The following is a 72,089-nucleotide window of genomic DNA, read 5'->3' on the forward strand; positions in this document are numbered from 1 at the left end:
GATAAACATAAAGCTCCTCTTGTTGCTAAGGGTTTTTCACAAGTTGAAGGCATTGACTACACTGAAACCTTCTCCTTTGTTGCCAAAATGAACTCTATCTGCCTTGTTCTTTCCCTTGTTACCTCTTTCAAATGGGAAGTCCATCAGATGGATGTTAAATCTGCCTTCTTGCATGGGGACTTGCATGAAGAAATCTATATAGAACAACCTCCTAGCTTTATACAAACAGATTCCAGCCTTGTATGTTGGCTTAAGAAATCCCTTTATGGTCTCAAGCAAGCACCTCGGTCTTGGTATGCCAAAATGGATAGCTTTCTTTTAGATACTGGATTTTCTAAGTGTCATTCTGACAATACTGTCTACACCAAGAAAGTGGGTAAGTATCTTATCATTCTTGTTCTTTATGTTGATGATCTTTTCCTTACTGGTAGTGATCCAAACCTTATAAACCATGTGAGGTCCAGCCTTAAAAAGAAGTTTGAAATGACAAACTTAGGACACTTGCATTATTTTATTGGTCTTCAAGTCTTGCAAACCAAGGAAGGTATTTCCCTTTCCTAGTCCAAGTATACCTGTGACCTGCTACGCCATCTTCACATGGAAGAATGTAAGCCAACCCCTTCTCCCTTCAGTCTAGAGCCAAACTTTTAGGCACTTGTACTTCACCTTTCCTTTGTTGTTGGAATTATTGCTCGGTTTATGCAAAACCCACATGAAAGTCATTGGAAAGCAGATAAAAGAATACTTTGTTATGTTCGAGGTACAGTTCAGTGTGGGATTCATTACAGTGTAGAAGAATCTCCTCTATTGGTTGGTTTCACTGATTCCGATTGGGCTGGTGACCCTGATGATCAGAAGTCTACTGCAGGTTATTTCTCTACTCTTGGTTCTAGACCTATTACATGGGCTTGAAAGAAACAAAGTGCCATTTCTCTTTCCTCAACATAAGTAGAGTATCGTGGCATCGTAGAAGCTAGTAAGGAAGCCTTGTGGCTTCGTCAGATCCTATCAGAGTTTGGTTTTCAGCAGCAACATCTGACTACACTTTGGTGTGATAATCAAAGTTCCATTCAACTATGCAAAGATCTAGTCCAACATCAGTGCAGCAAACACATTGAACTACACATGCACTTCATCAGAAAGCTCATTCATGACCATGTTCTTGAAGTGCAATATTGTTCAATCGATGATCAAGTTGCAGACATCTTTACAAAGGCTCTCACAGAGGCAATGTTTACTAAACTTCGATTTATGGTTGGAGTTTAGGAAGTTGTTGTTAACATAATTCCATGAAACTCTCCTAGGTTGCAGCTTGGAGATGCCTGGTAACATATAATCTTCAATATTGTTCTCAGAACTATTGGAATGGATGATGGTTTGGATCAAGTCAAATAACCATTTCAGCTCTATTCTCACTCAAGACATACATGAACACCCTCAACAATACAAGGCTTTAGACCACTAATGCTCAATAGTTTATAAATTCAATGAATAGATGGAGAATACTGACTGTACCAGCAGATTGCATACCTAAACACATATGAATGGCCAGCTATAGGAAGTAAATGAGACTTGCAAATCTAATTTATCAATTCAGAGGTAAGATGATAGTTATCTGGCATTAGACACAACAGAAAACATGAATAACCTATTCAAGTGCAAGCATAGAATAGCAGAGAAAATGGACATTGAACATATAACATCAAAAGAAGCTTATATTGCTAGAATGAAGATGAGAAGCTTGGAGGAACAGATTAGGAACAATCTCCAGAAGTTGAACCCTTGTTACATTTAGTTTCTAGCCTTTTATAGTTCTTTTACAATGCTTCTGAGCTCTCAAAGGCTCGAAGTCTTAATCCATCCTCTTTGTCCCTTAACTGTTTGATTCCCTGAACAGGCAAGCATGGCTCGGAGGTTTTCTCCTTCTAACAGAGGAATAACCACCTTCAGGTAGTTTCGTTGCGCTAGCAGGGAGCTCTCTCATGCCAGAGATGCTCCACGATCATTTGTTGGTTTTGGATAAGCTGCGTTGTTGATGCCTCATGACTGATTCTGATTTGGGCTGCGTTGCATATAAGTGATTTATTTATGAATATCACTTTTGCAAATTACCCAGCTATGGGGATATGCAACTAGTGCAAAACAAAGATTTACAAACTTCAGCTAGACAAATAGTTCACCCATTTCTTACTCAACCAAGTAAATGAACCCTCTATTTCAACTTTTTCTTCTTTTGAAGCTGCTTTAGGGATGGTCGCATGTTGCGCCACTTTTTCTTTTGTTGCTTCCTCTTCTGGTGCTTGCATAATATTCTTGCCCTTACCAGGATGAAGTTGTGGAAACAATTTCCAACACTTCTCAACTCAATTCCCACTGATATTGCAGTGATTGCAAAAGTTCTTTTGAGCTTCTCTGGCTCACATGTCTCTAACCTTGGATGATATTTTCTATTTTCGGTCTCAATTCCATTATACATAAACATCTTCTTGATGATTGCTTTATTTTTATCTCACTTATATACACAATGGTTAGATGAAATGAAAAATGTGCATGGAAACACATTCCTCAACATGTTATTCAAATTAGCATGTTGTTTTCCATTATGAAAAGCATTTGAATTAACAAGACGATTATACCTATTTTTGTTGTCCTTTGGCTTACGCTTCTTGAGTGAGGAACTTGTATGAAAAGAAGAACTTAGCTTTGTTTCTTCTTCAACTTGTTCATCTCTCTTTGGAGATGTTTTTCACTTCAGTTCCTCCTTATTCTTGAGGAACCACGCGGGTACCAATTCTGGATGAAAATCCCAACATCTTGCCTCCTCATGTCCTCTTTTATGGCAAAAGGAACATGATACCCATGAGTTGTCGCTAGAATACCATTCTTCTTTTGCGACATAGCCTAAGCCTTCATATTTATGCCTCTCCTTTGCCTCGATTGGATTTTTAATTCCTTGATGGTTTACTCCAATTCCTCCTCCCTTGTAACCCATCTTGGTCAAGGGCTTGGATCCAATGCCTTTACTATGCTTTTCAAAGGCTGCAAATGAATTTACATCAACAGTTTCATGTGAAGAAGAAGCATGTAAATTCTTACCATTTGCCTCCTCTTTTGATTAACATACAAAGATGTTTTCAAACTCCCTTTTGATTATGGATGTGTCCTCTTGGATTTTTTGGCTCTCTTCTTTCAACTCCTCGAATTTGGGTGATGATAGAACCTACATTCAAACATGTAAACCTTCAACAAACATAGGCGTCTTACACCAATAACCCATACTCCAACCTCAAAGTGCATAAACAATACCACAATCTACTTGAAGTACATAGACAAGTCTCTTCTCTAGTACATAAACAAGTCTCTTCTCCAAAACAAATATAGAAAAAAGAGGAAATAAATCTACAACATTGATGTAATGGTTGTTTCAGAAAGCACATGGAGGCTAAAAAACCCATGCAAGGTCATCTCCATCTTCAAACTCCTCCATAAACTAAATCAACACTCTAGTTGACCATGGCACCCATGGGCTTAAATTTACAAAAAGCCTATCCATAAGTGCTCTTTTGATCCTAAGACTTGCTCCAATGAGTCCAAATGTCCAAAAATGGTTATCTAGCCTCTTTGTTCACCCAATTTGGTTGAAAACTGGAGAAGTTATGACCTCTCCTGGTTAGGCCACTATTCGCTCCACAAATTGCTCAAAAATCGGCACCGATCCTACAATTTCGCCCCAAAAAGCGCTTAATGGGTGAAAATTTCACCCACCACCAAGCGAAATTATAGGAAAGTTAATTCCGCCCATAACCCCACTGGCGGTTATTAAAAAATTTCATCCCTACCAATCACATGACGTTGTTAGGGTCTAGCGGTTAACGGTGGCGGTCTTCCCTCCAGCAGTTACGGTGAATGATAGTGGTTAGGATGGTTTCTCACATGCGGAAGGCATGTATGATAGTCGGCGCGGCGGTTACAGTTACCGTAGTTTCTATGGGTAAGCGGAAAGGTCGTCACATGGGGGGCGGTTAAGTTTTCCCACCCCCCAACCTGGCAGTTAGTAATCTTTAATACAGACCTGAAACCATAGTTTATTAAGTAACAAACTATAGGCAGAGTGGTAAAGTGTTGTCCTGTTTGTGGGAGGTCGCGGAGTTGAGCCTGACCTCCGACCTATCCTACCAACAAAATTTTAATTGCCCATTAGGAGGACACGTGGCAGCCTCTGGCTTAGCCACATGTCACCTCCTAATTAGCTTGAAGCTCGTACCCAAACACTTGGACCAATAGGTCTTTGCTAACTCAACAGAATATTCTGAGAATATTCTAAGAATATTCCAAGAATATTCCTTTAGCCACCTAGGCTGTACAGATGCCCAGTCAGCATCCCAGTCAGCCACCTGCAAAATTTTTCCTTGTTCGACAAAGTGAATAGATCACGTTTCCGGGAGCATACAGTGTCCGTTTTGCACAAAACGAGTTGCGCTAGATTTAGGAAGACAAGCACTACATGGTTGTTCAAGTTCCACACCATTATGAAACTTCAATTTTTAGGCAAATTTTGAGCTCTTAATCAATGATCTAGTAAATTTTGATGAAGTTGTGAAAGAAAAAGTTTGGATAAATGCTATGGATGAAGAAATTGATGCTATAGAAAGAAATAATACTTGGGAGCTTGTAGATTTTGCTAAAGGTAAAAATACTATAAGTGTTAAATAGATTTACAAAACTAAAGTGAATGTTGAAGGTGGAATTTAAAAGCATAAAGCTAGACTTGTAGCTCAGGGGTTCAGTCAACAACATGGTATTGATTATAATGAAACTTTTTCACCTGTAGCTAAACTTGACACAGTGAGAATGGTATTAGCTATTGTTATACAAAATAAATGAAAAATATATAAGATGGATGTTAATTTTTTTGGAAGAAAAGGTTTATGTGAAACAACCTCACGGATATGAAATTGATGGACAATAAAATAAAGTTTACAAATTAAAGAAAGCATTATATGGATTGAAACAATCACCCCAAGTATGGTATAGTAGAATTGATGAATATCCGAATAACAATGGATTCATCAGGAGTCCAAGTGACCCAACTCTGCATACAAAGGTGAACAAGGAAGGTAAACTTTTGATTGTGTGCATATATGTTGATGATTTGATTTTCACTCGATATTTTTCAATAGATGATTTTAAGACAAGAATGAAAACATAATTTGAGATCACTGATTTATGCCTAATGAAATATTTTCTTGGTATTGAAGTAACTCAATATGGAGATGATATTTTCATTTTTTAATCTAAGTATGCTAGGATATATTGAAAAGGTTCAGGATGGAAAATTGTAAGCTAGTTATAACCCCAATTGAAATTGGTACAAAAATTAGTAAGAATGATCAAGGTTCAAAAGTTAATCAAACCCTATATAAGAAATTGGTTGGAAGCCTTATGTATTTCACTGCGATGAGGTCTGATATAATGTTTGTTGTAATTTTAATTTCTAGATTCATGGAGTCTCCTAAGAGTACCCATTGGATGGTTGGAAAAAAAAATAAATTAAGATACGTTGTTGGAGAAAGAAATTATGGTATCCTGTATACATCTGATTTAGATTTTAAACTATCTGGATATACATATAGTGATTTTGCAGGAAATATTGATGACAAGAAGAGCACATCTGGGTATGTGTTTCGATTTGGATCAATTGCAGTGTCATGGACATCAAAGAAGCAATTTGTTCTGACTTTATCATCTGTTGAGGCGAAGTATGTTGCAACAACAGAAGAAGCTTGTCAAACGATGTGGATGAGAAGAATTTTGACTAAGTTGTTGCATGAATAGAAAGACCAAACTCAAATTTTATGCAACAACAAATCTGCTATTGAATTATCAGGAAATCATGTTTTCCATAAGAAGAGTAAACATATTGATACAAGGTATCACTTGATTCGAGAATTAGTAAGAAATAATGAAATGTGTATGGAATTCTATAGATCAGAAGACAAGTTTGTAGACATATTTACAAAACCCTTGGGAAAATAATTGTTTAATATAGGAGTATGTATGATGTAATGACATTTTGATGTAATAGCATAATTTTTTTTTTTTTGTGAAAAAATTAAGAAGGAGATTGTCAAGATACTTATTTCACCCTGCACTGTCTTCTTCTGTCTCCAAAATCTTCCACAACTTCATCACAGACTGACTTGGCTTGAGCATATTCGAAAGGGCAACATTGCCTTAACTTATGTGAAGGGGAAGCACTGCCTGCAAAACTCAATATTCTAATTGATGTAACTAATTGAAATTTTTGTATAAATAGAGATGCTCAGCTAAAGGTGGATATCCCACTCTCAACTTTTGTAATTGTAGGTGTAAGTTAGCACCTTAAGCTGAGGTTTGTAGTTTTAGTGTGCTTTGTTTTTTTCAACTGTGGGTATTGGGATGTTCTCAAGTATTGAGATTGAGATTGCAAGCATGAAATTTGGCAGGCATGGGTATGGTATCCGAATGATGGAATGTGCTTAGATGCATTGTAAATCTGGAGTATTAACGTGGCATTCTGAATGTTGAGATATCTGAATTTGATCACTTGAATTTGGCTTACTAATTTTGATCGATTGCTAACAAAAGTGCCATTTAATGTAGCTTAGCTTATCATTCCTATGTTGTTGTTGATGCCCTAGAGACCGTCCTCCACGAAATTGAAAAATGAAAGAGTGACGAGATACATATTTTGCTTACAATACCAAGGACTTCAATATTTTTAGACCTTCTCCTTCCAATAATCAAAGATGTTGTTGTTGGTAGTTTGTCTTTCATAATATTGAGTCGATTCAGCCGACCAGTATCATTTAATATATATATATATATATATATTTACTGTATAAGTTTTATTTTATATTATATTTCAAGAGTAACGTAATTTTAAATATATGAAATTATATAGAAATGAAATTTATTAAAACATTGGAACCCGAATTTCCGATTAAGGATTTTTTCTGATTGATTCATGATTGAATCCATGTTATATCTTGTACATAATGTCATTCTCGCAGGAAAAATTATGGCGAAATTTTTGTTTTCTATCGACATGGACAAAATTGAGAAAAAGGTAAAGCATAAACAGGTATATATATTCTATTTAGGAGGAATCAAATGCGTTGATAAAACTAAGTGGGTATACTAAAACTATCCATAGTTCAATCTTTGACGACCAACTACACCAGTGCATGATCCTTATTACCTACAAGGTAAGCTTCCCTGGCCTTTTTCATGGAGGGTGATCAGTTATAATTAGTTTTATACCTCAATGGGCACCATATTGCTCCAACCAAAAAGTAAAAATGAAAAACAAATACCTAATAAGCACAACCTCATATATAGTAATCAGAAGATGTCCCTAGTCACTTATTTTTTTGACAAGAAGATTTTATACATATGATTGCTAATGACTATGAATTGATGGTCAAACATTTTTAAAATATCCTGGAACATTACTTCTATTCCATATTTGGTACATGAAAAAGCGAAATTGTAAGGTTCGATAATGATGAAAGCAACCCATGGTTCTCCATATGAGAAAATTCCATGAGCACTAATGTTGTACATGTACTCTATAACTAAAGCATAGTTTAAGTGAATGGGAAATAGTCTACATCTATATACAAAATAAAAACGTGATTTAGAAAACTTGAAATATTCAATAATTCAAAAACTTAAAGATTTTAAGGAGAAGGTTTGTTTATTTTCCATCCTTCCAAATCTTTATATGACATCCTTCCAAACCTTTCTAAACGAAAATTGATGGGGCTGATTGTGTATATTTTACTTCACATTTCTCATGTATTCAAATTTTTAAAATTGTACTTATACTCCCTCGTTCGATCAATGTTATATTAATTTTTTAGATACAGTCATTAGTCATGACACTGACTTACACTCACTATTTGATAGATGAATTGAAATAGTGATGGTCATTTCTAGCATCTTGTAAACTTATATTAATTTTTTAGATACAGTCATTAGTCATGACACTGACTTACACTCACTATTTGATAGATGAATTGAAATAGTGATGGTCATTTCTAGCATCTTGTAAACTTCAATACACCATATCAAGAGAACTAAGAGGACTCCGTGGTAGTATCTTCTCATTTAATTTTTTTTTCTTCCCTCTATAGACTTGGATTTTTAGTGATATAGAAAGAAAGAAGTCATCAAAAGGGATAAATTAATAGATTAGCAATATCATATTAATAAATTGGCCATATTAAATTTAATATTAATATTATTAAATTTCAAAATAAAATTAACAGTATTAGTTTTAATAATATGTTTACTTTTAATAATAACATAATAATATTACTTTAAGTCTATAATAATATTCAATTAATATAGTAACTGTTAATAGTATAATAATAATAAAAGTAAAATCTTAGTAATATTATTGATATTATAATTAATATCATAATAATAATAATATTACTATTAATATAAATATCATCATTAATAATAATAAGAAATATTATAATTTTATAATAATATTATAATAATTCGTTAATGATATTATATTAATAATAACAATAATAATAATATTATTTTTTTTGTAAGCTAAGGTAGATCCTCTTTTCTATTTATAATAGCAAGTTGTTCCATATACAAAATCTGGGTGGCCTCAACTTGTCCAAATGGGAAACCAAGTTTGTTGGCCACCTGAACCTGTTATAAGCCATCCAGTAGCAAAATTTAACAAGTCTTTCTACCCAGGCTAGATACACTTCACAGCTAGATATACAGTTTGAGGTCTTAACATACATACTAAGACAAGAAAAATAAAAGCTATCCACTAAAAAGTCCAGCATAACCTGGAGCCCGACTGTCAAATACTAATCCTTGTTATCATCCTGCTTGGAGTCCACGATGGACGGTGCTTCCGCAAAGTCACCCGGCGCCGGAGACAGCCCCATGATTCTGTGCTAGATCCTATCCAGCTTGTTGTCCTGCTTGAACAACAAAATTTGCATATTCTTCAGATATTTTTTGAGGTCGGGCATGCCTCGGGTAAGTTCCGCCATCTCCCCCGCCACATGTTCCAAAGCCCTAGCTAGTAGTCGCTTCATGACCCAGTACAAGTGCAAGGTCTATTTAAATTGTGACATCTTGCCCTGAGTGTTCCCTGGGTCGGGGACAAAGTCCCTCCATTCTTCCATTTCCGGTTCTGAGTCTTCCTCCATTATGCTACCTTCCATCTCCTCAATCAACTTACGGATGCTGGCATCCATCCCTACTTTGTAGGCTTTGGCCACCTCGTTGACCGCCACATCGATGGGTCTCCTACCCTTTTTAGGATCTGAGGTCTCCGAGGTGCTAGGTTCTTTTGTTGCCGGGCTCGATCGCCCTCGACCCCCGCGGCCCCTGCCTCTACCTAGGTGAGCCATCTCGTCGTTGTCAGAACCCTGTTTGCAGTTATCAACATGAAACATTGGATCTAAACAATCTTCACACTTCCATGCATTAAGCATCTCTTTCTTTCTTAAATTTCCCACCCAATTCAGTCCCTCTCTATCCCTCTGGGACTCCTTGGCTCTCCCCCAACGTGGTCTGAGGAAAGAGGTTGGACCTTCTAACCTCCATTCCACCCGAGAATTCTCATTTCCCAGGGCCATCCCTTTATCAGAATTTTGCACTCCCTAGGCACTCCTAGATCTTGGGTCCTAATTAGCAGCATTTCTAAGCTATCCCCCTGCCCCTCATCCTTGTCCTTAGGCCTACCCCTTTGCGACCCCTTCCCAAAGTACCAGAGCTCGCCACCCTCGCTCGACATGCTATAATTCTCAATGGGAATTACAGGAATGAAATAGGAAAAAGCATACCCGGATACAGTACGCTCAACCGAAGAAATCCCATACGCCTGCGCTGCCTTGCTCTCGTCTTCCCTTCTCTGCAGTTTGTTCATTCTCCTACGCTAACCACCCTCACATACCCCTTCACACCTACCTGACATCCCATCCTTCTGTCGTTGCTGCTCTCACCACCCTCTCTCCTCATTATCGCCCACCTTATGCCATTTCTCCCATTAGGTTGTCCAACGGTCATTTAGGATGCCACCACGCTCTGTTGTACAAGCATGTGGGAAGTGGTCGGCAGTCCTGGCCGTCCTCTCCTTCTGTCAGTAATAATGCCTATGCGCATCCACTTCATCACCCCAATCGGGGGAATAGTAATAATATTATTATATTAATAATATTATACAATATAGTATGTCAGATTATTAATATCATTTTATTAATAACATTAAAAATTTAATAACATTATTTAAAATTTTATAAATTTATAATAATATACTAATAACTATATTTTAATATTACTAATCTATAAATTTACATATTAACAATATATCAATCTAAATATTAGTACATATAGTTAACCAACCATATAGTTAATTAGTCATATATTCAACCATATACTTAATCTTGGTGCATATAGTTAACCATTGTCAATATGCCTATATAGTTAATCCTAAACATCATACTTAACATAAATAGAGCTCACATGATGAAATAGTCAAATCATGGATACTCAGAATCAATATTTAAAAATGTTTAATAATATTAGTATTAATATGGTTTAAAACACATTGGTTTACTAATGTGGTTGATTGTGTTCGACTACATTTAACTATGTTTGACAGTCAACGCTCTTCAACTTCCATCAAACATAATCACCTATTATTATCATTGATTAATAGTAATAGCCAAACATATTTAACCACATCAGTCAACATAATCAAACAAAGTCAAGTTTTATAGTCATTGTTTAAATTTCTGACCATGATCAAACTTGGTAAACCCTATGCTTACCATATTTAACAATAGTCAACCTTGTTCAGTCATAGTTAGCCCCATCCAACGTAACTCAACCATATTCAATTATAGTTAACCATGGTTCACCAAAGTCAAACATTGTTATCTTTAGTCATCCTTGGTTCGTTACAACAAAGATTTAAAAATGTTTAATAATAACAATATTAATATTTTTTTTTTTCTAAATATGACTAATTCTATTAATGTAACAAAAAATAAAACATGGAGGCACCGACCTCTGTAGAACCTGTCTCAGATTTTACCATGTTTTAACAAACAATAACTGAAAATGACTGCCCTCATTGGGGAAACCAGTCCAAAAATCGAGAAGTGTGTTGCCCATGCAGGGGAACCAGCCTGTAATAGCATTGTGGAATAGTTTTTTGAACAAAAAAATTGACAACAATTACAACAAAAAACATCAGAAAAGACCCCTAAGTTGGTGACTGGGTGCTCAAAGAAACTTGAAATAAACCTTGGCCTGCTAGGTGTCATTAGGTGGTAAAGATTCCTCCACAATTAGACACCTGTAAGCCTCTAAGTCATCTTCGTTGTGCTGTTGCTCACTCGTCATTGCTTCCATATTTGTATTTCCGCTTGGAGTATTGTGTCCCGGAGCTGCGTCCGTTCGGTTTAGAGCTTCACCATGAGTTCTGCAAGTCCCAGAGCTGCTACCAGGAGTTTTCCTTCTGTTGGTGTCGGTCCTTTCCTGAATGATGCGAGCTGGGACGACAGAGCTCTGTGGCTCCTCTCTGAAAGCAACAGAAATGGTAGCAATAATGCACGGGCTCTCCAGCGTCTAATGAAACTGAAACTGGGTAGAATGGCAGGGTTGCATCATCGGGACAAAGGCATCAGGAGATTGATGGGCGTCTACAGTACGCCTAGAGCCGATCGTCTGAGCATGCCCCCTACCACTGCAGGTGGCGGGATATTGATCCATGAAGTGAGCCTCTGTCGAGGGAGAGGAGGAATCCGAAGGAAGAGTCAGGGAGGGACAACAAGGGAGGGCCAGTTGCTTTGCCTCTGCTGCTACCCCTTCTACATCGTATCCTGTGCCGCAAACGAGGCATATTTTCCTGGTTGGAGATGGTTAGATGGGTGCTAGGAGGAGCAAGAGGAGGGAAAGAATGGCCAATGGGAGCAAGAGAATGGGGAATTCGAAGTTCAGAAGCAGAATTCAGGGCCGAAGCAGTAGTTTTGAAGCAACAAAGTAGATTATGCGAGAAGTGGGTACCTTCAACCATTTCAATACAGTAGAGGATCTGGAACCTTCTCCCCATTGTCATGTGCAAGCTCGGCTCTGCAGCAACGGGGAGGCAGTTACAGTTCAAAGGAGGCATAACAGGGGGAGGGCAGTCCGAAATCACCATCTTATGGATCAAAGTGAGGTTTCCTCGGCTTTCACACAGCATTAAAACACCATTAATTATGGTGGTGGGCTTCTGGCTGGAAGCGTGGGTGGCCATGTGGCCGCACCGCTTGCCAACCTAGATTTGATGCGTTGTACCAGCGCGATTAATCACCCGCATCCAGGAATAACAATATTAATATTAATAAGGTTTACTAATAATAATAATAACAACAAAAATAATAATAATGTTTTACAATTAGCACTCATAAACTTCAATTAAACATAATCGCCTATCACTATTATTGATTAATATTAATAGTTAAACACAGTCAACCAAATTAGACAAAATAGCCAAATAATGTCAACCTTGATAGTCATTGTTTAAATAGTTGAGCATGATAAAACTTGGTCAACTCTATGTTTACCATATGTAGTAGTGGGTTTTAATATTAGGGTTTTATTATTAGGTTTTAATATTAAGGTTTTCGTATTATGTTTTACTATAGGGTTTTAGTATTGGACTTTAATATTAGGGTTTTAATAATCAAACATGTTGTGATGCCCAAATGCCACAAAAACTATCCGATGTTGCATTGTGTCAAAGATTGTCACAATGTGACAATCATTGTTGCAATGTTACATTACATTGCATTTTACTCAACGTCGCATTGCGACAATACAAAATTAGTCATCAATATTTACTAATGTTGTTGAGTATGTTCGACTATTTTTTATGGTAAACACTCCTCATCTTTGGTCAAACATAATCTCCTACCATTATTATTGATTAATATCAATAGTCAAGCATAGTAAAACATATTAGTGAAGGTATTCAAACAATGTCCACCTTGATAGTCATTTTTAAATAGTTGACCATCGTGATACTATAATATTGGGTTTAATATTAGGATTTAATATTGTGACGTTGGAATGGTACAATAATCTATTCAATGTCGCATTGTGTTAAACATTGTCACAATGTTACATTACATTACATTTTACTCAACGTTGCATTGTGACATTACAAAATTAGTCAACCACATTTACTGATGTTGTTGACTATGTTCAACTATATTTCATAGTCAACACTCCTCATCTATGGTCAAACATCATCTCTTGTCATTATTATTGATTAATTATATTAGTAGCCAAAAATAGTCAACAATATTAGTGAACATAATCAAACAAAGCCAACCTTGATAGTCATTTTTCAAATAGCTGATCATGATGATACTATAATATCGGGTTTAATATTAGGGTTGATAATATTTGGGTTTAATATTAGGGCTTAATATTGTGACGTCGAAATGGTATAGAAATCTATCCAACATCACATTATGGCAAACATTGCCATAATGTGACAATCATTATGACAATGTTATATTACATTGCAATTTATTCAACATCACATTATGACATTAAAAAATTACAATTTAATATTACAGTTTATAATATTGGGTTTAATATTATGGTTTATAACATTGGGTTTAATATCAAGGTTTATAATATTGAGTTTAATATTAAGGTTTATAATATTGCATTTATCATATTATGGTTTAGTATTAAGTTTATAATATTGGGTTTAATATTGCAATTTATAATATTAGGTTTTATAATGTTATGGTTTATAATACCTGTTTCAATATTAGGATTTAATATTGTGATGTTTGAATGGTGTAGAAATCTATCCAATGTGGTCTTGTGACAAAAATTGTCACAATGTTACATTACATTGTAATTTATTCAATGTTGCATTGTGACATTGAAAAATTAGGGTTTAATATTAGGGTTTAAAATTGGGGTTTATAATAGTGGGTTTAATATTGGGTTTTTAATATTTGGGTTTAATATTTTGATTTATGATATTAGCGTTTATAATATTGGGTTAAAATTAAGATCTAATATTGGGTTAATATTACGGTTTATAATATTATGTTTTAACATTATGGTTTATGATATTGGTTTTAATAGTAAGATTTAATATTCGGTTTAATATCAGGGTTTATAATATTAGAGTTTATAATACTATGTTTAATATTAGGGTTTTAATATTCAGTTTATAACTTGGCGTTTAATATTTGGTTTATGATATTGGATTTAATATTAGGGTTTATACTATTGAATTTAATATTAGGGTTTATAATATTGAGTTTTATAATATTAGGGTTTATAATATTTGGCATAATATTAGGGTTTAATATTTTGACGTTGGAAAGGTAGATAAATTTATTTAACGTCACATTACGAAAAACATTGTCACAATGTGACAATCATTATCACAATGTTACATTACATTGCAATTTATTCAACGTCACATTGTGACATTACAAAATTAAGGTTTAATATTAGAGTTTAACATTGAGTTTATAATGTTTGATTTAATAGTAGGCTTTAATATTGAGTTTATAATATTGGGTTTCATATTAGAGTTTAAAATATTAGACTTAATATTAGGGTTTATATATTGGGTTCAATATTAGGGTTTAATATTGGGTTTATAATATTGAGTTTATAATATTGGGTTCACAATATCAAGGTTTAATATTAGGATTTAGGATTTTTGGGTTTATAATATTAAGTTTTGTAATGTTAGGGTTTATAATATTTGGTTTAATGTTAAGGTTTAATTTTGTGACATTGGAATGGTACATAAATCTATCCATTATCGCATTGTAACAACAAATGTGACAATCATTGTCATAGTGTTACATTACATTGCAATTTATTCAATGTCACACTATGGCATTACAAAACTAGAGTTTATAATATTGGGTTTAATATTATCGTTTAATATTGAGTTTTATATTAAGGTTTACAATAATAGATTTATAATATTAGGTTCTATAATATTGGGTTTATCATATATGGTTCAATATTGAGCTTTTAATATTAGAGTTAAATATTAGAGTTTATAATATTGGGTTAATAATATTAGGGTTTATAGTATTAGGTTTATAATATTGGGTTTAATATTAAGATTTATAATATTGGGTTTAATATTAGGGTTTAATATTGGGTTTATAATATTAGTTTTAACATTAGGGTTTAGTATTGGGTGTATAATATTGGTTTTATCATATTAGGTTTAATATTAGGGTTTATAATATTGGGTTTAATATTAGGATTTATAATATTGGGTTTCTATATTATTTGAAACCTACTCACTTAGTTGAATACTTAACTTATCCTTACTTATATTAAAACTGTAATATTAAAACCATAATATTAATTATTATATTTATAATTTTAATATTTTATAATTATAATATATTTATATATGATAATTTAAAACTTGATTATCCTTTTTTTTTGTAAGTCAGAAGATTATATTATATAACAAAATATAGTACAAAAAATCCGCCGTAGCAGATCGAAAGTAGGGAATAACAGTGAGCCATGTCTAAACACCTGCTCAGAGAATTCACCAAAACGAGACTGTAAACAGCACACCTCGCAGGGTGGCTCGACCTGAGCTTGTTCCTATTATCCGACACAACCAAGACATTACATATCATGACATTTACATAGACAGACTTAGACAGAAACATATATAAAGCCGGAGAAAACAACACAGGGTGCTACTCTAGATGTATTTTCCCATTTGACTTATGGTGTCCAGACCCATCTGCCGCATATGATTGTCCATCCTGGCTTGCACTGCTGCCATGGATTCATTCTCCTGTACCTCAGTTGTGGCAGGCTGCGGGGTGCCAGGAGCTGTGTTGACCGTGTCTCTCAGAATCCTGATGAGCAGGGTTAGCTTCTTGTTGACAATTTGAACTGCTTCATGCACAGTGTTGATCCGTCCTTCCAGAGAGTTGTTATAGTTGATAACTTTTGCCATCTGAGCCTCCGTGAGGTTCACTTCAGTTGCCATGTGCTGCTTCTCATTCTCCATTGTTTCTAGGGCTTTGGCTATAAGCATTTTGGCGCGCCAGCTTTCGGCCTTTTTTCTAACAAATTGTGTGGCCCTTTTCGATGGGGTTCCCGGGTCCCTCAGCCAATCAACCTCCTCTGCAATCTCCTCCTCCGTGCGCCCTTCTTCCGCTTGCTTGACCTTAGCCTCCAGCTCAGCCACCTTACGCTTGTTCCTAGCTGCAGCACGGGTTTCATATCCATTCTTCGCCTCAAGCAGGTCCTGATTTGCTGCAGCACAGCGACAACCTCCCGCTTCCATCCTTAACTCTCTGTGCTTCTTCCAGCCAATATACCTATCGCTCACGGGAGCTTGCTCTTCACTATGAAAAGAAACTGTGGGGAAAACAGAGTGAATGCCCGCTGCTTTATAGCGTTTTCGAATATGGATCCTCCTGAAATTGGTCTTAAACCGGCTGTAGGTAGGAGTACTATTGCAATCAATTTGATTGAGGTCCACACACGCGAGGCTGATGCAGGTCGACTTAGAATGATTGTGGCTGCTCATGAGCCATTTATCATTTTGCCAAGTGTTCTGTACGTTTAAGCGGTTGCTATGGATGCGAATGGTGTCGGACAGACCCTGTTTGCTTTCCTTTCGATTCTCCATGCGCTGAGCCTTGATCCACCCTGCCTGATTTACAGTGAACATAAATGTTACTGATGTCTTTTTATACGGCTCCCTTCCAAGTGTCCTGTTATTAATTTTGCTGATGCTTTGAATACTGTGGCTCGATCTGTAATGATCGCTTGTTTGGCTGGCCTGCCGCCGCCGATAAAGCCACCTCCCTATTAGTCCTGTCATGCCGTTACTTCGGTAGCGAATGTTCCTTTTACCGGATTTCTCAGACCTCCGGTACCGATTGTCGAAGCCATTATCGGCTTAAAACTTGATTATCATAATTATATCTTAATTTTATTAATATTGAATTCCTACCAAACATCTAATGATTATTAATGTGGTTGATATATGCCTATTGGCATATATTTACAATATTTACTATTTTGGTTGTGCATGTGGTTGATATACGACTATTGACATATATCAATCACATTTATTAATGTGGTTGTGCTAGTAATAACTAAGTTGAGTTGGTAGCAGCATTTGAATAAATCAAATTAGTTGAAATTCAAATATTGTAATTGGTGGAAGGTATACATTGATTAATAAAATCTCGTTAAGCTTTTTCCATAATATACAATGAAAATTAATTGAGCTTTCTTCAAGATACCCAATCTACAAGGAAAAATATATATAATTTTATATCAAATAATTATAATTCTGGATCATAATAATTATTGATTATTATTCAATGTATTAAGTAAAATTCATAAAGAGATTGTTGAAGATTGGTTATTTGTGAGAAGGTGAATACAATCTAGACTTATTGTTGCAATACATTTTATTAGTGGATGGATAAAGGAAAGGAAAAGGAAATTTTAGGTTTGGTTATAAGGTAAAAGATATTTGTAATATTTTTTCAAAATAAAAAAAAATAAAATAAAAAAAAATAGTGATTTTTTTATGGTAAATGTAAAAGAGTTTTTAAAATATTATTTTTATCTTTGTCATTCCACCTTCATTTCTCTGTGTGACCCATATCCACTTCTTCTCCACATCCATTGTGAAGTAACATATGAGATGCTTAGTCATGGTGTTCTCAAATTCAAATGCAACAATAACAAGGGCTTGTTCCACTTTAAGAAGTGGAGGCTTAGTCATGGTGTTCTCAAATTCAAATGCAACAATAACAAGGGCTTGTTCCACTTTAGAAGTGGAACAGTGGAATGTAAATGGAAAATGGATTACTTGCATTCCCATTCATACAATTAGTGAAACAATCTATGTCATGCACCTTTGTGGTTAATTCTACGTTTTGTCTTCTAATATGAGTAACTATTGTGGATTTACCAATTTAATGGCTTATAGAAAGATTGAAAATGGTTGTAAGGCATCATTTTATGGAGATTTGTGGGTTGGAGTACCAATTGATATTAAGGACCAAATTTTGGTTAATGGTGGAAATTTCTTTCATTGATGTCAATATTCAAGAGGTTCTTGGTAACGCAATTGTAATTAAGGTGCTCACTTATGAATTCATTCCCCTTTAGGGAGGCATGCTTATCACTACATCTTTTATTTTTATTGGATTTGGTTCAATTAAGTCAAAAGATAGGTATTTGAATTAGCACCCACATCGCTACTTTTTCATTCACAAGGTTGAATTATAGCGAGTATATTCATACTTAGCCTCTCGAGTAGGTATTCACATGCCATGTGGATTTAAGTCTTCTACACTAGTGATGAATCTTCTCTAACATTATTGTGATCTACGATGGTGGGGAAATAAATGAGCTTCGTAAATTTATGATCGCTCACAACAACAAAGAATCTGCATTTATCTTTTTTGGAAGATCTAATGAGATATGGTTTAGGTCCATGGTTTTAGAGGTGAGAGGCCTGCTAAGACATCACTCTGTAACAAATTCCTTCACTACTGATGGTTTCATATAGGAATATTTCATGCAATCAGGATCCAAGTCTCCTTACTTGGCGAAGGGACTTCACTTTTCATATAAAAGCCCAAATCTGTCATTCTGATCTAGATCTAGAGAAGAAACAAGTAGAGAGGAGACCAAAATGCCTAGATAAAGATCTTGAGGAGTTGCTCTAGGTCTTTTTCAAATCCCTTAATGGGAAATCGATCTTGCTAAGAGTTTGGAGAACAGATCTAGTGAAATATTTGAAGCAGTTTATTCAAAATATCTCATATATAGAAACATCTTTACAAAACCTAATTTCTATAGGTAAGGTGTTGCGGGATGATTTTTAGCTGGAATACCATGGCAATAAAAGGAATTCTACCATTATCCTAAATTTAAGATTGCAAGGTGGAGCCCCAAGAGCAAGAATTTTGCCTGGATCATCTTCTGTTGGAAAGGGTTTGGCTTCATTTAAGGATGCTTTGAGAGGGAAACCTGTCATAACAGACAAAAAATCCCCAAATCTAACAATTCCAGGTTCGTACATAGTAGACAAACTGGAGAAAGCTCTAAACCTGTCAATAAAATTGCTAGAGGTGAACGTTCTTTTCATTGTTTTACAAGCCAAATCTATCATATGACAATTTAATGGTTTCTGGCCCAAATATGAAGAACTACATCAATGGTTTTTCCTCAATTGGACTAAAGATTGTGCTATTTACCTATGCCGAATGGTTTTTTTGTGGTCCAGTTCGATAATTGAAAATATTTGGAATATGTCATAAATGAAGGACCATGGTTTTGGGGAAGGGTAGGTATCTTTATAACTCCATGGTTTCCTGGATTCGATGCCAATACAATGGTGGTTACGAAAAATGCCAATATTGGTAAGGTTACATAATCTTCCTCTTCCTTTCTGGCACCACCAAGTCCTAGAAAGTATTAGTAATTCTTTGGGGAGATTTCTAAAGATAGGCCGAGAAAGAATTGACAAAGGTATCTTCACGTTTTCATGCATATGTGTAGAGATGGACATAAGTAAAGACCTTCTAAAACATGTCCATCTGAGACATCAAGACTCCAAGTGGAAACAATGGTTAGATTTTGAAAACAATGCTTTTAGGTGTCGTATTTTCCAACAGATAGGACATTCAGAGAATACATCTCCTCAACCAAAAAAAGACAAAGAAAAGGCCGCAAAAGCTAAAAGGATGGCAATTTCCAGACCCACACTCTTCTAAGGAAGAAGAAGAAGAAATGGAAGAGAGTTAATGGAAGAGGCATAGGACCAACAAGGGCCCCAAAAGGAGGAGGGAGAGGAGAAGCATAAGGATTTGCATAAACATGCAAAGAAGCCAAATGATTTAGTGGTGATCTAGACTCTTGGAAATCAAAACGAGGAAAAGAACAATAGGCAAGGACCACATGGAATAAAGAGATCCCACGTTTCTAAGAGTTCAAACTCAAACAAGGAAGTGCTAACTTTATCAGAAAGTGATGAGTTGGTAATTGTTATGGCTACTCCATCTTCTAGGGTTTGGCAAAAAGTTCATAAGAAAAAGGGTAAAAAAGAGAAAAAACAATTTGTTTGGGTAATTGTAAATTTAGGTGGTTTGGCTACTATGAGTACTTATAGCACAAACATATGAAAGCACTTGTGCATCTTCTTATGTAACTTTTTATTTTTATTAATAGCAAGTTGCGATTTTTCCTTGAAATAAATAAATAAATAAATAAATAAATAAATATATATATATATATATATATATATATATTATATATATATATAATATATATATAAATATATATATATATATATATATATATATATATAAAAAGTAAAATATAATCAATTATATATTTATTTATAATTTTTCTTCATTAATATAATAATTTTGAAAATAATCTAACATCTAATTTATAATATATTTAAAATTATAATAATTATATTTTGTGTAAAATAATTTTGAATATGAGTATTTTTTTTAATAATTTTTGTTAGCTTTATTTCAAAGCAAAAATATCACAATCAAATTGTTTCTTGGGTCATTTATTTTTAGTTCCCCTTTAACGATTATAATGTTCGACTACTTTCTGTCTGGACATTTCTTCATTGTTTTTGTTCCTTTTGATTTTAAACCAGTATAGATCCATCTTAAGCACAGATCTAACATGAGCCTAGAGGGATCAAATTTCTAAGCAAATTTCTTTTAGAAACCAAAATACAATGTGTAATTTTTCATTATTTAAATTGTAATTTTGAATGCCATATAGAGTATATAGAGGACCAAACTATAAAATATTGAGACCATTTCAAGCGTGTTAACCATAAAAACTTATCTTTTCATGATATATACACAATGTTTTACATAATACATACATACATAAAACAATACATAATATATACATAGTTGATAATAAAATATTTTACATAACGTGTACATCGAGACATTTTGTTAGCCCGAATTAAAATGGTTTTTTTGTTATATTAATTCATATTAAAATATTTTATTGATAACCCACATTGAATATTTTATTATATACAACATTCAAATATTTTATTTTAACAATTTTTTTCTATATATAGATCTATATGAAGTTGATATTGACATAAACTTCTTAACATAAATCTTCATATAATTTATTTAAATCCCGTGTTTGAAATATTTTTGAAAAGTATAAGGTTTAAAAATATTACCCACATTCTTTTACTTCTAATTACTTTACATGAAATTACTTTATAGGCATGCCATATTCATTTGTGTTTTTTTATTATAGAAGATATTAATTTTATATTTAGAGCATTTTTTATTTTTATTTTAACAGGACACATGTCAACTCCAAGTTGAGCACACATGGAATTACACATCCCCTACTCACATTTTATTACTTCTAATTACTTTACATATAATTACTTTATAGGCATATCATATGCATTTTTGTTTTTTTATTATAGCTGATATTAATTTTCTATTTAGAGCATATTTTATTTTTATTTTAAGATGGACATTTGTCAACTCCAAGTTAAGCACATATTGAATTACACATACCCTCATACTGGGTTGCAGAATGAGCATCTCCGCTCAATAAATTTTATTAGGTCATAAAGAGTTCTTATGTGGAAACATGAAATGTTTCTTCGATCATTTCTCATGAATTTAGCTTTTACCATGTAAAACTATTTTTTGTCTAGGTCATTTCTTTTTCTTTTCTAAATTTTATTTTTTAATGTTAATTTGCTAGCAAGTAGTTATGGGAACATGAAACTTGCATTTGGAGGAAAGCGATTGCATTCTAGATATGAATAATAAACAAACAAAATTGAGACCCAATAATTTGAAACTAGAAATGTGCTTTTGTGAGCTTTTTAGTCCCTGTCGCGGGCACGACTAGGACTATAGTAATCGAAATGGCACTATTAATATTATCTTAAGTTGTTTAAGTTGCTTATTAGTGCCTAGTGCCACTAAATGAGCATAGAATACAACTTCATAGTCTTATTTGGCATTTTCCCGAGGGAGACCATATATTATGTGCATTTTTTTGGTAGTATATGGTCACAAATGTAGACTAATGCTAACATTAATTTACATTATTAGATGTTTTGTTATTTGACATCACTTATATATATCTTCCCCAGTTCACATGGATTTTTACATGGCTTTCTGCATGGCTTGACATCCGTCACTACCTTTTCCTCTACATCACTACCATTGCATTACAATACATGTGATTCACCTAATGCAAAATGAACAGTGCCTGAGTCCTCTCTCTGATCACTAAACCAATAAGCCAGGAAGCACAAGCAATTCTATAGTAGCACGTCTGAGAAGCACGGTTGCATGGTTGGGAATATTTTAAACTCTTGGAGACATCCATTTAATAGAGTCCGTAATCAATCTATGCACAAGTGTATATGCACACTTATTTTCAATAAATTTATGAGCAGGAGTGACATGAGAGAAATTCGAATGTACCTTATTTGAGGAATATCCTTCAAATTTATGGACTGTTGCAGCCATTTTTTTCCTCGGTGAACCAAATGCTATCAAATTAGCCTTCATCTCTTGAGCCCCATCTTCACCCTATTGTGGATGCATTTTACCCAGATCATAGATTATACTTTTCTGTGTGGTATGAATATGAGCTTGTACTTTTCTGTGTGGTATGAATATTACTATGGTGAAATATGACAAGGTTATTGATAATGTGGTCTAAAAGTGGATTGTTCAATGTTGGCAGGGGTTTACGCTCAGTTATTAAAGCTATTGTTTTTATGTTTAGGTAGTCATTTCCACTTCTATTTACAACTAGAAGGGAGCCAAAAGCCATGATGTATCATTTACTGGAAGTTTAGTTGCTAGCCACTACACCGATAACCTTTCCTAGCTGGGTTACACCCAAGAAAGGGCGACCTTTCTTTCCTTATGTAAATGGCCTATGGTGTGGTGTTTGTTCAAGGTCTTTTTTGGAATCAATGACCCTATATTTACCCAAGACTCAACAAATTGGTCATAATGTTCTTAAATTCTTTTGAACGAAGCAACAGTGCAGGGAAGAAGATGAGAATCAGAGTATAAAATCCTTTGTGCTATTTTGGTTGATTACCTGTGATTTGCATCATTTACTCTTCGACAGTGCATGGAATAGCGCTTTTAGAAATCAAATCATTTTTTCAGTTTCTTTGAATGTTCTTTCAAGCTGGAGAAATGAAATCCCTTCTAGAAGTCAATCCATGTAGCTGGGAGGTTGATCAGTGCAACAGTTATGGAAGGTGGGTCACATCAATTTCCCTATCATGGTGGGAACAATACGCAGGAAGTAAGTGAATGCATTAGCTAGAAGATGCCAAGATAGAAGCGATAAAAAGATTCATTTTTGTTGAAACAGAGTGAAGGCATCAACCCCGCAGGAAGTGAAACACAGTGAGATTTTATTACTAGTTGTTGTTAGGATAGGACCTTGCCCCAAGATTTTATGGTCTTATCTTTCCACTGTGAGGCCCTCTTTCTTATCACAATGCTTGGTTCGGTCTATGAGTCCCTCCCGGATCAAGGGATTCAGGTCTTCCTTTTCACCTAACAATGTTGAATGTTGTTGGGATTATGGCTATTATTTCCAATGCAATGTTTAATGTTGTTGAATGTTGTTGTTGGAATTATGGCTATTATTTCCAATGCTCTTGAGACAGGTGACTCCTTCCTGGGCCTTAAGAGTAAATATTCCTATCAGGTTAAAATAAGTTCTTATTGATATGGCCATTTCCATTCTCAAACATAGTGAATTCCCATGCCCATCACTGTGGGATTGTACATAGAATTAGTATAGGCCTCTCCTTATTTCCTTGCCCCTTCAATCCACAACTTTACTTAGAGAACGGGTTAGACTCTTCAAGCTTTTCTGGGTAAGACTCAACTTGCCTTCCAGCAAGATAAAGACCTCACTGCTCAGCCTTTCACTCAAATTATTTGTTCCGTTGTAACTTTTTCTAGATCTGAACCTCCATTTTAACATTAAGTAGTGGAGGTCAAATCCTTTCTTTCAGGATCTAATGAACCGTCTTCTTCAGAAATAGTTGGAAGAATGAAGAATAAGGTGACAGGTAAGGTTACTATTTGTTCATCTAATTTATTTACTTCTGAGGATTTTTCTTCATCTTAAGCTTTTGTCTCTGTGTCTGTTGCTTCTAATTATTTAGTTGTTGCTTTAGTTGCATAGCTAATGGTTTAAGTTTCATTAGTTTGAGTTCTCTCTGTCATCAGGAGTTCCTATTTGGAGTTCTCTCTGTCATCAGGAGTTCCTATATTTCCCCCGCCCTTGGTTCTAGAAAGTAGTATGGGTGGTACAGTAGTGAATGTGACTCATGGAGCACCAGAGAAGTTGAGAAGTGAAAGTTGTGGTGGCTTGATGCGGTGAAAGAATAGAACTTGGAAAGATTGTGTTGGATTTTTTCAATAGTTCATATAGACACCTGACATGCATGCAATGTGAGCATAACAAGCCTAAGATTTTATTTTTATTTTACTTTATTTTTTTTATTTTTTATTTTAACTATTATTAAATTCAAGTCTTTTTTTAATTTTAATTTGATTTTTATTGATTATTTATTCTATGTTTATTAAAAATTTTAACATTTAATTTTTAACAATTATTAAATTCAAAATAAACCAACCTACCACATATGTTGCAGTTCAATGTAAATATTTGACGTCTAGTGGGATGTTTGATTTGGACCCTTGCTTTCATTGACTTGGACTCTTGGTTTCATCAAGAACTTCAAGCAGTTTAGCATATTGAGAGATTCCTCTACAAGCAGTTGTGGCGAAAGATGAACGACCAACTTGGCAGTTATAATCAAGCTATATGAATTAGTCAAATTTTTGTCAAAGTGATCCTCTATTCAATCTACACAGTTAATAATCTTACCTTTTTTTAAGTAGATTGTAACTAACCAGATAAAATTGGGGAACTATCTTGGGAACAAATTAGAGCTTAGCTGGGCGACAGAATCAAAGTAGGTTCTACCTATGTTTCATGAAAATTTCTCAAGGAACACCCTCTAATCTAGTTAGTTTAGGGGTTAGTGTTTTCTATTCCAATTGTTGATTTATTTCACTATTAAGTTTTGTTATTTTTTAGTTTCCTAGCGAGATTATATCTTATCAGTCTTATTTCAACATAAACTGTGTTAAGGATTTATTGGATTTATAAAAATTCAAGATAAACATTAACATTTATGCTGGTGTATGGTGCTAATTCACTCCAAAATTCCTTTAATAAAATTGGCTTTCTTTCGAATTTGCACATGTATGTCCATGCATTCACTTGTGGATTCACGTCAGGAGCTTTGTGAATCATTTTTATTTCTTTATGTGCCTCCTTCAATTTTAGAATAAGTTACCTAATCCACTACATCTCAGTTTTCATTAGCTCAAACGATGTTTATTTTCAAGTGTTCTATCAATTGCTAGAAGATCTAGTTATTATTATGAGGTATGTAGTGGTATGTGGAAGTTTTTGAATGGATTCATCAAATTTAAGCTGGGAGCTCAAGACAATGTTCCTGGCATGCAGGAGAATAGAGAAGGCATTTGTTTATGGATGTGACTTAAATATTTAGGTCTATCGCTAGTGATTTAACCAAAGTGAAACTAGCGCAGTTTGGCCACTCCTCTTTATCAATATTTTATTAACCAATCATGCCATGCTTAGAATGAATATTTTGTTAACAATGTTGTTATTTTTCAACCAATGTCCAACTAGGACTAGGGACTCATCAATAATGAGGAATAAGGTATCACTGTTGGTTTGCATGCTTGTCCACAGTTTGATCCATAATAAACACCTTAGGGTCTGGATGGCTTTTCATCGATCATGTGTACATAATTACATGAATCGACAACCCCAAGGGTTAGATATCATCCAAGGAGGTCACGAGGTCCAATACAACCATAAAAATATAATGTGGATGGGTAATGTGAATAATCATTAGTTGCTAGAAGGGAAATTTCACTATATTGCGAACATGCACTAGGTAGTTTTCAAGGCAGCAAAAAGAGATTAAGACAACAAATGAACAATTTCATCACATGCTAGTCACCTTATTATTTATGGCTCTATCATGTGCTATTTCCATAAGAAAAAAAGAATAAAATTGGAGCGTAAATATAGGAAATTGATGTTTTTGTTTGTTAGTTATAGTGAGACCAATATCAGGCTTGTAGATATGGCTACTAACGAGGAAACAATCAATTGTGACGTCATTGCCAATGAAAGTACAAGGATTTTTCAAGATGATTCAGATCCAAAATATAATCTGAAATTTGCTTATTCTAGTTGCTATTGAGGCTGAAAATTCACCTATGTTGTGTGGAAGGAATGTGCAGGTCTAAGGATAGTCAAGTCTACAAAAGTTGAGTATGCATGAAGAGCATGAGAATGAAGTGGTGGAAAAATGCTCCAAGGAAAACTAATAGCATCGCCAATTCAGAAATGAGAACATGTATTGTAGTGCTTTGCAGGATATGTCATTTCCAATGGTTGGAGCATGCCTTGGTGTAGTTTGTCTTTTTAGCTATTCTTTTTTCCCTTTCATTGATGTGATTAGCTTAGATTTTCTTCCATGTATTCACATGTTACATTAGTTTTTTTTATCTACAGAAATAATAATTCTTATGAGACAGCATTAATTTCCATCTCTGCTAGTTGTTGTCCAATGATGACTCAAAAGGATTAGCTTCCCTTGTTTTTAGCTTCAGCTGCTCCGGTTTTTGTGGGATAAGTGATAGTAACAATCGCTTTTCCAAGTGAGCTACCCCGGGGGCTGAAAATTGTGCATGTATGGATGACCTATCTTAAAATGTTTTATACGCACATCAAGCATGATGACAGATTTCCATGTGAGGTGTTAGTGGATGATCAAATTTCTTTTAAATGGATGTTATTCATACTACAATATTTTCTCCTCAATCATTGCTTGGATTCCGAGCTATCATTTTGCTTCATAGTTATTGTTTAGAGTAGTTCATTATTGATTACATTTAACTTTTGTGGTTGTTTTGAACATGGTAAACATGTTTTCTTTAAACTCTTTTGACTTGCTCACACCACAATTTTATCTTTAGTATGCAAAGTGAGTCCAGGATTTTACAAGGGTTGCAGTGAATTCATTGAGCATTTAGCCATTTCAATATCATCTTTTTCAAATGGAATGACCAACATAATAAAGCACATTTTCCCTTTTTTGATAAAATATTTTATTTATTTATTTATGTATGTATGAACTCCCAATTCTAATAGCATCTTGTACAAAAATTATGCATTTTAGTATGCCAAACAATTTAGAAAATTGGGATTTACAACAGTTCACTCCATCTGACCAACACCACTCTAAAAGTTGTCAGTGTATGAATTATAACAGTAAACAGACAAAGTTCAAACTACCATTTCCAAAAGTACTTAATATCATTTTGGAAATAATACTGAAAGGGGGGACTGAATCAGTATTAGCAAGTCAATAATATTTCATTTCCATATTCTGATTCATATACGCTACTTCTGTTAATGAAACTTGCGTGTATATGCAACTGTATATAAGGCAGCTAGTGTATACCCTGTAAACTTATAATTTAGTTAATTCTTCATAAGTTGATCTTTAATCTGTGCATCAGAACCATATAAACAATAACCAGGAGCAGTAAAAATAGAACAAACAATCACAGACATGAACACAATATATAAGGCGGAAACCCAATGTGGGTGAAAACCACTTGCTGCAATTGTCTCTATCTTTCTTTTAATAAGAAAATTCTTTTTAAAATATTTTGTACTGGTGCAGTCTTATACCAGTACGCAGGCTTCTACCTGCAGAAGGCTACAACCTTCTCTCATTCTCCAGCTTCTCCTGGAAGGGAGATACAACTCCCTAGCTCTTGTACTAGCTGATGTACTAGTACGTAGGTGCTGACCTACAGAAGACTACAACCTTCTCTTTTCTTCCAGGGACCACATTTCATAAATTTTTAGACTGGATCCATCAATAACATCAATCAAACATCAAGTATATTTGCATCAACCAATCTCCTTTTCACCAACCAAAAACTGAATCAAACAATCACTTCTCTGAATGTTGTAACCAATATACAGTAACAGTAACCAGAACACTGCAACAATAATCAGAAGTAGCTAAATCATATTTTATGAGGTGTACGCTACTTCAATGTGACGAACCTGCGTGCATACGCACTTGTATCAAGGCAAACCTGCGTATACGCACTTTTGAAATGCCGAACTGGCGTGTATACGCGCCTTTGCTATAATGAACCTGCGTACAGATTTGTAAATGATGATTTTAACATTTACCATTATTCAGACATTAGTTATACCTAGATCATCATAGTTACAGATTACGACATGCGCCAATTATTCAGATAAAAGATCAAAACCACACAAAGATACTTCTCTTCAAGCCTTAAGATCTTAACCCATCAATAGAACTTATCCTTCATCAAGCGCTCAGGTTCATCCTTGATTCAGATCCATTTGTGCACCATAACCCAATCACCTGTATTCTAGATCTTTCTCTTCATCAGATATTCAATTCATGAGTGCCTTTGCCTAATGTTCTTCTCCTCCTTTTATAGTCCTAGGCCTTACTCAATAGCATGGACCAAAACCACTTAGAACCAACACCGTGGACTGAATACCTGGGGTCAACACTTTAGATCAAATACCATGGATCAATAGCGAAATACCATGGATCAAATACCACAAACCAATTTTTAGTTTTCCAACATGTACACGCCTTTCCTTCCATGAAAGTGCATGTGTACGCATACGCGCCTTTTGTTCAATTAACCTGTGTGTATACGCGGGTTGGTTAAAGTGAACCTGCGTATACCTTTCTTTCTTCATTCTTTGAGGCCTAGACTATGATTTGTCATTTGAGAGAGTTTCCATCAAGTACAACCCCTATATCACCTGTATCATAATTCCAACAATCTCCCCCTTTGGACTTGATGGCAACAACAACACCAATAATTCTCCCCCTTTGTCATCAAGGGCAAAGGGTCATGCTCCCCCTGAGTACCTGCTAAAGTCTCTGATATGCTGAAGCGCTGATTAAGCTCCTATGATCGAGTCCATGCTCCCCCTGAGCATAAGCAAGGTCTACAAAAATATCACATGACTCTATACATACATCACCAAAGACCTTCCTATCACCAAGACTCATACATACATCCATCTCCCAACCAAGTGGGGATATACCAATTGATTATACATGCCAAACAAGAACGTTACATCATCCATCCCATGCATAGCAGGGTAAGAAAATATGACCTTTACATTGAAAAATATACATGACAAGACTATGATAGTTATTAGCAAGCTGCATGTGTCAATCACCATTCAAACTAGCAACCATGAGTTCCTCTTGAACCTGTTCCACCTGAATAAAAAACAACTGTGAATTTGTACCAAGACCTTCTAAGATAATGCCAACAATGTAATACTTACAAGAATATGCTCCCCCTAAATCTATGCTAGAAGTTCACTGTCAGACCCATATCAGACTCCTTTCATCCACTGTTTGTCTTCAAACCAACATATACACGATTGTATCCACAGAAATCGGCATATATACGCGGATACACTTCATGAAACTCGCGTACAACTATTTTTCTCTGAAATAGATAGGTTTTAACAGCAAGATGACGCATCAACTACTCCCAGCTTTTGTATGAGCTATTCAAATGTCTCTTTGGGCAGTGGTTTGGTGAATATATCGGCAACCTGTTCTTTGGAGGGAACATACTCCAATTTAACCTTTCGTTCAAGCACATGTTCACGTAGAAAATGATATTTGATAGTTATGTGCTTGGTCTTGGAATGCATGACTGGATTCTTTGAAATACTAATTACACTTGTATTATCACATAGAATGGAGATGGGTGGAGTACATGTGATTTGAATGTCTTGTAATGTTTGCATCATCCAGAGGAGTTGTGTGCAGCAAGATGCAACAACCACATATTCTACTTCAGCTGTAGATAATTCAATTGAACTTTGTTTCTTGCTTTAACCAAGACACTAATCTGGAGCCCATATAGAATGCACTACCACTAGTGCTTTTTCTGTCATCCACGCTTCTTGCACAATCTGCATCTATATATGCATGAAGTGTAAGATCTGTATCCCTAGGATACCATAAACCAAAACTCTGAGTTCCTTGAAGATATTTGAAGATCCTTTTGACTACTTGAAGGTGTGATTCCTTTGGATTTGCATGGAATCTTCGAACTATTACTACTACATGCATGATGTCTGGTCGGGTACCTGTTAGATAAAGCAAACTGCCAATCATGGATCTGTAGGTTGGTTGATGTACTGTTGCTGATTCATCATTTGAACTGAGACTGCATCCTGTTACCATGGGGGTACATACTGGTTTAGAATCTTCCATGCCGTATTTTTTTCAAGATCTACTTGAGATACTTGGTTTGTGACAGAAAAATACCATTTTTCTTTTGTTGAACTTGTAGATCAAGAAAATATGTGAGCTCACCAAGCAGGGACATTTCAAATTCTAGCTGCATTACCAAGGCAAAGTTTTGACTCATGGCTTCTTCATTGCTACCAAAGATGATATCATCAACATACACAACAAGAATTAAAAATTTATTATTGTCAATCTTTATATATAGAATGCTATCAGTTGATCCTTTTGAGAAACCTTGTTGATGGAGATATTTGTCAAGACGGTAATACCATGCCCTTGGAGCTTGTTTTAGACCATAGAGAGACTTTCTGAGTCTGCATACAAGTTTTGAATCATTTCCAAGGATGAATTCGTCTGGTTGCTCAATATATACTTCTTCTTCTAAGTCCCCATTAAGAAAAGTATATTTTACATCCATTTGGTATACTTTGAACTTCTGAAAACTAGAAAGAGCAAGGAACATTCTTATGGCTTCAAGTCTTGCAACAGGTGAAAAAGTTTCTTCAAAATCTATACCTTCTTGTTGAGCATACCCTTTACAAACAAGTCTGGCCTTGTTTCCAATAACTTCTCCATTTTCATTCAACTAGTTTTTGAATATCCATTTGGTTCCTATGATATTCTTATCATGAGGTCTAGGAACTAACTCCCAAGTATTATTCTTTTCAATTTGCTCAAGCTCTTCATTCATGGCCTTGACGCAACATTCATCTTTGCATGCTTCATTAACATTTTGAGGTTTGATGGAGGAAAGTAATGCAAGATAGCTTGAGGATTCTGTAATACTTCTTCTTGTCTACACACTTGCCTCTTTCTGTCCCAAAATTTGAGTCTCTAGATGATTTTTTTGGACATACCTAGATGGAGTCTTTTCTTCTACCTTTATCTGTTCTTCTAGTGCTTCATTAGTTTCTTCTTCAGAATTAGTCTGATTTGATGTGGTAGGATAATCCTCATCTTCTTCATAATCTTCGGTTTTTACCCGCTTTGGATTTTTGTCTACTTCATCAATCACAACATCAATGCTTTCAACAATTTTCCCAAGTCTTTTATTATAACACTTATATCCTTTACTTCGAGAAGAGTAACCAAGGAGAATGCCTTCATCTTCTCTAGGTTCAAACTTGCCAAGGTTTTCATCAGTCCTTTTGATGTAACATTTTCTTCCAAAACCTTGAAGTATTTTACAGTAGGAGTCTTACCATACCAAAGTTCATGAGGAGTTTGGGTGCTGTTTACCCGAATATTTGTTTGAGAATAGTTACAACAGCAAATGTAGCTTCACCCCAAAAGGTTGCAGGAGTTCCAAACTCATCTAGCATAGCCCGAGCCATTTGTTGAACAGTTCTATTCGTCCGTTCTACCGCTCCATTTTGCTAAGGTGTCCTTGCAGTGGATAATTCCCTTTCTATTACATGTTCTTCACAAAAGTCAAAGAATTCATCCGAGGTAAATTCCCCTCCTCGATCAGATCTAAGACATTTGATTTTGCGATCTGATTCATTTTCAACTAAAAATTTGAAGGCTTTGAACTTTTCAAATGCTTCATCTTTATGCTTTAGAAGTCCTATCCAACACATTCTTGAAAAATCATCAATGAAAAATATAAAATATTCTTCTCCACGAGGTGACTTTTTCTTGGATGGTCTACAGAAATTAATATGAACAAGTTCAATAGGCTTACTAGCTGATCCTTCCTTTTCAGGAAAATGTGCTCTGGTTTTCTTACCAAATTGACATGATTTGCATATTGTATTTTCTGGAATGCGGATATCCGGAAGATCACGAACCGCCTAGTATCTGCATGCTTTTCTTATTTGAGGGAAGCTTAGATGCCCCAGTCTTCTGTGCCATAGCCAGTGTTCATCATTTTTGCTTAGATAGCACTGTTGTTGTCCTCCCTTGAGTATGTACAAGTTGTTTGGAGTTCTTACACCTTTGATCACTATTTCTCCTGTATCAAGCTCACGAACAACACATCCATTTGATCGAAATACTACCTCATTTCCTTGATCACACATTTGACTGACACTCAATAGATTATGCTTTAAACCATCAATATACATAACATTCCCAGCTTTAACCTTTTTTTTTAAGAGAAAGAGCCTTTACCTTTTATGACTGCAGGAGTGTCATTTCCAAATGAGACCTTCTTTTCCTTTTCTAAGGCATTATATGACTAAGGTTTTTCTTTATCACCTGTCATGTGTTTTGAGCATCCACTGTCGATGTACCACTGATTTTCTTGTCCTTCTGCATACAAGGCTATACCACATCTTTCTGTTTGCGGTTCTTTCTTTCTCCATGTTTTGGGACCTAATGAAGTTTGCTCCTTCTGAGATGTTTGCTGAAATTTACTCCTACATTCATAATCTTCATGACCAAAGTTGTTACAGATAGAGCATTCTATTTCATTTTCAAGAGCAGAAAAATTATTGTAGGTCCTTTGATTTCGCGCTTCTCTAGTCATGATGGTCTTGTAAGAAACACATTGAGCAGCTTTGTGTCCAAAGTTATGACATGAAAAACATTGGCCATTAAATAAATTCTTGTGATTATTGAACCTACTGACCTGGTGATTGTAGTTTCCATTGACATTCATTCTTGAAGCAAATTGAGCATGATTTACCTGAGGTTGGTTGTAGCTTCTATTCATCCTTGAAGTAGATTGAACCTGATTTACCTGGTGATCTGCTTTATGCCTTTGCTGATGATTGTAAAACTGTTCACTTCTCCTTGCTACATCAAGATAGCTTTTGGAGGTTGATGGATTTTGTGCTTGAGATGCTTCTTGAGTATATCCAAGACCTATCTTTATCAGAGGAGAACAATGCACTTTGATAATTTCATCTAAAGTTTCTGATCCTTTAGCAAATCTGAGATTGAGAGCTTTTGTTTTCTCAATATCTTTTCTTAGACCTAAAATTTCACATTCTAATTTTTCATTGTGTTTTTCCCTTTCAGCAAATTGGAATGTTAGAGTATCTATAATCATATTTTTTTCTTCTAAACAAATTTTAAGTTTAGAAATTTCTTCATAAAGACCATCTTCATCTAAAGCATCCAAGAAATCATCATCTTCAAAAGCCATCATAAGTCTATAGTCATTACCATGTTCATCTTCATCACTATTTGATAAACCATCGCTATCTTCATGCGTATAATAGCTCTTCTTACTTACATTCTATTTTCTATTCCATTTTGCTGATTCCTTACCTTTATCAAGCTTATCTTTATGAGGACATTTGGCTGCATAATGACCAACTCTTCCACAAGCAAAGCATTTGAAAGGAAGCTTACCTCTGAATCTTCCAGAACCCCATTGAAGGTTCTTGACAAAGTTTGCTTCTTCCTCTCCTTCTGAAATATGTCCTGATTCATTGAGTTCTTCTCTTCCTAAAGCTTTGAATACGGCTTCTCTAATATCTGATGGACCCCCTTTTCTCATTTCAAAAGCAGTTAGGATTTCGTGCAGTTGTGTCATAGTAATACTCTAAAGATTCTGCTTTTCCTCTATGGCAGAAACTTTTGATTCAAAATTAAAAGACAAGGATCTTAAAACTTTTTCAACTACAGTAACTTCTTTTATCTCTTGACCCAAGTTTTTCATGCTATTAACAATCTCATCTAAACGTAAGAAGTAATTAGCTATACTTTCATCATTGTGAATTTTGAGAGTTTCATATTGAATTCTGAGAGATTGTAGTTTTGCACGTTTTACCTTATTGTCTCCTTCATAGCTTAGAAGGATTTTATCCCATATTTCTTTAGCGGTTTTGAGCTGCATAACCTTGACAAATTCTAATTGTGACAGACTCCCCAATAATGTATTGACAGCCTTGGCATTTGTTTCATACTGCTTTTTACCTGTCGTATATGTAGGAATTGCTAATGGAAATGTATATCCTCCTTCCACGATTTCCCAAACATCTGTTCCAAGAGATTGAAGATAGGTTGTGGTTCTTACCTTCCAATAGACGAAGTTGCTCCCATCAAAAATTGGTGGTCTAATGGATCCCTCTCTTTCGTAAGTACTCATGATGATAGATCTTCCTTCAAGTGATCAAGCTTCTTCTGAAGGACCTGCTCTGATACCAATTGTTGGAAATAATACTGGGGGGGGGGGGGGGGTGAATCAGTATTAGCAAGTCAATAATATTTCATTTCCATATTCTGATTCATATACGCTACTTCAGTTAATGAAACTTGCATGTATACGCAACTGTATATAAGGCAACTAACGTATACCCTGTAAACTTATAATTTAGTTAATTCTTCATAATTTGATCTTTAATCTGTGCATCAGAACCATATAAACAGTAACCAGGAGTAGTAAAAACAGAACAGACAGTCACACACATGAACACAATATATAAGGTGGAAACCCAATGTGGGTGAAAACCACCTGCTGCAATCGTCTCTATCTTTCTTTTAATAAGAAACTTCTTTTTACAATATTTTGTACTGGTGCAGTCTTATACCAGTACATAGGCTTCTACCTGCAGAAGGCTACAACCTTCTCTCATTCTCCAGCTTCTCCTGGAAGGGAGCTACAACCCCCTAGCTCTTGTACTAGCTAATGTACTAGTACGTAGGTGCTGACCTACAGAAGGCTACAACCTTCTCTTTTCTTCCAGGGACCACGTTTCATAAATTTTTAGACTGGATCCATCAATAACATCAATCAAACGTCAATTATATCTGCATCAACCAATCTCCTTTTCACCAACCAAAAACTAAATCAAACAATCACTTCTTTGATTGTTGTAACCAGCATACAGTAACAGTAACCAGAACCCAAGCCAGAACCCAGAACACTGCAACAACAATCAGAAATAGCTAAAGCATATTTTATGAGGTGTACGCTACTTCAATGTGGCGAACCTACGTGCATATGCACTTGTATCAAGGCAAACCTGCGTATATGCGCTTTTGAAATGCTGAACCGGCGTGTATACACGCCTTTGCTATAATGAACCTGTGTACAAATCTGTAAATGATTATTTTAACCTTTACAATTATTCAGACATCAGTTATACCCAGATCATCATATTTACAGATTACGACATGCATCAATTATTCAGATAAAAGATCAAAACCACACAAAGATACTTCTCTTCAAGCCTTAAGATATTGACCCATCAATAGAACTTGTCCTTCCTCAAGTGCTCAGGTTAATTCTTTATTCAGATCCAGCTGTGCACCATAACCCAATCACTTGTATTCTAGATCTTGCTCTTCATTATATATTCAATTCATGAGTGCCTTTGCCTAATGTTCTTCTCCTCCTTTTATAGTCCTAGGCCTTACTCAATACCATGGACCAAAACCACTTAGAACCAATACCGTGGACCGAATACCTAGGGTCAACACTTCGGATCAAATACCACGAACCAAATTTTAGTTTTCCAACATGTACACGCCTTTCCTTTTGTGAAAGTGCATGTGTACGCATCCGTGCCTTTTGTTCAATTAACCTATGTGTATACACGGGTTGGTCAAGGTGAACCTACGTATACCTTTCTTTCTTCATTCTATGAGGCTTGAACTGTGATTTATCATTTGACAGAGTTGCCATCAAGTACAACACTTGTATCACCTATATCATAATGCCAACATATCCTAGTATAACCTAGAAATCCAGAAAACCTCATTTAAAACTACTTGAACTGTGTGGAGAATCAAGAGTTTAAGCTTTTGCAGTACACTTGTAATCTGAGGAGGTAGGTGGTTTCTCTTGGTTCATCATCACATGTTGGTGAGGTACTCTTGGCACTTCCAGATCCTTTACTTTAGGCCTCCTTCTTCCATTCTCTATTTGTTTGCAATCTTTTACAAGTGCAACCAGCTTCTCTAACAGAGTTGCTTTTTTCTCCTTGAAATTGTATTTCCTTGAAACATTCCTTTCATCATTGACACAAATTCTATTGCTAAATTCACATATATCATGATAAAATATGTCAATTGTGGCATGGTTTACCTTTGGAGTCTGATAGCAAAGATTAAAGGAATTGGCATGGAAATCTTGTTGTCCCGCAAATTCTCTGAATGATTCCTTCAATTTGACAGAATCATCAAGTTTGTTGTTGGCCCTGTGTGCTTCACTTGTAACCAGAAGTCCTAAGGTTAAGGTTATGTAGACTACTGAATCATGTGTTGAGGACATCATCTACAACCTGCTTGGTCCAAATAAGTCAGATATCTTTTGCGATAATAAACTGCATTTAATATAACTATTAAGGGAAAATATTGGAGGGTATTGGGGTATGTTTTATAATGGTCATATCATGTACTTGAAATCACTCAGGGTATGTTTTATAATGGTCATGTCATGTACTTGAGATCACTCAAGTTAAGAGTGCTTTATGTTTTACTATTCATATTGCGAGAAAGGTGTAAGGTTCTTTTTAGCATCCATGTAGCCATTTCCATATCACCACCAGAGTCGATATCAAATGGGAATCTTGTCTGGGCTTCCATGTTCCTACATTGACAACATAGAATGAACATTTGAATTTGACTTCAATGTGTCCAGAGCAGCACAACCATATCAAGAAATACTTTTAGGAATTCCAATAAGTTCTTCTCTATAGCTTTGTAAGTGTGGCATCTCTCTTGAATTTCATGAATCACTTAAAAAATCTATCCAAGACTCTGAAATTTCACCTTCAATTTCTATAGAGAATTTTTTCAAGCCACATTTCACATTTGATAGCTCGTTCTCCAAAGCATAAACAAAATTCTCAAAATAATTAGATGTAAAAATTCTTAAAAGAATTAGATGTAACACTTGTGAGACCTGCATGATTTGTATGAAAAACATTAACACCCTTTGTAGTGTTTTCCCCATCAATATAACCTTGTAACTATTTCTCTTCATGATTTTTAAGCCATTCTAAACCAAATTCAACTTCATCGTAACTCTTTCTCTTCTTCTCCTCATAGTTGTGAAGTCATTTTAAACCAAATTTAGCTTCATTGCAAATAATTAAAGCTAATATCTTTTAGCATGGTCATGTTTTAGAAGATAATATCCATATGGACATGTCCACTTCAAAACACATCTAATTCAAATTTATGTAACCATGCTTCACTAAGATGTACTTCAAAACACATTTATTTCAATTTTAGTAACCGTGCTTCACTAAGAAACATCAGTTGTGAAACAGGTTTACATTGCTAATCACTTAACTTATCAATTTATACAACTTTCATTTGCTACAGATTTGACAGTCCCTTTGTCCTAAATGATACATTTATTTCCTATCACTCATAATATATTGGAACAAAATTTTTGTTGGTTCTCCATAACTCCAATTCACATCTGGAGTGAAAATTTTGCATGCGAGTAATCGACACTGTATACACCAGGCATAAATGGAAATTCTCTTCCAGGTTCTACAATGTGTTTAACCCATGCTCCCATATTAGAATCTCTTACAAATTCGTATGAAATTTTAATTTTATCACACGTTGTGGTCAACTTTGGTTTCTATCTAGTGTTGAGTTTTAGGCATTGTTTACAACTTGGCAAGCTATAGAATATAAGTAGGGATATTATATAGCTATGGATTTTATCCCTCTTCATTTCATACTTTTGAATATGATATACTTGGATATATTGATAGGGACTTCTGTTTGGAACCTACATTCTTTTGAAACTAAATCCCAGTGTCGTAGTTGTGATATAAATTATGATTTGTGTTATTAAACCAAATTTTATTTTTCAATCCATAGGAGGCACCCTAGTTCATGCTTATGATAATTCAACAAATTAGGAGAGGAATTGGAAAGAATATGTTGAACTTGTTCCTCTATTGATCATGGGGAGGTTAAAGTCCTATCAAATTAAGGGTGTGAAGTGGTTCATTTCTCCATGGAAAAGTGGGCTCAATGGAATTGTGGTAGATCAAATGGGTGGAAGTATAGTGCAAACAACCACCTTGCTCATCTGAATGGGATGAGCATCCATGGGCCATTTTTTGAATAGTTGCTCCTCTTTCTACTCTCTAAAATTGAGTGAATAAAATCGATAGGTGGAGTTTTAGATCTCTATGAGTATTGATTTTATTTTGTCTTGCCCCTATTCTTATTCTTATCAATGTAAAAATTCTAAGGAAAATCAACATGCCTCAAACACTTTGAGGGTCCAACATTCCCTGTTATTTTCACTTATTATGAGGTTGCTTTGAATGATAATAAGGAAATTGTGTTGTGATTAAGGTGTCTTGGAGCACTTTCTATTTCAAGCTAGTAGCCAACAATCGGTATTACCCTTTTCACCCCTAACTATCAATGGCATATTCAAACCCTTTCCACAATAAAGGATAATTCATGCTCCACATCTTATATTATCAAACTAATCGATAAAATCATAATGAAATGGGTTTGCCTTGAGTGACAGGAAAGGATACTCGCCTTTGCAAAAGTTAGGGTACCCCCTCCTTGGTCCAAGAACTAGCTAGATGACCTAGACTGGAAGAAGAAGGGTGATCCTACACAACCCTAGCCTTGTATATATTTCTAGTTTTCTCCATTTCCTTTCATTGAATACAACTATATAAGAGTTAAGAAAGAAGATTCACCCTGTGGGATAATAGCACCCTTCTGAAAACCAATCAAAACATGGACATCGCTTTGAAAAAGGACATTGTAGTTTATCTACAGATGTAACACCTGAAATAATCTAGGAAATATATTTCAAAGGTAGTATTGATCTCCTTTATTTGCTACAACTCATCCTAATTCTCAGATGTCATTAAACTCTGGAGGAAACACTACCAACACCACCTAGAATAAACGTTCGATGCATTGATACTAAGTGATATTTTGCTCTTGAGTCAAACTATAGTTCGAATGCTTCTTCTGCTATATGGAATGGAGAAAACAACACTGATATTGCCGCTACTGCTCTTTCCTTTTCAATGACTACACATCATATGCCAAGTGAACTTTTGTTCAACTCAATATATAATGAGCTAGCATTATGTTATTTAAAATTAAGGATTTCATCATTTAATTGAATTCTTCCATATCCAAGCTCTTTTATTCTTGGTAGTTGAAATTTAATTAAATTCCTATTCTTGGTAGTTGAAATTTAATTGACTTCTTCCACAACCAAGCTCTTTTATTATTGGTAGTTGAAATTACAACAACAACCCAACAATCAGCATAAGCATTTCAATACAATTGTTTTTCATATTCATTTCCATCAATACAGATTCCACACTCATCAAGAGAAATAGAAATATGCACAACCCCAACAACTGTATAATTGTATGATATTTTCATTTTTTCAACTTTCCATTGTATAGTCATAAACAACCCTTATATTCCTTCATTTGGCACAAGCATCAATATTGGTTGCAACACAAATACTATGATTTGTAAATACATGGTTCTTGTCTACACAGTTAAAGTGTAATGTCTCTACAATTCAATGTCAACTAAGATAACTTCTCGTCTTGTTTGCACAGTTAAAGTGTAATGTCTCTACGATTCACTGTCAACTAAGATAGTTTCTCGTTGTCTGTTCATTAACGAGTATGAATGGATTCGTTTCTAATTATGTTTGAAGCCTTCGTTTATTTGATTGCATTGCTAAGATCAATGCAAATTACATAAGAAAAATCCAATTCAATGGCACCATTGGTTGTACCTTGTTTTCTCTTTGCAATCATTTATTGTACCTTGTTTTCTCTTTATTCAGTGGTAGGGACTTGCTGCTTTGCAACCTCCCTTGTTTAAAATAAAACACAATGGGTACATGAAGTAATGTGAGTCTCTCTTGCAGTGTGTTTGGAGAGAATGTGATGGGTATAATGACAAATATAAAATTTGACGTGGTATCAAGTGATGATTTGTGAGGATTTCCATGCATGGTGAAGGGTCTCAATAAAGATGGAAGAACAATTCTACACTATAATTATAACTATAGTTATAATTATATATAATTTTTTTATATTATAGTATGGTTATTTATAAATTAATGAATTAAATCTTTAATCAAAATGATCTTAAAATATATATATAAATAAAAAATAAAATGTTAAATTTAAAATGCAATTATGGTTGGAAATATCTATCAAATCTTTTTGGTTGTTTTCCAACCAAATTTTGGTTTGCAAATTAATTAAAAACAAAGATCTATTTTGGTATTTATCACTATGTCATGTCATTTTCTATTTCATATATAAATGTCACCTGTAATTGGATAATTGGGACGTTACTCTAGAATATAAAGCACTGGTGACTGGACTATGTAACAAAATTAAAAGGGCCATATGTACATGACTGATAGGGATCTATCCTCATGTAAATCCCCCCTACTACTTTACAGTAGATAGCTTAGTACTCCACATCCTAATCTAGGATTTATTTCACATAATTGTATATACAGAATGTAATTAATACTACAACTTTCAAGTTTAATTTAACCAATCAATGTTGTTGTGAAATGTCATTATGTTAATAGGCTTTAGTAAAAAATTTAATGTGAAGGTAATGCTAATTTAGGGGTTCTAAATCTACAATCCCTCAACAACCTCAATGTCAAGTGTAAATTGAACGTTTCACTTCTAATTAACATTAAATATGGAATTGGAGGAAACAAAGTTATTGATTCTTCAATATATCATAGTGCACTCACTCCCTGAAAATAGTGACAAGTTCTGATTCATTTTTGAATTCTCACAAGCAATTGAACTAATTTCTCCATTGCCCACTTCACTTTTGGAATTTGTTGAAGGCAAAGGCGGTGACATCATCTAAAAATGCACTCAATCAATTTAATTATGAACTTGATCTTGTTTGATTCTTCAACCAAGTTAGTTTTATTACACATGGAACGGGGTGGAGGAGTGCATTGAATACCCAATGAGCCATTCAACAACTTCATGCATGCTCTTGGCTCTTGCTTCTTCTCAAATCCTAAATATCCTTGATTCTCTTTCCCTACAGGTTGCATGCATTTTTTCCATTTTCGTTGCAAAACATTATCCATAGAAGGCACAAGTCGCGCAACCCATCAACCACAGAGGGAAAGTTATCATCCACAGTCTGACACGAAATTGTTGTTATCATCCATAGTCTAACACTAAACTTTTGTTGTTCTTTAATTAGCAACAAAAGCAAAGGTAGGGTAACGTGATCCGATTTTCAAATCTGTTGATTGAGATAAATATGGAAACTTGGTAGCCACTATGATGAATGTTTTTCAAATGCATTGATTGAGATAGGTATGGAAACCTAGTAGCCTCTCCGACGAATGTTTTGATTTCTTTCACACCCTATTCCAAATAACATGTATTGTGCATCTTCTTTGGCTTCTAATGAATAGCTTGAATACATGTAACTTATCTATTATTCCATGAATTATTTGGTGGGATAACGAATTTGCAGCTATTAGAGAAAACTATGTGGGATGATGAATTTGTGAATTTGTTAGGACACTTTCATTTTAGACTTTTATTATTATTATTAAGAGTTTATTTAATATACATTTGTTAATATGGTTAAAAATTTCTGAAAAATTATGATAATTTACAAAATAGGTTGTTTTTGAAATGGGATTCACCAAAAGATTTTACTATTAAAATTATTATGATTAAGTTAAAATAGTTATTTTGATTAATATTTTTTTATAATAAGAATATAAGAAATGGAAATGACCATATTTTTTAAAAAACAAATGCACAGCTAAGTACACAATTCTTTATTTGATTGTGTATTTATTTATGACTTCTTTACAAATTAAAAAAATATATAATTATTAAAATATTTGTGAAATGTTTCATTTAAATTTAAATATTTCATTTCATTTAATTAATATAATTATAATTATAATGTTTCTAATTTAATTATCTATCGAATTTAGTTTAAATAATTATAAAAACAGTTTATGGAGTTTTGGATAGACTCTGATTAGGTGTTCTATTAAAACAGTCCTTGATATGAAGTCATGGTACAATTTCTCATCCTGATAAAGTGATATATTAAATATGATAAAAATGTAATTCTATCAAACTTACAAATTTTTTTATAAAAACAAAAATATTATATATAAATAATCTCATAAAAATATATAAGTGTATTAATTATATATTAAAAAACTTATATAATAAAACCAACCCTGCTCGGAAAAATACAATGAAACCAATATAATGTAACATCATGGTTGACATTGGCACACATGTGAGACTATAGTGAGGCACGAATGGTTCAACGTATCCATAGCAATCCCACATCTATCTTGACGACATAAGCCAGCGGTAGAGGATTGCAAATTTCGTTCCCCACTTCGAATCCGGTTGGTGTGTAATAGTTACATGATGGATGGAGACATTAAATCAACGGTATTTTAAATAAATATATACAAATTATAAGCGGGCGGATTGCTAATCCATAGTACGGATTATCCGTACTGAGGGTTCGAATTTCTTTCTCTCTATTCATCCATTATTTTTTCACAGAACGGAAAAGACTTTTTTTCTTTCTTTTTTTTTTTTTGGAAGGTGGCAAAACCTATCAAACTCAGGTGTCAAACCAACAGTGAGGACAGCCATCTCTGTCTGTTATCCGCGAATGTCGGTTTGACTCATCACCGTTATCAAGGAAAACCACGCCACCTGTAATAACCCGCTGGTGGTCCGTAAGGGAGCAGGCTTTCACTCCTGCCAGATGCCGCTGGGTCTTGGGCCGTTAACCTGTTTCCTTACGTCTGAGGAAGACGAGCTCTTAGCCAAGCAGAAGCAGTTTTACGGCATACTCCAGGCCGAGGAAAAGACCTATTAACCTGGAGACTTTCGAATTTTTTGGTTATTTTTATCTTTTTTTGAACATTAAAATAATCGTAAATAACCAATTTTTTTTAGTTATTTTTATTTTTATCAAAGATTAAAATAATCATAAATAACCAAAAATTCGTTCATGAACGATACTTTTGCAATTTCTCGAGTGGAGTTATTACTGTTACATAAATAGTAATACCTTACGGCAAAAATTGACCCTGTTAAGTCCACCACCATAGAACTCAATAGTTATACCTACTTGTTCAACACTACACTGAACTTTATCATTTTGTGCTATGCAATGAAAAAAAGTATAACAAGATCACCATAATTGACCCTGTCAAGTCCACCACCATAGAACTCAATAATTACACCTACTTGTTCAACACTATATTTTGATTCTGCCCTCCTAAAAGGAACATTGACTTTCACAATTTCTTCTTTGTCCACCAGAACTACTATAAATGTTTCGAGAAAAAAAAATAAAAAATAAAAAAATTAATAATTAAATTTAATTGATATAATTATACTATTCTAATTTTAATTTTGGAAAAAATATGTAATTAAGAAATTAATATTAATAGAGTTTTCCACAAATAAATAAAATAATCAAGATTAAAGTTATTGTTTACTAAATATTAATGGAGTTTTTGACAAATAGATAAAATTTCGTCTAAAAGTATAATCATGATTAGAGTAATTGTTTAATTGACTAATTAAAACGTGTAAAAGTTGTATATTATCAGAAATTGTTATATGGTTTTTATCATGTTAGTTCATCATGTTCATTGTATTGTTTTTTAATAATAATATTATATTATAAAAAAATTGTTATATTATTAGTTTATAATTTTTATTTTATCGTGCTAGTTCATCATATTCATTATACTGGTTTTTAATAATGCTATTATGTTATAAAGCATTGTTATATTATTATATATTATTAGTTTATAATTTTTTATTATTATTAATGATATAGTTTAAATTTTAGAATAATTTGGTGTATTAATTTCAATAATAGTATAACTAGTTAAAATGATTTAGTATATTAATTTTCACGACCAATTATTATTAAACAAATAAAATTATTATTTTTAAATTTTAAATAGTAATATTGAAAAAAAAAATTATAATGATTTAAAATATGTTAAAGTAAAAGAAATTTATATTTTATATACCAATACAATGAAAATAAATATCATATAACAAAATACAAATATACTTAGGCATATTTTTTATTTTATTTTTAAAAACCCTTTAAAGGTTGTGATTTCATTCATTGTTTCATATTGTCAATTATAAAAGAGTTTAATAAATATTTTAATAAAAAAATTGAAAGGATAATTTGTGTGTTTCACTGTTCTAGCAGCGTAGGGAGTTGGAGGGTCTCTATTACATGTTCCAAGATGCCTCAAAATTAATTTCCATTCTCGTTGGTGTCATTGTTATTAAAGATAATTATTTCACCATGCATCGTCTTCCACCATCTCTAAAATCTTCCAACGCTTCACCACACACCGACTTGGCTTGAGCATATTCAAAAGGGCAACGCTGCCTTACCTTATGTGAAGGGGTAGCACCGCCTGGTAGAATCAATATTTAATTGATTTAACTTACTCTATTTTTGCTATAAATAGAAATGATCATCCAGAGGTAGATATCCCACTTTTGGCTTTTTTTATTTGCATGTGTAATTTAGTAGTTGTGGTTGTGGTTTGTAGTTTTTGTGTGCTTTGTTTCTTTCAACTAGTATCAAAGCCATTTTGTGGAGTGTTGGAATCTAAGAGTGAAGTTGAGAGAATTTATTCTTTGAGGATCCATTGTTGAGCGTGGTCAAATAGAGTTGCAGTGTTGATAGAGTTTTGTGGAATATTTGTGAGGCCCATGTGCAGTCTGTGGAGCTGGTAACATGAAGTTTCTAGGAGTCAGAAGATGAAGAAGAGAAATTTATGTTTTGCACGGTAGTTCATAGAAGATTGAAACAACTATCATTTTTGTTGAGAATTGTGACACAATTTTTTTAAAGAACTGAGTGTGTCAGAGGAGAAGAGTCAACAGGGCCTCCCCCACAAGTCACTGTTACGAATGGCCATCTTAGAAAAGTTTGAAGATTATCAGAAGCCGGTGTTTTTGACTTGTAACATGACTCAAGAATGTCTGAATGATATATGGTTTTTGGAAATTGGTTACAACAATCACATGACTTGAAACAAAGATTTGTTTGCCAATATAGATACTAATATTCAGTCTAAATTCAAGTTGGGTAACAATAATAAAGTATGAGTTAAAGGTAAAAGAATGATTGTTGTTTATACTAGAAATGGTGAGAGAAGAATAATTGATGATGTGTATTATGTGCATAGTTTAAAATGCAATTTGTTGAGCATTGGACAATTGATAGAGAAAAGGTACAAAGTGTTCTTCAAGAATAATGTGTGTACTATCAATAATAAATATCCAAGTTAGAAATTGGTAGTAAAAGTGGAAATGACAAAGAAAAGGATCCTTCCATTTATAATGAGAAATGAGTTGTTTCCCTCCTTGAATGCTTATAAAACTAAGAATTTGGATGAATTGTGGTTATGGAATTTAAGATATGATCATTTATATTTTGTTGGTCTAGAATAGTTGCAAAAGAAACATATGGTGAAAGGGTGATTTGAATATCTTCATCTACTAGAATTAACCAAGACATTTTACTTCAGTGATGCTAGCAGAATTCCATATGAAAGAACATGGAAAACCAGTGCATACTTTAAAGAAGAAGAAACATAATGAAAACCATCAAATCAAATGACACACACACATTAATAACGAAGTTCACCTAATGTGGTTTACGTCTTTGGGCCTAGTGTCAAGAGTGGGGAGGCTGCTTCATTAAATGTTGCAAGATGATGATGAGTACATAGTACATTCTTTGTCATTACAAGGATAAATTCCCTCAACCAGAGTGGTATGTCTCTCTATGAGACGTTCTCCTATAGGAACTCTCACTCAAATGGACCCTCCTTCAGCATGACAAACTAATAAATTCTCATGTGGCATGGCATACAAGTATCCTTCAATATAATGGTAACAATGATCCCAACAACAAATCATCAACTCAGCATATCAAAAGAAAGGGATGGCATCACTACATCATATACCTGCACTTTCGGGGATGGACTAAAAATGCAAAGCTTTGCTAACAAAATGGACTGCACCGTTAAATTCATGGCATGAAATTCCTTCATGGAGATGGCCAAAAAATACGTTGATCGGATGAAAATTCTGAGCATGCCACTGTGTTCCCTATGAAAAATGACTATAAAGTCAACAACATTATGCTTTTGCCAAAAATCAGCCTCCAAGGGAACCTTTTAGATTCCACAAGATTTTGCAAAGATTCCTTGCGGTTGGCTGCATGAATTTTTGCTGCTCAAATGGGGATCTTTGAGGATCACGTTTCCTGTGAAATTTTGGTTCTTTTGAGTATAAACTTAGCATGATTCTGTCACTATGAAAAATTGCCCTCCAGGGAATCTTTTAGATTCCTAATTGCATCAGAGAATATTGAAGGGAATATTCCCCTGGAATATTATTGCCTCAAAATTCGTCCCTGGCTAGGCACGCTTCTTCTTTGCACCTGGTTCCGCTCTGTTCGGTCCTCTACCTCCAATTCGCTCCCCACCTAGTCGAATGAGAAACTCGGTTTAAATAATTTTTGATTGGGCAGATATACCAAGGTCTAAAGTTGGCACGTTCGTTGGGCACGTTCATTGGGCGGACAAAGGTCCCAAGGTCGAACCCCCATCATTGCCCATGGTGCAGTTAACTTTTGGCGTGGTTTTTTTCTTGGTGCGGTTTTGTTTTGCTACTAACTGTTGGTGGTTTTGGGGTGGTATTTAAACGATGTGTTGTTAAGTTTGGGTGCCTTTTGGTTGGAGTTGAATGTTTTGTAGCGTAGTTATATGGTGATTGTTGTGTATTGGGGGAATGGGCCACCCATGGAGCGGACCGACAACATGCTCAGGCAGGGTCGATCCCCGCCGACCCCTCATTGGCTATGGTCCATGCGACATATGTGGCATATGGTTGGTGGGGATGGCGGCTCGCCAACCCACTTCTTAATTTTTTATTATAATATATATGATACGAGGTTGGGGGTCCGGTTGGCTGGATTTGACCACCAGTCAACCGACTCCTTTTTAATATATATTTTTTTGCTTATATAATAAACAACTAGCCAAAAATTTTGACCGATTTTTTAAGGGTCACTGGTGAAATTAAGTAGGCAACAAATTCACCATTTTCAACCACCGATTCTGTGTGTCAACCCTTTGCCAAAGTGGTGCCTCGTTAGTGATTGCCACTAGGCCTAGTTTGACTAGAACTTTGATTGGCCATATCTTGAGCATACAAGCTCAGATTTGACTGGCGTTCACGTCGTCCCAAACAGGACGACGAGAAATACGATCTCGTCATAGTTTGGGTGAAATCCAAGAACATTAATTTTTGAGCTTTTCCATAGCCACTACTGAATTATGAGTGTGTCTAGAGCCACCTGGATCATTCCTCCCCATTGAGGAGATTTTGGTCCTCCAAAAGCATGAACATAATCTACAATTGTTGTGTTACATTGTCTGCACCACAAGTGTCTTGACAGGTCACACTTCCTTCTCCTTCACCCTTATTCTTTGGAGCCATAAGTGATGAGATGACACCTGCATCCTCTGCAAACCTGTAGTACAATCTTTGCAAACTACATGCTCAATTACATGACTAATCCTGACCCAAGCATCCCCATACTTGCTAAGAGTTTATAACACACACTTTGTGGTCGTTATGGGAGTTTTGAGGTCTAAAATGGGCTTTCTAAGAGAATTAGAAAATAATAGTGGAAATAATAAAATAAGATTAGATTACATCATCAAATTTTAGAGGGAAAAAAGAAAAAACTATTTTTTCAACTCGTATTTTTAACTTATCTCCCTATGGGTTTACTCAAATTTCGAGCGACAACACTCGTCGGATGGAGAATTTAATTCCTCATCCAAGGAGTACCCATGTTTCATACTTTAGATGGACCCTGCTACATGGAAAATGAGAAATATATGAAAAATGTAGTTGCAATCATGTTTTTTCATGTATTTCTCATTTTTTGTATAGCACGGTCCATTGAAAGTATACAACATAGTTATTCCTTGGATGAGCAACTTAATTTTGCAGTGAACGAGTACTTCCGCTCAAAATTTGAGCAAAACGTTAGGGAGATAAGTTGAAAAAGTATTTTTATTATTTTATTATTTTTTAATATTTTTATTTTATTACTCCAAAAATGGTGAATCATCCCCCATGGTTGAAATCATCATCTTGAATCCTATTAGCTTTTATAAAGTTTATTTTGGTTGTACATTTTTCTTAGGAGGCCCATTTTAGACCTCAAAATTCCCCTAATGCAAGTTTACATCAAAAATAGAAATCAATACCCCATTTATCAATAAAAAGCTAAAACATCATCGTTGCTTTAATAAGCGATGGAAAACACATACTCACTTTTACAATTATATCGCAACACATGATTTACAAAATGTGGCCATGAAAAGCTACCATATCTCACTCATAAAAGTGAATGAGTCATCATCCTAGTGCTAATTCGCTTGTTGAACAACTTTTTCAACTAGTTTCTACACAGCCACTTTGTCCTTGAGACACTAATCTGCATGGAGCCTCTAACATGTGGCTCTTTGATGTCCACCTCTGTTGCAATGACTGCAAAAATTATTCTTCCTCCAGACCTGCTTTACCTTGTTCCTTCCCTGATGTGGAGAAGGCCTTTCACGCCTCATCCTTTTTCTTGCTATCATTCTCTTCCAACACTCAGCAACCACATGGTTATGCAAACCACAAAAACTACATGGTTTTCTATGCCATGATTTTTGTTCATCATTAACATGCTTGTAATCAAAATGAAATTTATATTACTGAGACTTTTATACCTCTCTTGATTGTCTCTGGTGCAATTATGGCGATGAGAGCTTTCCTTAGTTCTTCCTCTGGAATGTGCGCCGTCATGGGAGGACTGTGATGAGTTCCAATCATCCAATTTCTCTGATGGCTTCGACAATGTATTGGAAGCTTCTGATACCTTTGATCACTCTCCTTTAGTGTATCCCAAACCTGCAAACTAAGGTCTTTATACAACGTCCAATGGTTGAGTGATTCCTTGGCCATTAACACCAAGTCCTCCTCCTTTATACCCCATCTTGGTAAGGAGTCTCATGGCAATTCTTGAAATGGGTACCTCCATGTTTCCAACATAAATAGTGTCATGTGAAAAATAAATTGAAGAACTATCAACATCGTTTACCTCTGTTGTTTATTCTAAAGCAGGTGATGTTGGCTTCGCTAAGCCCTCGGTGCGCTTCAATTTTTCCAGGGCCTCTTCCATGGCACATCACTGAAGTTGAACTCTCTACCTCTCTTCTTTTTATTCTTGTGGAAATCTCCTCAAATTAGAATTCTCTGCATGAAGGCTATGATTTATCTCCTCAACTGAATTATGAGAAGACGATGAAGAATATGGACAATCACAAAAGGATGGGGATGGAGCATTGTCCACCATAATATGCATACATTATGCCCACCATGCATGCCATCCTGATGAGGTCCTCATAGAGATATTTTTTGTTGTCTATTTTCCTTCTTGTTACACGTTCAATCATTCACACTCGTAATTCACATCAGCAAGAAGGTTGCTTTGATACAAAACTTAATATGGATCTCTTCAGCTATTGAAATTAACCAAGATCTTTTATTTCTGTGATGTTAGCAGAATTGCATAGAAAGAGCATGGAAAACCACATGTGCATACTTTAAAGAAGAGGAAACATAATGATGACCATCAAATCAAAGGACACACACACATTGATAATGGAGTTCACCTAGTGTGGGTTACGTCTCCGAACACGATGTCAAGAGTGGGGAGGCCCCTTCATTCAATGTCGTAATATGATGATGAGTACATTGTACATTCTTTGTCATTACAACGATAAATTCCCTCAACTAGAGTGGCATGCCTCTCCACGAGACATTCTCCTATAGGAACTCTCACTCAAATGGGCTCTCCTTCACCATGACAAGCTAATAAATTCTCACATAACATGGAATACAAGTATCCTTCAACATAATGGTAACAAATATCTAACAAAAAAATCATCAACTCAGCAAATAAAAAGAAAGGCATGACATCACTACATCATATACCTCTACTTTTGGGGATGACTTGAAAATGCAAAGCTCTTCTGACGAAATGGACTGCACCATTGAATTTGTGGCATGAAATAATGTCAAATGAATATAAACTTAACCCCTTTATGAAACTTTCAAAATCTAAACCCTCAGCATCTCGAAGATTCCCTCCAAATATTCCTTCCCGGAGATGGCCAAAATATCTGCTTCTCGGATGAAAATTCTGAGTACACGATAGTGCTCCTTGTGAAATTATGTGAAAAATGACTATAAAGTCGACAACATTGCTTCTATAAAAAATCAGCCTCTATGGCAATATTTTTTATTCCACAAGATTCTGCAAAGATTCCTTACTGTTGGCTGCCTGAATTTATGCTGCTCAGATGGGGAAACTGACCACACCATCATGTTCCCTGCAAAATTCTGGTTCTTTTGAGTATAAACTTGGCATAATTCTATCACTATGAAAAATTGCCCTCTCGGGAATCTTTTAGATTCCTCACTGCATGAGAGATTCTAGGGAATATTCCCCTAGAATATTATCACCTCGAAATTTGTGCCTAGTTAGGCATTGTTCCGTTCTGCACCTAGTTTTGCTCCGTTCAATCCCCTGCCTCCAATCTTCTCCCTCCCCCCGGGTTGAATGAGCAACTTGGTTCAAATAATGTTTGATTGGGTGGATATACCAAGGTCTCAAGTTGGCATGTTGGTTGGGTAGATGAAGGTTCCAAGGTTGAACCCCCACCATTGCCCATGGTGCGTTAACTTTTGGTGTAACTTCTTTTTCTTTTTTTCTTTTTTTTTCTCTGCAATTATGTTATGCTACTAACAATTGGCGGATTTTGGGTGGTATTTAAACGGCGCATTGTGAAGTTTGGGCGGCTTTTGGTTGGAGCCAAATGTTTTGTCGCATAGTTATATGGTGACCATTGTGTATTGGGGGATTGGGTTGCCCATGAAGTGGGACAGCCATATGGTCAGTCAGTTTCGATCCTTGTTGGCCCCTCATTGGCTACGTTCCATGCGACATATGTGTCATATGGTTGGCGAGGGTGGCGGCCCGCCAACCCACCTATTTTTTATTATTATAATATATATGATATGAGGTTAGGGGTCCATTTGGTTCGATTTGACCGCTCGTCAACCAACTCTTTTTTAATATTTTTCTTGTGTTTATATAGTAAACAACTAGCCAAAATTTTCAATCATTTTTTTAAGGGTCACTCGTAAAATTAAGTAGGCAACAAATTCGCCCTTTCTGACCGCCATATTCTGTGTTCTGACCCTTTGGAAAATTATTGCCTCATTAGTCACTATCATTGGGCCTAGTTTGACTGCATATATCTTGCTCATATGAACTTGGATTTAAGTGTCGTTCATGTTGTTGGAATAAGGATGACGAGCACTATGATCTGGTCTTGTTTTGGGTGAAATCTAGGAATTTTAATTTTTGAGCTTTTCCATAGGCACTTTTGAATTTTGAGCATTTTTGGAGCCACTTGGATCAAAGGGTTACCCAAAATTAAACAACCAACAAGCTCGTGTGAAATTTGTATACTTACAAAGCATCACAGACATAAATTTGTATATGGAGTTTCGTATGGGCGAAAGCTCCATTCGAGATTGTTCACACAAATTTGTGCAGATCGAGGCAAACACCTTCATTACTTGATATTGTTTACTTTTTAACTTTTATTGATGGCTATATTCGAAAATTTTAGGTTTATCTTCTAAAATAAAAATCTAAAGCATTTTTTGTATTTAAAATATTTAAAGTTGTGGTTGAAAAGGAAAGTGGAAAGCATATTAAAACTTTAAGATCCGATAAAGGTGGTGAATACATGCTAAATGATTTCATTGAGTTTTGTTGGTTTCATGGAATCAAGAGACAATTTACTACACATTATACTCCACGACAAAATGGAATAGCTAAAAGGAAAAATTGAACTATTATGAATATGGCTCGAAGTATGTTGAAGGAAAAGCATCTACAAAATGAATATAGGGAAGAAGCAGTAGCTTGTGTTGTTTATATCCTTAATAGAATTCTAACTAAGAGTGTGAAGGATCGAGTTCCCAAAGAAGCGTGGAGTGGTATGAGTTGTCATATAACTCATTTAAGAATTTTTGGATGTGTTTCTTATGCACATGTACCTAAAGAATTCAGAAAACATTTACATGACAAAAGTGAGAAATGTATCTTTATTGGATACAGTGAGGTCCAGTATAAAGCATATAGACTCCAGAATCCCATCACCAAGAAATATATTATCAGTAGAGATGTTGAGTTCAAGGAAGAAGAAGCTTAGGATGGAAGCATAGATAAATCTGTTGCAAACGGAGTTGTATTATCTCATGTAGATGATGATGAAGATGAGAAAGAAGTACAAGGTGGATAACCAATTCCATACACACCTGCTACAAACACTTCAACAAGCCAATCACTAAGAGTTAGTCCATTACAATTCAGAACACCGAGAAATCAAGTACATGGTGAACCATCAGGTTATGGTGGACAACAAACAACAAGATCAGAGGTGAGTAATGAATCTAATCCTACAATATCTACATTAAAGAATAGAATTAGAAGTCATAAGACTAGAAGTTTATAAGAATTGTATGAGAAAAATGACGAAATAGATCAATTTTTAAATTTTTTATTAATTGCATATGATCCAGTAAATTTTGATGAAGTTGTGAAAGAAAAAGTTTGGATAAAAGCTATGCATGAAGAAATTGATTCTATAGAAAGAAATAATACTTGGAAGCTTATAGATTTTGCTAAAGGTAAAAATATTATAGGTGTTAAATGGATTTACAAAACTAAAGTGAATGTTGAAGGTGAAATTTAAAAGCATAAAGCAATACTTGTAGCTCAAGGGTTCAGTGAGCAACATGGTATTGATTATAATGAAACTTTTTCACCTGTAGCTAAAATTGACATAGTAAGAATGGTATTAGCCATTGCTATACAAAATAAATGAGAAATATATAAGATTTATGTTAAATTTTCATATTTAAATGATTTTTTGGAAGAAAAGGTTTATGTGAAACAACCTCATGGATATGAAATTGATGGACACGAAAATAAAATTTACAAATTAAAGAAAGCATTATATGGATTGAAAGAAGCACCCCGAGTATGGTATAATAGAATTTATGAATATCTGAATAACAATGGATTCATCAGGAGTCCAAGTGAGCCAACTATGTATACAATGGTAAACCGAGAAGGTAAAGTTTTGATTGTGTGCATGTATGGTGATGATTTGATTTTCACTCGAGATTTTTCAATAGATGATTTTAAAACAAGAATGAAAACATAATTTGAGATAACTGATTTAGGCCTAATGAAATATTTTCTTGGTATTGAAGTAACTCAATCTAGAGATGGTATTTTCATTTTTCAATCTAAGTATGCAAAGGATATATTGAAAATTGGTACAAATCCCAGTAAGAATGATCAAGATTCAAAAGTTGATCCAGCACTGTATAAGAAATTGGTTGGAAGCATTTTGTATTTGACTGCAACAAGGTCTAATATAATGTTTGTTGTAAGCTTAATTTCCAGAATCATGGAGTCTCCAAAAAGTACTCATTGAATGGTTGGAAAAAAGATTTTAAGATATGTTGTTGGAACAAGAAATTATGGTACCATGTATACATCTGATTTAGATTTTAAACTGACCGGATATACATATAGTGATTTTGCAGGAAATTTTGATGATAGGAAGAGCACATCTGGGTATGTGTTTAGTTTTGGATCAATTGCAGTTTCATGGACATCAAAGAAGCAATCCATTGTGACTTTATCATTTGCTGAGGCAGAGTATGTTGTAGCAACAAAAGTAGCTTGTCAAACGGTGTGGATGAGAAGAATTTTGACTAAGTTGTTGCATGAATAGAAAGAACAAACTCAAATTTTCTGTGACAACAAATCCGCTATTGCATTATCAAGAAATCATGTTTTCCATAAGAAGAGTAAACATGTTGATACAAGGTATCACTTGATTCAAGAATTAGTAAGCAATAATGAAATATGTATGGAGTTTTGTAGATCAGAAGACTAGTTTGCGGACATATTTACAAAACCCTTGGGAAAATAATTGTTTGAAACTCATAGGGAAAATATAGGAGTATGTATGATGTAATGAAATTTTGATGTAATAACAAAATTTTGTTTTCTTTTGTGAAATAATTAAGAGGGAGAATGTCAAGATAATTATTTCACCCTGCACTGTCTTCTTCTATCTCCAGAATCTTCCACAACCTCACTGTAGACTGACTTTGCTTGAGAATATTTGAAAGGGAAACATTGCCTTTCCTTATGTGAAGGGGAAGCACCACCTACAAAACTCAATATTCTGATTGTTGTAACTAACTGAAGTTTTTGTATAAATAGAGATGCTCTTCTAAAGGCAGATATCCCACTCTCAACTTTTTTAATGGCATGTGTAATTTAGCACCTGTAACTGAGGTTTGTAGTTTTTGTGTGCTTTGTTTCTTTCAACTGCGGGTATTGGGATGTTCTCAGGTATTGAGATTGATATTGCAGGCATGCAATTTGGTAGGCGTGGGTATGATATCTGAATGATGGAATGTGTTCAAATGCATTGTAATTCTGGAGCATTAATGTGGCATTATGAATGTTGAGATATTTGAATTTGGTCGCTTGAATTTGACTTACTGATTTTGATCTATTGCTAACATAAATGATATTTGATGTAACTTAGCTTATCATTCCTATGTTGTTGTTGGTGTCCTAGAGATCATCCTCCATGAAATTGAAAAATGAAAGTGTGACCAGATACATATTCCACTTACAATACCAAGGACTTCAATATTTTTACGCCTTCTCCTTAATATCACGGTTTATAATATTGGGTTTATAATATTAGAGTTTATAATACTAGGTTTAATATTAGTGTTTTAATATCCGGTTTATAACTTGGTGTTTAATATTTGGTTTATGATATTGGATTTAATATTAGGGTTTATAATATTCAATTTAATATTGGGTTTAATATTAGGGTTTATAATATTGGGTTTTATAATGTTAGGGTATAATATTTGGCCTAATATTAGGGTTTAATATTTTGATTTTGGAAAGGTAGATAAATTTATCTAACATCACACTATAACAAGCATTTTTGCAATGTGACAAGCATTGTCGCAATGTGACAATCATTGTCCCAATGTTACATTACATTGCAATTTATTCAACGTCACATTGTGACATTACAAAATTAAGGTTTAATATTAGGGTTTAACATTGAGTTTATAATGTATGATTTAATATTAGGGTTTAATATTGAGTTTCCTATAAGGGTTTAAAATATTAGACTTAATATTAGGGTTTATAGTATTGGTTTTAATATTAGGGTTTATAATATTTGGTTTAATATTAAGATTTATAATATTCGGTGTAATATTCTGGTTTAATATCGGGTTTATAATATTATTTTTAACATTAGGATTTATAATATTGGGTTTAGTATTGGGTGTATAATATTGTATTTAAACAAACACTCTTCATCCCTGCTCCCGCTCTGCGTTTGAACTGAAAAAACATGTGCCTTCTGGTTCCCGAGTTCCCCTACTCTAGGTGGGCTCGACCTCGACCCTCTACTCCCGATGGTCCCTCTAGAGCCTCCTCTGGATGGTGACTCCCTCCCTACCCCTTCTCAATCGACTCATCAAGATGAAAACGCAGTGGCTTTCGCTTCCCTAATATCTTCTATTGGCCCCCCTCAATCCAGACCCTCAGTCTCCAAGTTCGTTAAAAAAATAGAAGACATTCCTGAAATCATATTACCTCCCTCTCTCCCTCGTCGTGTTACTCTTTCTCTCTCTGAGCGTGGTCTGGTTGGACAGTTCACAGGTCTATGGCCTTCCCCTGCTCTATCTAGAAGTGGGTAGAACGGAATTGGTCCTCCTCTATCAGCGAAAAAATCTCGATCAGGTTATGTGGAAGAGGATATTATACTTTCCACTTTGAAACAAAAGAAGATAGAGACCTGATATTTAGGAATTAACAATATTTCATGGACACTAGGGGTCTCTATCTAAACATGTGGACTTAGGATTTTGGTCCAGAGTTGGATGTGCCAAATGTTGTACTAGTCTGGGTGAGACTCCTCATCTCCCCCTCCATCACTGGGGAGACGAATCGGTTAAAGAAATAGGAAATGCAGTGGGAAAATACATTGACAGCGGTGAACCAAAGGAGAATATGCATGTATGTGCAAGAATATGTGTTGAATTTGACCTAGGAAAAGGACTCCCGAAAGTAGTAAAGATCAAAGTCGACAGCTAGATGCACATTCATTAGTTGGACTATGAACAAATACCATTCAAATGCAAGGTATGCCATGAATACGGTCATTTTCTAATAGATGTTCGAAAAAACAAGAAAATGAAGAAGTAGAAGTTTAGGACCGAAAATGGGAACAAGTTAAAAAGAAAAAGATTGCAAACAAATCTTCTTCTCATCCCTCTTCATTTTCTCAAAATCCCTCTCTCTCAACCCCTATTCTCTCAGCTCCCCTTCCATCCCCCTCTTCTCCTTTGCCCCCTCTCATTCCTCCCCCTCTTCTCCTTTGCCCCCTCTCATTCCTCCTCCTCCCTCCTCCAACCTTATGGTCTCTAATCCCTTCGATCCTCTTGAAGATCTAGGAATTCCCTCATCTCCCCTCTATCCTCCAATCTTCTCCCCTTCCCTCTCTTTCCCACCCCTTCCTCCCCCATCCTCACCCTTAGCCCCCCCCTCCCTCCTTCTTTTGATCGAATCATCACAAGGAATCAATCCAAAGATTCTCTTTATTCCCTTGATCATCCTAAAAGACCTCGAAGAAGATCTAATAGAGAACTAGGAGATGAAGTTGTTGCAAAGGAGATGGCTATGGGTACTCAACATCCTATGGATTCCTTCTTAGAAAAGAACAAGGAGAAAATGTTGGAAGTTTGACAACTAATGATGTAAATTTGGGTAAAATGTATTAATTATTAACAAGTTAGTTTTATACCGAAACATCGGTTATGTAACTAAGGAGGCTCATATAAAACTGATGAATGCCAGAACTATTGTATGGAGAGTCATTTTATTGATTGAATAGAGATTCTGATCCCTTGCCCCGTGGATGTTTCCTTAACACCCTGTCAAGGTTTTACCACATAACTCTTGTGTTATTACTTGTGTGTTTGCATTCAGTTTCCTGTCAGTTATATTACTTTCTTAGTTAAATTGACCTATTTAAACTACAAATGGTATCAGAGCGAGGTTAGTTGAGTTGAAGGTCTTGGAAGTTTTTGGAGAAATCAAACCTGTGAGTGTTGTGTGTTAAAAAAAGACCAGAATCTCTTCAAGTTCACTCTTCTTTCTGCATGGCATATTGCCAAAGGTTGAGGAGGGGAGGCTGTGAAGACCAGAGACATCTCTGCGTGAGGAGAGGAGGACTGCGCCTAAGACCAGAGCCATCTTCCTGCGTGTATTCTCTGCGTGAGGAGGAAGCCATGGAGCTGTTGCCAAACCCTCTGTCGTGTATTCTCTGCGTGAAGGGAGTTAGCAATGAAATCTGCATGTGTTTGCGTGTGGACCAGAGCGGAAAATTGATTGTGGAGGCTCTTTGCTGCGTAAAGGGAGGCTTGGCTACATAAAGGGAGTTAGCAATCTACGTGTGAAAGGAAAAAAATGGAAAGTGTGCCTGCAATCTGCGTTGAGACCTCTGCGTGCTGGAGCAGAGAGGAAGTGCGTGCTGGAGCGGAGATCATGGAGTGCTAAAGCCGTGCCGGAGGGTGTAGCCTATCGCTACCATTGAATGCTGCTGCCAGAGCCATCAAGGAGATCACTGAAGTAATCCGGGTATTTGTGAGAAAAAAATATTTTTTTTTCCTTCAAAAGCAAAGTTTCCATAAATTTTTTAATTTGGGCAAAAACTAGTGGAATTTTGTTTTAGAAATTAGTTTTTTTTTTTGTTTTTTTTTTGTCAGAAAGACAACAAAATCCAGAAAATTGAAATCAAAATCAGATTTTTCCTTTCAGGGGAGGTTCAGAAATTTGTACACAAACTCCAGGCTCAAATTGTTATTAGAAAAAAAAAACTAAGAATTTTTTAGGAAGGATTTGTTTTTTAAGGAGGAAATCTAGCTGAAAAAACCCTAGGAGGAAAGAAATGGCCAAGATGTCGAATGCAAAATTCAAGGTGGAGAAATTCATCAGCAAGAGCAATTTTTCTCTTTGGAAACTGAAAGTTAGGGATCTGCTGGTGCAACAAGGGTTGCACAAGGCATTGGACGGGGCAAATAAGAAACCTGCAACCATGACTGATTCGAACTGGGAGGACTTGGATGCTCGAGCTCTCAGTACCATCAGGTTATGCCTGGCGGATGAAGTTCTCTTCAACATTGTTGAAGAGAGTACAACTTCAGGTTTATGGGAAAAACTAGAAAAACTATATATGACAAAGTCATTAACCAATAGAATTTATCTGAAAAGACAACTATACAGTCTTCGAATGAAGGAGGGTTCAAAAGTTGCAGAACATTTGAATGTTTTTAATACACTTATATGCCAATTAACATATATGGAAGTTAAAATTCAGGAAGAAGACAAAGCTATAACCTTGCTATGTTCTTTGCCCGAATCATGGGATCACTTCGTAACTTCAATCAGCTTGAGCACCGCTGATTCTTTGAAATTTGAATTAGTTGTGGGAGCTCTCTTGTCTGAAGAAGTATGAAGGAAATCCAGTACTGAAATAGCTGCATCAGAAGCCATGATAGCTAGAGGACGGTCAAAGGAAAGAGGAGAAAAAAATGAGGGGGTCTTCTAGATCTAAATCGAAGGGAAATAAGTGTAAGGCAAAATGTTGGCACTGCAATAAAATTGGACACCTAAAGAAAGACTATTGGAAACGAAAAGAATCTGATAAACTGAAGAAGGAAGCAAATCAGGTTGATTCAGGTATGATAGACGAAGTTTTATCTGCTGAAGAATTATGTATGATAGATGAAACTTCACCTGTATGTAATGTCTCTCAGGGTTTAGAAAGCTGGCTGTTAGACTCTGGTGCTTCTCATCACATGTGTCCACACAGAAATTGGTTTACTTGGTATGAAAATCTAAATGGTAGTTCTGTGTTTATGGGTAATAATGTATCATGTCAGACTGTTGGGATGGGAAATATTAGGATTAAAATGTATGATAACACAGTTAGAACATTAACTAGTGTTATACATGTACCTGATTTGAAGAAAATTTTGATTTCTTTGGGAGTGTTGGATTCGGATGGTTATAATTTTATAGGTCAGAATGGCGTGCTGAAAGTCTTTAAAGGCGCCCTAGCTGTTATGAAAGCAGAAAAGGTCGGAAATATTTACAGACTCAAAGGAAGTACTTAGGTCAGTGAAGCAACGATTGCGTCAAAAAAAGAAGAAGAAGGTACTCGTCTATGGCATCAACGTTTGGGTCACATGAGTGAGAAAGGTCTTTAGATATTGATGAAATGTAAATCTCTTCTCGATCTGAAATCTTTGAAGTTACATTTCTGTAAACATTGTGTGTATGGAAAATAGTGTAAACATAGATTTAAAACTGGAAATCATAATAGTAAAGATATTTTAGACTATATGCATTCTGATCTGTGGGGACCATCTCCTGTTGTATCATATGGAGGTGCTCTTTATTTTTTAACGTTTATTGATGATTTCTCCTGTAAAGTTTGGGTCTTTATGCTAAAAAGGAAAGATGATGTATTCAATGTCTTTAAACAATTTAAAGCAATGGTAGAGAAAAGAACAGGCAAATCAATTAAATGTTTAAGAATTGACAATGGTGGTGAATTCACTTCAATAGAATTTGAACAATACTGTAAGGATGAAGGAATTATTAAACACAAAACTACTGTTGATACTCAACAAAATGGTGTTGCTGAACATATGAATCAGACTCTTATGGAAAGAACCAAAAGCATGATCAACAATGCTAACTTGTAAAAGGAGTTGTGGGCAGAAGCAGTATCCACTGCTTGTTATTTAGTTAACAGATCACCTTCAGTAGCAATTAATTGTAAAATTCCTGAAGAGGTTTGGACAGGTTAGTCTTGTGATTATTCACATTTAAGGATATTTGGCTGTGATGCTTATTCTCTTATTCCTAAAAATCAGCATTAAAAATTAGACCCAAAATCGAAATGTTATGTCTTTGTTGGGTATGACTATGTAGTGAAAGGATACAGGTTGTGGGATCCTACATCACGGAAGATAGTCATTAGTAGAGATGTAACATTTGATGAATCTTCCCTTTGAAAATCAAATGTTGAAAGAATTGAACAGGAACAAGTATCGCCAAATCAACAAGTTCAGTTGGAGGCTAGACCTTTCGGTGACAGTCAAAAGGAAGAAGAGACTTCTGGAGAAAAAGGTGTTGAAGATACAAAGGAAGCTGTTGAAGTTTCTGAACCAGTTCAACAACCAGTCACTCTAAGAAGGTCTACAAGGGAAGGAAAAACTCCCAAAAGGTATGAAGATTCTGCTTCATCTTTTGCTTTGATTACTGAAGATGGGGAACCTTCTTGTTATTAGGAAGAAATAGATGATACAGATAGCGAAAAATGGAAAACGACTATGGAAGAAGAAATGGATTCATTAGCCAAGAACAATACCTGGGATCTTGTAGAGCTTCCTGAAGGGAGAAGTGTTGTTGGATGCAAGTGGGTCTTCAAACTGAAACGGAAATCTGATGGAAGTATCGAAAGGTATAAGGCGAGACTAGTAGCAAAAGGGTATTCTTAGGTTGAAGGTATCGACTTTCATGAGATCTTTTCATTAGTTTTAAAATTTGTTTCTATTCGTACTATGTTGACACTAACTGCATTACTTAACCTTGAGTTAGAACAGTTAGATGTTAAAACAACTTTTCTACATGGTGATTTGAATGAAGAGATATATATGGAACAACCAGAAGGTTTTGTACAAGGTCGCAACAGAAGATTAGTTTGCAAGCTCAGGAAATCATTGTATGGTCTGAGGCAGTCTCCCAGACAATGGTACAAGAAGTTTGACTCCTTCATGGTGAGCCAGAACTTTATTAGAAGTGAGTATGATCATTGTGTATACTTCAAAAGTTTCAATGGAATATTCATTATCTTAGCTTTGTATGTTGACGATATGCTTATTGCAAGCAAAAGCATGGAAGAGATCAATAGGTTAAAGGCTCAGCTCTCTAGGACATTTGATATGAAGGATCTTGGAGCAGCAAAACATATCTTGGGCATGGAGATACACAGAGACAGGAAAAATGGTAAGCTTTGGTTATCACAGCAGAAGTATGTGGAGAAAGTACTTGAAAAGTTCTGTATGAACAATGTGAAACCTATTAATGTTCCATTAGCTTCCCATTTTAAGCTTTCTTTGGTTTTGAGTCCTAGAACTAATGAAGAAAAGTAGTATATGTCTCATGTACCATATGAAAATTCTATAGGAAACTTAATGTATGCGATGGTATCTACAAGACCTGACATTTCACATGCAGTTGGAGTTGTCAGCAGGTTCATGGCAAATCCAGGTGAAGAACAATGGCGAGCAGTGAAATGGGTGCTTCGATATCTAAGAGGCACAAGTGACCATTGCATCATCTTTAATGGTAGTTAAGGATCAGTCTGCGGATATGTAGATGCTGATTATGCAGGTGATTTGGACAAAATAAGATCTACTACAGGTTATGTCTTTACTCTTGCAGGTGGAGCCTTTAGTTGGATGTCAAAGCTTCAAGAAATAGTTGCATTGTCCACTACCGAAGAAAAATATATAGCTGCTTCAGATGCCAGTAAAGAAGCAATCTAGTTAAAGGGTTTACTTGATGAGATTGGAAGGATGCAGGAGAAAGTGAATGTACTTTGTGACAGTCAAAGTATTATTCATTTGGCTACAAATCCTGCTTATCACAGCAGAACCAGGCACATTGATGTAAGGTATCATTTTCTGAGACATGTGATCGATGGAAGAAAAGTAGCTCTTCAAAAGGTCCATACACGAGAGAATTGTGCAGACATATACAAAAAGCTAGTTACAGTAGAGAAGTTGCGATGGTGTTTAGCTTCTCTTGGCTTGCAGAAAATATGATGAATGGGCATGGGCAAGGGATTAGGAAAATTGTTGTCAAGGTGGATTTTATTGGAAGTTTGACAACTAATTATGTAAATTTGGGTAAAATGTATTAATTATTAACAAGTAAGTTTTATACCGAAACATCGATTATGTAACTGAGGAGGCTCATATAAAACTAATGAATGCCCGAACTATTGTATGGAGAATCATTTTATTGATTGAATAGAGATTCCAATCGCTTGCCCTGTGGATGTTTCGTTGATACTCTGTCAGGGTTTTACCACGTAACTCTTTTGTTATTACTTGTGTGCTTGCATTCAATTTCCTGTCAGTTATATTCCTTTCTTGGGTAAATTGACCTATTTAAACTACAGAAAACCCACATCCTTCCATAGGGAAAGGTCCCTCTGTCGCAATCAAAATAATTAATGATTCTTATCTCTTAGAACTGTCGAGGAATAAGAAGCGCACTAAAACTCAATGCAATTAAAGATTTAATAGAAATGGAAAATCTAGACATCCTCATGGTCCAAGAGACCAAAATAAATGAACAAGACTTAGGGAAAATGATCCAAAAAATAAGGAACTATGAAGGCATAACTCTCCAAGCATTAGGGGCATCGGCATGGGGGTTTCACTGGGGAGAAATATCATACAACATGGGTTCATATTGGGGGATATATATTGAGGAAAAAATGACATAATATATTGGGGGATATATAGGGGGTAAAGGTTTTTTATACTGGCAAATATAAAAAATGGAGCTCAAAGTTAATGAAATAATGTAAATGGGTATAAAAAATGTTAATGAAAAAATGGATACCTACAATACGCTGAAAGTAAGGGTTTTTTAAATTGGGAAGTTGTATTGGATTCATATTGGTACAGGGTTAAATAATGTGATTTTTAGAGGTATTTTCCAATATGTAGTCAAATTAAGGGTATGGTTTAATATTCCATGAATGCATGTGATATGTCAGAGGTTCACTAAGTGAATCCCTTGTGGGCGTCGGGAGGTATCTGCACTCTCTGGAAGAAAGGGAAATGGGAGTTAGTCCACCAACTAAAAGATCAGAATTGGATTAAAACAGATCTAAGAAACAAAATCACTGAAGAGAAATACTGCATAATAAATGTCTATGCGCCAAATAATTATAGAGAGAAGGAAATCTATTGGAATTCCTTGAAAAAATTTCTCCCCTATGTTCAAAACAACAGCATTATAGTTGGAGGATACTTCAACTTAGTCTTGAATGTAGATGAGAAGTTCGGAGGATCTTACCATGCTGATCCATCAAGGGATTCCATTGAACTCATTATGGATTCCTACAACCTTCTAGATTTTCCTCCCAACAATGGAAAATACACATGGAGCAATAAAAGAATAGGCAAAAGCAACATCAAAGAAAGGCTAGATCGCATCCTAGTTCAGGACAAAATATCCAACAACTTCAGCTCAATTATATCAAGAATCATCCATACCTCAGCATCTGACCACAAGCCAGTGGTTATCACTCTTGGGACTCTAGGGAATTTAGGCCCAACTCCATTTCAATATAGCCCATTATGGAACAACAGTGAGGAAGTTAAAAAAATAATAGTAGAGGTTTGGTCACAAAAGATTATAGGCTCTCCAAACTTTGTTTGGGAAACCAAACTAAAAACATTGAGGAAGGAAATGAAAATTTGGGCCAAGAACAACCATAAAGAAACACAGAAAAGGAAGGAAGAGTTAATTAAAAAATGGAGACAGCCCAAGAAACAAAAGAACAACAAGAAGAAACAAAAGAAAGTCAACTCCAGGAAAAAAAATTCTTGGGAAATATATAGATAAAACAGAGTTGAGGAAGAGGAATGATGATTAAAATCTCATAGCCTCTGGCTGAAGGCAGGGGATAAAAATATTTCCTTCTTTCATAACTCAACAAAGATGCATAAAATTATTAATTAGATAGACAACATAAAGGTTGATGAAGTCAAAGAAATTAGAGGACAAGAGGAGTTGAAAAAGGAAGCACACAGTCATTTCAAAAAGCTCCTAACAACAGACACAACAAATCCTGATTATGAAACCTTCACCCAACATATTCCCAAAAAAATAAGTGAAGAAATAAACCATGAACTCACCAAAGAAGTGGATGAGAAAGAGATTTATATTGTTGTGTGGGATCTCCATCCGGAAAAATCTCCAAGGCCAGATGGATTTTCCATTTCTTTTTATCGTAACAATTGGAATTTAATCAAAAAATATTTGATCAGAATGATAAGGAATGTATTCAGGAAAAATAATCTAGGAGGATGTACAAATTATTCTTATCTAGCTCTTGTTCCAAAAGAGGCAAGGCCCTCTACTTTCAGTAGATTCCGACCGATTTCGTTGTCTAACTCCTCCTACAAAATCATCACAAAGATATTAGAAAATAGAGTAAAGCCTATCCTCCCCAACCTAATTTCAAAAAGTCAAGGAGGATTTGTGCCTAGCAAATAGATCCTCAACAACATTATGATAGTGCAAGAAGCTCTACACTCTAGTATAATGAGGAAAGAGCAGGGTATTATTATAAAGCTAGATATGGAAAATGCATTCGATAGGGTAAATCTATCCTTCCTTTCTGTTGTCCTAAAGAAATTTGGATTCTCAACTGAGATAATTGATATAATCAAAGCCTGCACAATAGGCCCATGGATCGCTCCATTGATCAATAACAGGCCAAGAGAGTTTTTCCAAAGTTCTCAGGGTCTGAGACAAGGTTTTCCTCTATCACCCTTTCTTTATATAATCATGGAATATTCATTGAGTAGATATCTAGAAAAGTGCAGGAGAGATCGCATATTAACATGCCTCTCTATCTCCCCTGGAGTCAAAAGCATCAACCACTCATTATTTGTATATGACACTCTTGTGATGGGAGGTGCATCCTGTATAGTAGCTAGAAGGATTAAAAAAGTTCTCAACAACTTCATGGAGGTCTCAAGAGGTCTCCTAAACAAAAAAAAAATGCAGAATATATGGATGGAACGCCCCTCCTCACACTCTTCAAAGAATATCTCATATTTTGGATATCCCCTTCCAAGCAAGATGGAGCCATTTCCTCTATCTCAACCTTCCTATATCTAAAGAAAACCTGAAGACAGAATTGTGGAACAATCATATTGAGAAAATGAAAAACAAATATTCAAAATTGGGGGATGAATTGGCTCAACTTAGCAGGCAGAGTGATCTTAATCAAATCTATGCTTACAACTCTTCCAATCTATCAATTCGCAGCTATCTTAGCTCTAGCAAGCATCCATAAGAAAATCGAGTTAATAATAAGGGGATTTCTATGGCAAGGAGGGAAAGTTGATTAAAAAAAGTTCATCTTAGTAAAATGGGATCAAGTCACCTTGCCTTATGAAAAAGGAGGCATGTCCATAAGACTCCTTGCTCACTTGAACTTGGCTCTTGGGGAAAAATAGCATGGAGGTTTATCACAGGGAAGGATTGTTGGTGGAAGAAAGTCCTAGAATCTAAATATATGAATCATGCTCGATCTCTCCTTCTAGAAGAAGGCTTCCCAATCAGGCCATGCACTCAAGTTTGGAACCTAGTCAAAAAATCCCTTCCTCTCATCAAGGAGAACTCATCCAAACTCCTCAGGAATGGTAAAGGCATTAAAATTTGGGAAGATAGTATAATGGGGAACCCTCCCCTAGCCACCCAAATAAATCTCCAAAACTTAAGAAGATGGATGAGCATAAATGGAATTTTCACTTTGGAAGATATCTCTCTATGGAAAAATGGTAATTGGGCAAACTGGAGGACCCCCAACCTTCCTCGAAATCTCAAATCTCAATGGAACTCATTAATAAACCTTCTAAAGGGAGTTTCTCCTCTTAGCCTTGATTCCCAAGACTCATTCAGATGGGACCCCAATGGTGGAGAGTACTCGGTGAAATCTGGTTATTTGACCATCCAAGCTCAACAAGATAAACAAGATTGGGTTCCTTGGAGAACAATGTGGAAATATGAAAGTTTACCAAAGGTCAAAATATTCATTTGGACACTTCTAAAAGGCAAAGTCCTAACTACTGAAAATCTAAAAAAAAATGGATTCTAAATGTCCAATGTGCTTAATGGCTGAAGAAAGCATCCAACATCTTTTTCTCGATTGCTCCTTCGCACAAGAATGTTGGCACCTACTAGTAAGTCCTCTAGAGGTCAATCTGAATATATCTCAGTATTTCAATGAATTATTCACAACTTGGAAAAGGGAATACCCATTCAGCCTAAAAAAAAAGGAAACGATCAAAAGGTACTAGAATAGTCCCCCTTCCTTCCTATGCTGGTAGCTCTAGTTAGCAAGAAATCAACAAATTTTCAATGATCGACCTCCAAACATCAGTAATGTATTGTCAAGGACTTGGGGCTTGACAACTGAATTCCTATCTTCAAAAGGAGTAAAACCAATAGACATCAATCAGATTCAACAAGAGGAGATAATTTGGATCAGATATGCAATGAGCAGGCCTAATTGGCCAAGCATCACCAAATTAAATCCAAATATTCAGAATTGGAAAATAAGACTAAAAAGTGAAGAATTCATCCTATGGATGAAAAATTTAAATAGACCCTGCCTCCTTTTTTATTGCACCTCCAAAGGTAATCCTGGAAAAGCTAGAGCTAGAGGCATCCTCTTGAATTAGGTGGAAATAACCCAATTAATTACGAATGGGGTGTTGGGGGAAATTTAAACAACAGGGCAGAGACTTACACACTGTTTTTAGGCACAACGATTCTAAAAAAAGGAAAATACAGAACCCAGTAATATTGAGTGACTTGGCCATAATAATTTAAGAGATGGTTGAGAGAAGAGCACCAGCAAACATGGCATTGAGTCAAATCATTAAAAGAATCAGAAAAAATTTGGTTAACCTGGGCAAAGTCTCATTCAAACATATTTTGAGAGAGAATAATAAAACAACAGACATTCAAGCCAACATGGTAGTGGCTCGGTCTCCTGGTGAGTCTCGAATTTCTCATGATATTTCTCAAATCCCAATTCCATAATTCTCCCTACAAGAAAATCCTGCTAATGTCACTTTGTCACATGGATTGTAGTTTGACTAAATCCACTAATCTACCTTATTTTCTAAACCCAAATCTCCTTCAAATCCTCCTCATCCTTCTTTATTGTATCTACTTGAATCACAAGTCTTTCGTGCTCTCTTAGACTCCTCGTGATCTCTCTATTGCTCTCCTGCTCCTCCTCTCTGTTCTTCTATTTATCCCCCCCCCCATCCTCTCCCTTCAACATCTTTTGTCATGGTCTTATTTTCCCATTCTTCCCCACGGTCTCCCCTCCCTCTGTACTTATCCTCTTGCCTCTATCATTATGATTTTTTTGGCTAGCCTTCCTTTGTTGCTAGCCTATTCTCCGGCTCCCCTTCTCCCTCTGTGATCCTAATTCTTAGTCCCTCTCTGTTGTGCACTTCCTTTCCGGGTGTATCTCCTTCCTACTAGTTTCTCCTCCCTATGCGCATCCATTTATATCTCCCTATCTCATTTCTTCCTCCCCCTCCTCGTAGAGTCTCCCCTCATTTGGTCTCCCCTCCACCTCTTTGTTGCAACAATTTTGTTCTATCTTCAGTCATCAAAGGAGTGTTCAGCCTACTCTCAACGCAACCATGTATACGAATCCATTAGACAGAGCCTCCCAAAATGATAAATGTGTTGTTTGCAGGGAAAATAAATTCATGATTGATCAGCTTCATGAGATAATTAAGGACTATAGGATTCAATCTAAGTCTGAGAATGCTCTCCTGAAAAAACAACTCAATGATCAAAACTCTGAAATGGCAGCACTCAAGGACAAGTGCCAACACATGGAGGACTCTTTCAACTATCTCAAGGGCCTAATCATCAACCAAAATGGTGATAAATCTATCTATCGGGGCAGCAAAATCTGATCCCAGCAGGAACCTTCAGTCAACTAGTTTTAGAAGACCTCTGATCAGACACTCCTTCAACATTTTGTCACTATTTTAAAGCTTTCATATCTGTTGTAAATGTAAATATTTGCTAAATTAGTTTGTAAGGTTCTATAAGAAGAATGTAGTTGGAGAGATAGTATTCCTGAAGAAGGAGGACGGAGCGATGGAAACGATTAGGGTTTGCTCCTGCAGAGTTATGATTGTTGCCGCTTCGGTCCTAAAGCCCGCCGCAGGGGCCAAAGGCGATTCAGGGCCTGGGATAACAGAGAACGCTGCTGGTAGACTGTTTCTAGCGCGATTGCCTACAGTGGAATGGCCTGTCATCCGCAGTCAAACGCCTCAAATCTTTCCAGATCTGCACGGCTACGTATCTGTGGAGGCTGCAGTCAAAAGGAATCAAGCGATTCCGGATCGGGGACGAGATAAAAGCGTTCAGCGAGAATGTGAGGCGAGGAAAACAACGGAAGCCCTTTTCTCTGCGTGGATATTTGAGGAGGGTCTTCTCTCGCGAAAGAACGAGATCCTGAAATGCGCATTCGAACAAAGAAGATCTTGTGGCGTATGGTGCTTAGAGGAAAGGCCCTGTCAAAGCAAGAATACTCAGAGAAACGGCAGAGGGGGACTGCTCGATGCAGATCCGCTCTCTCTTTCATCGCATGGACCCAGCTACTGCAGTATTGGCTTAGATCTACTCGATCAAGCCTTTACCCGAGTACAGTTTGTCCCCAGGCCTCAGATCGAGGGCAAAAACCATAGATCGTGCAGAGTTTCTGCAGATCCGGGCATGCACAAGGAGGAACGAACAAAATCAGGGCCAGATCTGGGGTATAGCACGCCACCAGAGCAGGTAAAAACAAATAGTTTTCAGATTCTGATAAAACCCCCTCAGGGGAAATCTCGTCTAGTGTGGGTTCATGCAGGAATTACCGTTATGCAGCTGAAATATCAAATATGGGCAGAAATGGGATACCCTGTTCAGATCCAACATCTGGTCAGTGGTAGGCGGTCTCTCCAGGACTGCAGATCGATGGAAAGCTATGAGATCGGACCAGGATCGATCATTATCTTAAATCTTAGACTAAGAGGAGGGGCTCTGCCTCAGGGACAGACAAGCTCCTCAGGGGGAGACAAAGGGAAAAAAGCAGCAGCCCAGCACCTACCAAAGGGATCATACAAAAACATCTTACAGGGCAGCAGGAATTCAGGTTTCTCTCCAGATCAAGGCGGACACATGCCCAGGCCATACATAGTAGATCAGTCAGAGCAAACCCCAGCATTAAACCTAGATTCTTCAGGGCTTGATGATTACGTCAAGTCCTATGAAACGAAAGCCCTAATCTGCCGTTTCAACAGCTTTTGGCCAAAACCTATGGATCTGTTCCACTGGATCTTCAACAACTGGACCATGGAATGCGACATTCATTTATGTGCAAAGGGTTTCTTCATAGTAAGATTCACATCCAAGGAGGTCAGAGATACAGTCATCAGTGCCGGACCATGGTTCTGGGGAACATCGGGGCTGTTTGTGACCCCATGGTTCCCGGATTTCGACCCAAATAAAATGACTGTAACCAAAATGCCAGTATGGGTTAGACTACATAATCTTCCTTTGCACTTTTGGGACGAACGAGTGCTGGAAGGCATTGGGAACAGCATAGGGAAATACATCAAAACAGACCTGGAAAGGATCGATGAAAGGATCTACACCTTCGCACGAATCTGTGTGGAAGTAGATTTAAGTAAGGGGCTGCCTGAAAGTATAAGGTTGATCTACAAACAGCAGAACTGGTTGCAGGTACTAGATTATGAAAACACGGCTTTCAGATGTAGGATCTGTAGGCAGACAGGACACTTACAAAGTACATGCCTAGAAGCCAAGAATAAAAAGAAGCAGCAAGGGAAGCCGAGGAAAGGATGGCACTTTTCTCCTCCAGATTCAGATGACGAAGAATCAGAAGCAGCAGAGGAAGAACTCCCAGCAGAGAAAACTGAGGTAGCCCAAGAAATGGAGAATCAGAAAGAAATCTCATCAGACAACAAGGCAGTGGAGACAAGCATGCAACCTAGTACGGGCGGCATAAAACGGCACCACCTCTCAGATACTTCAGATTCAGACAAAGAACCTGGCCCACAGAATACAGAAACACAGCTAGTCATTGCTTCGATCGAGCCATCACAAGGAGTGTGGCGTAAGGTCGAAAAGAAAGAGGGGCGAAAAACTTGATGTGTGAGTTCTACTCACTGCCGGATTCCAGTTTTTGCCTCACATTCTCTCTCCTCTTCTCTCGTTTCTTATTCTTTGTGCACGTTAGTTTTCTAACGTTGCGTGGGGTGCGAAAGCACTCGGGCCCTTGCGGCAGCGTACGGATTGCTTCAATGCATCTGGGCACAAGCAATCTCAGCGGAATGTTTACTCATTCCCTTTGTAGCTTTTTTATTTTTTGATTAATAGAAAACCGCGGTTTTTTTTCCTCGGAAAAAAAGAAGAATGTAGTTGGAAATCTGGGTAATTTTGGATGTAAGGCTTGGGGAACCTAGGACTGTGCTCTTTTTTCTTCCTATATTAGCAAGCTATACTCCAAAAAATCTTTTGTAGTGGGAGCTTGCTCCTTTTTTCTTTTGGAATAGAAACCACAATATTCGATCTTGTTAAAAAAAATATTGGATTGAATATTGATTTTATGATATTAGGTTTAATATTAGGGTTTATAATATTGGGTTTAATATTAGGATTTATAATATTGGGTTTTGATATTATTTGAAACTTACTAACTTAGTTGAATACTTAACTTATCCTTATATTAAAACCATAATAATAAATATTGTATTTATAACTTTAATATTTTATAATTATAATATATTTATATATGATAATTTAAAACCTAATTATCATAATTATATATTAATTATTATTAATATTGAATTCCTACCAAACACCTAATGATTATTAATGCGGTTGATATATGCCTATTGGCATATATTTACCATATTTACTATTTTGGTTGTGCATGTGGTTGATATACGCCTACCGACATATATCAATCAAATTTATTAATGTGGTTGTGCTAGTAATAACTGAGTTGAGTTGGTAGCATCATTTCAATAAATCAAATTAGTTGAAATTCAAATATTGTAATTAGTGGAAGGCATACATTGATTAATAAAATTTCATTAAGCTTTTTCCACAATAGACAAATTAATTGAGCTTTCTTCAAGGTACCTAATATACAAAGAAAATATATATAATTTTATATTGAAAATTATAACTGTATATCATAATAATTATTGATTAGTATTCAATGTATTAAGTAAAATTCATAAAGAGATTGTTGAAGATTGGTTATTTGTGAGAAGGTGAATAAAATCCAAACTTATTGTTGCAA

The sequence above is a fragment of the Pinus tabuliformis genome, chromosome X (genome assembly GCF_031772625.1).
Source record: "Pinus tabuliformis cultivar Carrire ecotype Pingquan chromosome X, CPIR1, whole genome shotgun sequence".
Taxonomy (NCBI): Eukaryota; Viridiplantae; Streptophyta; class Pinopsida; order Pinales; family Pinaceae; genus Pinus; species Pinus tabuliformis.